Source organism: Pongo abelii, chromosome 4, assembly GCF_028885655.2.
Source record: "Pongo abelii isolate AG06213 chromosome 4, NHGRI_mPonAbe1-v2.0_pri, whole genome shotgun sequence".
Lineage (NCBI taxonomy): Eukaryota > Metazoa > Chordata > Mammalia > Primates > Hominidae > Pongo > Pongo abelii.
In genome coordinates, this window is record NC_071989.2 from 66,431,773 (window position 1) to 66,503,861 (window position 72,089).

Genomic DNA, 72,089 nt, shown 5'->3' on the forward strand with positions numbered 1-72,089 from the left:
CACCATGCCCCATATTCTTTTACGGGATCACATTTGTAACTGCCTGTGATGGTTAATATTGAGTGTCAACTTGACTGGATTAAAGGATGCAAAGTATTGTTCCTGGCTGTGTCTATGCCAAAGGAGACGAACATTTGAGTCAGTGGACCGGGAGAGGCAGGCCCACTCTCAATCTGGGTGGCCACAATCTAATCAGCTGCCAGCATGGCTAGATTAAAGCAGGCAGAATGTGGAAGGACTAGACTGGCAGAGCCTTCCAGTCTTCATCTTACTCCAATGCTGGATGCTTCCTGCCCTTGAACGTCAGACTCCAAGTTCTTCAACTTTTGGACTGTTTGACTTACATCAGTGGTTTGCCAGGGGCTCTTGGGCCTTGGGCCACACACTGAAGGCTGCACTGTCAGCTTCCCTAGTTTTGAGGTTTTGGGATTTGGACTGGCTTCTTTCCTGCCCAGCTTGCACACAGCCTATTGTGGGACTTCATCTTGTGATTGTGTGAGTCAATATTCCTTAATAAACTCTCTTTCATATATACATCTATCCTATTAGTCCTGTCTCTCCAGAGAGCCGTGATTAATTACACTGCTCAATGGGTTCTTCTTGCTCACTGCGCAGATGAGTTGATTTACTAAGACAGGATAATTATGATAGAGTTTAATACATGTAGAGCCAGCTAAACGGGAGACCAGAATTAGCCTTCCTGAAAATTTGGAGGCTAGGGTTTTTCAAGGATAGTTTGGTGAGCAGGGTGAGCTGTGCTGATTTGTTGGGGGTGCAATCAGGGGAGCGGGGAAATCAGTTCTCATGCGCTGAGTCCACTTCTGGGTGGGGGCCACAGAGGAGGTGCTGGTCCAGGTGGAGTCATCCAGTTGTCAGACATGCAAAAGGCTGAGAAGACATCTTAAATGGCCAATCTTAGGTTCTAATAATTGGGGAAACTGCAATTCTTGTGTCCTTTGGTCCAATGACTGGTAATCATTTAACTATGCCTACATTTAGCAGAATTTAAGCCCCTCTCATAATCCTAAACTTGTGGCCTTTTATTAGTTTAACAAAGGTAGTTTAATTTTGGGAAGTGCTATTATCATTTGAACTATAAACTAAATTTCTCCCAAAGTTAGTTCAGCCCATGCCCAGGAATGACCAAGGGCTGTTTGGAGGTTAAAGGCAAGATGGAGTTGGTTAGGTCAGGTCTCTTTCACTGTCATGATTTTCTCAATGTTGTAACTTTTGCAAAGGTAGTTTCACAATCTCCAGTGGTGGGCCCCTGGTGTGCATTTGCATGTGGTGGTGGTGGTAATAGTGGGGGAACCCCCAGGTAATTCTGGTTTGCTCCCCAGGATGTGAACATCCAGGCTAGATCATTGCTAGTATTCCTTCTGACATTCATTCATTCGTTCATCAGATATTCATCAAAAATATGTTGATATAAAGGTCTTTATGAGTCAATTTTGAATTCTGGTCCAGTAAAAAGTTGCCAGATAGATTATACAGACTATGCCAAGCAGACCTACACAGACACACACATGTACACACACACAATTTTTGGTGTGTTCCAATTAGTATGGTAATAGGTACTTGCTTAGGTTACATTAATATCATTATTTATTTACCAAGTCAGAGTGACTTCACAGTAGTTGACAAAATGAGACCTCCTAGGACACATAAGCCAAGAAATGAGTAAAATTGAATTAAGTAGCTGTATTACTCCATTCTCACTCTGCTAATAAAGACATACTTGAGACTGGGTAATTTATAAAGGAAAGAGATTTAATTGACTCACAGTTCAGCATGGCTGGGGAGGCCTCAGGAAACTTACAATCATGGCGGAGGGGGAAGCAAACAAATCCTTCACATGGTGGCAGCAAGGAGAAGTGCAGAGCAAAGTGGGGGAAAAGCCCCTTATAAAACCATCAGATCTTGTGAGAACTCTCTCACTATCACGAGAACAGCATGGAGGTAATTGCCCCCATTCAATTCAATTACCTCCCATCAGGTACCTCCCATGACACGTGGGGATTATAGAAACTACAGTTCAAGATGAGATTTGGGTGGGCATGCAGCCAAACCATATCAATAGCTGACTCATAAACTGCCCTGGAAAGAGAATCTGACGTCCTAGTGCCAGCTGCCACTCTGCCGCCTACTGATAGTGTGATCTTGGTCAAGAAAGTTGGCAAAATGCCTTAAGTTTTCTCCTCTTTACTAATTATTACTTTTCAAAGAGGATTAATCAAACTCATTGCTTGTTTTTTTTTGGGATGAATATTAGGATTAATGAGATAATGTGTGCAAAAACTCTTTGTGAATTATAAAGAGCTATAAGCCTTAATATTAATTTTGCCTTATTGCTATCACTACTCTATCAAGCAGGGGCAGTGGTATTTTCCTTTCAGGCTATGACTCTTAAAGGTAGCAACAGATGATCTTGGTTTTAGTTTGTAAGTGGTGAATAATCTCTCTGGGTTTTCTCTGTCACTTTCCATGAACCATAACAACCCATGTCTTTGTATTATTGGCCTTAGCTTACCCCTCTCCAAAGCTTCCTCCCGCCTCATCCACTAAAAAATGCACCCTGTGGTCCCCAGCGCCTCAGCTGAAACCTTTTCCACTATGGTTCTGTAAATGTAAGGCTTTGTGGTGAGCTCTGGCCGTGGAGATACAAAAGCTGCATCATAGTTTATTAGGGACTGGCTTTCTAGGAAAACAAAGCAGAGTGGGAGAGATGCTGGCTTCAGTGTGTCTGTGCTTTGTCCTCCTTATCCCTTCCCTGAGGTGCGGGGGACTTTTGCAGCCCCATTTTGGGCCTCAAATTAAGCCTTTCCTGCTTCACATGTTGAGGGTCCTCATCATACTCCCCCTTCCTTTCTGGATTGAGGAGAAAGGTTGGTGCATTTGTGTCCTGCCTTACAAGAGGGATGAACACAAACAGCATATTTACTGAGAGAGGCATTTTGGGATCAGAGAGACTAATGCAATGGGTCTGGAGGTGCATACAGCAGGATGCTATGGTTCCTGGGGAATGTGGTGCCTTGTCTCCTCATGTTTCTCCTCCCCAAGGGAAAGGGGAGGCATTAGATGACCTTGTCAGGGTCACTCTTCGTATTCATGCCCTAATGAGGGCTCTTCAAGCAGCTGAAGCACAATTTATTTCTAACTTTCCACACACACTAGTGGGGGAAATTTTGGGATCACCAAAGAGGACTTAGGAGATGGCCATCCTTGTGCCCTGAACCACTAACTCCTGTAGCCCCTATACCTTCTCTGTGGGGCAGTGGCTCTGTCCCGGGACACATGCTTTTCCATTAGCAGTGGTTCCTACTGAAGACAGTTGGGATGTCGGGTCCTCCTCATCAGCACTGAACTTGGGCAGTCTCTGAGCTTTGGGATCAGGGCTCCTCACACTGTCTGTGGTGGAGGAAGAGCTTTAAGAAAATTCCCAATCCATCACAGACTGATATTTGTATAAAAACAAATTTTTGCCTTTGTAAAAAATAAAATGAAAAAATCCAATACAAGCCCCACTTAAAAAAATTATTTGATTTTAACAGATATAATAGTCTGTCAAATTGCTATCAAAGCTTTAGAAGACTTTCTATTACTGGCACACTTGGTTTCTCAAGCCACCCACTTGGCCCTCTTCCAAGCTGTACTTTTCTTTTTTTCTTTCCTCACTGTTCTGAAGCTCTTAAATAAACTTTCACTCCTGCTTTGAAAAAAAGAGACTTTGCATTACTACAAGAAACAATTCAGTAACAAATGGTTTTCCCCCTGGGGCAGGTGCATTGACCAAACTTTGGGAAGCCCTGCTCTGGAGGACTTAGAGAGCCTACAGGCTCCTGTCTGGGGCCCACCACTATGTGACAGGCAGGGGGCACACTCCCTGTGCCTTGGCTTCCTTATGTGTAGAACAGGGGTCACGACACTGCCTCCCTCATAGAGTTGTTGTGAAGATGAAATGGGTTAGTACGTGTGCCTCCTAGAATAGAACATGGCTACTGTGCTCAGGTGTGAGCCAAATGTGATCAGTCTTCATTTACAATCAGCTCCTTAGGCTGGATGCTGTTTGTATCACTGGGATGGGAGCTGAACCACCTGAATTTTGGAACCACCTGACTTGTGCCCTTCTCGTTGGATAGCAAGACTTTCCTTTTCTTACAAATACTCATTTAGGTACATTGAAACTGTTGGAACTGCAAACGTTTTAGGCTTTTGCTTTTTCTGCATTTTTTTTTTTTTTTTTTTTACAGTTTGCCTATAGTTTTGCTTGGAAAATGAGACTTTATTGAGTGAATCTGTTTATCTTCTTTATTTTTGGTTAGTTTCTCTTTCTAGTTAAAATATACAAAAATTTTTAGACTCATAGCATGGCAGTGGGATGTTTAGATCTAAAATAAACTGTTTTGTCAAAACTAAAAAACAACAAGAACTTGTCTAATCCATGTACCTTTTCCTTTAGAAATCACAAATTTTCTTTTAGACTAAGGGCACTATTCCTTTTAATTAGTATAGAACATCTTATTTCTGGTGATGTTTTAGGTTTTGACATGCCCTAAAGGCAGAACACGTTAGTGCCATGTTTTAAACAACTAAATCATTCTTATCAAGTCATTGGCCTAAAACTGAAATCTATAGCATAAACATGCCAAAATGACTGTTTTACTGTATTTCACCAGAACTTGGCCTCATGTTTGCATTAGACTTTTTCTAAAATACAACAACAACAACAACAAAAAAACGAGTGAGAAATTTCTACTTACATTGTGAATCCTATTTCTCCACAGGCTTCTGTTTTGTTTAGGAGTTGCCTTTGACAGTGTTTTGAGCACAAAATAAAGGCTGTGCAGTAGTATTTCTGTGTTTTAATGTTGCATTCAATTCTGGAGGGAAAAGATGGTCAGATGAACACTTGATCTTTGTGTTTCTGTGCAGAGTAAATACACTACAGTAACAACATTCCCAGGGATCTCAGTTTTCTGTGGTGATTCCTAAATATCTCACCTGTGTGTTACTAGGACTCACCTGCTCATGAGTTATAAAGAAGCTAAATGGACAATAATAATTCACTACTCACAGGGTTGGGTATCTACTTCAAGTGCCAATGGACACCTGCTTCACAATCGCTCCAGCCTCTGCTGCAGGCTCTCCCCTAGAAGGTGTGCCCAGGGTTCTTTGCTTGCTCTTCCTGAGTTGCTGACTGATTGCTTCATTCCTTAAAATCTTGACTGAACAATTACCAAGCTGTGTTCCTTGATGAACTGGGGGCTGCCAACTGCCAACTCTGAACTATCCTCTGTCTCATGTGTAGCAAAGCGGTCTGCAGTTCCTATAGCTTCTGCCAGAAGGCCATCTCAGGATGGAGTCCCGTCCTGAGTCCTGGGTACCTGATTATGAGGACAGTGGACAGACTGTGCTGTTGGCTCCTCCTTTGTCTTTCCCTTCAGGCACAGCCACCAAAAGTTTCCTTAACTGTACTCATTCAGCTGATAATACCCATTCAAATCAAGTCTTGCAAAGCCCTTCTCCCAGTCTTCTGGATTTGTTCAGACATAGTATATAAATGTACATGATGAATTTATATATATATTTACTATTTTATATAATATATAATAATATATATTATATTTTATATATATCAGCTTACTGCAGCCTCGACCTCCAGGGGTCAAGTGATCCTTGCACCTTAGCCTCCACAGTAGCTTGGACCATGGGTGTCCAGTACCACACCTGGCTAATTTTATGTATTTTTTGTAGAGATGAGGTCTTACTATGTTGCTCAGGCTGGTCTCAAACTCCTGGGTTCAAGTGATCCTCCCACCTTGGCCTCCCAAAGTGCTGGGATTACAGGTGTAAGCTACTGTGCCTGGCTCTGCATGATACATTTATTAGAGTGTTTCTTTTTGGATAATGTGATAACTAACTACTGGTGTCAAATTTATTATTTGAAGTAGTCATGAGAAAATAATGTAAGTATTTGAAGCATTTCAATTGTACTGATTGAAGAAATATTTATTTGAAATGGATAAATGCTATTGGTCCCTCTCTAACCCCTTCAGGCACAATGTCTGCCACTAAGTGGTAGAGTGTGGAATCACTTCCAAGAGCCCCATGAAAGTGATCATCTTGTCTGACAGAAAAGGGAAGTCACCTGAGCATATCTGCTCTGGCCCATTGTCTCTCCTCTTTTCTGGGTCTCCAATTTAACCTACTTTTGATCTTCTCACCGTGGCCTTTATGTCTCTTATCCTCCTTTCTACATACCATTCCTTTTACTCTCTGTGTTTCATTCTATTTCTTGTGACATATCTTCCAGTTCACTAATTCTTTCTTCAGCTTTCCCTATTCTGCTGATAACTCAGTACATTGTTTCAAATTTTGGTTATTGTATTGTTTAGTTCCTGAATTTCAACTTGTTTCCTTTTCAAATCTGCAATGTAACTTTCTACCTTTTCCACTTCTTTGATGAAATCATTTAGTTTTTGTTTTGATCTCTTTGAGCACATTAATTATAGTAGTTTTATAGTTTGTGTCTCATAATTTCATTATCTGGACTACCTGTATGTACAATTCTGCTGCCATTTGTGCTGGTTGTTGTTCATGTTGCCCTGTCTCTTTGAGGACTGGTTATATTTTATTGGGTGTTGGACCATTGTCTTTGAAAACATTTCTTGTAGAAATAATTTGAGGCCTAGAATATATTTTTTCCCAAGGAGAATTTTCTTTTGCTTCTGCTAGGTGTTGGAGGTACCTGGAAGTACAATCCAGGATCACATCAATTTAACTGCAGGGCTTAAGACTTTGTGGGCCACACAAATGACATGCAGTCAGACTGCAAATGAGAGCAGGTTTAACTGCAGTTTGCATTTATTTCTAGGATGCAACCGTCAGCATACCAACCCCAAGCACTGGAGTCCCCCTTTAACAGGGTCTAGATGCTGCCTTTCCCCCTGCTATTCTCATAAGGTGTCAAAAGTCCTGCTCTCCTTTTATCTGTCTCTTCAGGACAAAGGCAGCCCAGGTGTGGGTCCCTCTCTCTGAATTTTTATTTTTTACTAGATCATGGCCAAATAATTCCTCATTCTCTTGTTAGCTTTTTGATCCTTTTACAATTTTTTTTTTGTATATTTCATCCGGCTTTTAAAAATTCAATTCAGGAGAAGAGTTGGTTTGAATTATCCAGTCTATCTTTAATGGAAATAGAATGGGGGAGCAGATCTGTAAAGGCTGGCTAGTGCCTGTCTCCAAAGAGAAAAATTTCCAGCTGCTTGCTCTCTGCTTCAAAGCCCATCAGAAGTCAGCTCTGAGCCCATCGGAGCCCTCTGGTGCAACAAAGAAAGGAAATTGCCTGAGGTCCTGCAGTCCTGTGGTTTTATATCACATAGCCAGGCAAAATAAAACTTCAATGAGTCTTGTACACTATTAGCCATTACATTCTCACTCTGTTGCCAACATCCCAAGCCTGTGAAATGTGAGGAAAGCACCTGGTGGCTAAGATAAAACAACAAAACCATGCTCTCCAGGCCTGAGCTGTAGCTCAGGCAAAGCAAGTACTTACTTTTGCACTGCCTTGTAATATAGACTGTGCATTTGTGTGATAGTTTTTCAAGTGTCGGCTGCACTAGCTTTCAAAATTTAGGATGTATGAGTTTTAGGAGAGCTTGCTACAACACAGATTGCTGACTATACCCTGAGTTTTCAATTCAGTAAGTCTTGCCTAGAGTCTGCAAATTTGTATCTCTCCCAAGATTCCATGTGATGCTGCTGGTTTGGAAACCACATTTTGAGAATTGAGAAACCAAATTGAGAATCCTGTCTACTCCATTCTTTGGACTATAAGACTCAGATAGGGACTGTAACTCATCCTCCTTGGTCTCTCTTACCAGCTGACTCAGTACTATGACCCATGTAGAACCTTTTAATGTAATAATCTGATATGGTTTGGCTCTGTGACCTCACCCAAATTTCACCTTGAATTGTATTCCCATAATTCCCACATGTTGTGAGAGGGTGGGAGATAATTTGAATCATGGGGGCAGTTTCCCCCATACTGTTCTCATGGTAGTGAATAGGTCTTACGAAATATGATGGTTTTATCAGGGATTTCTGCTTTTACATCTTCCTCATTTTCTCTTGCTGCCACCATGTAAGAAGTGCCTTTCACCTCCCACCATGATTCTGAGGCCTCCCCAGCCATGTGGAACTGTAAGTCCAGTTAAACCTCTTTTTCTTCCCAGTCTTGGGTATGTCTTTATTAGCAGTGTGAAAACAGACTAATACAGTAAATTGGTAACAGTAGAGTGGGATGTTGCTGAAAAGATACCCGAAAATGTGGAAGCAAGTTTGGAACTGGGCAACAGACAGAGGTTGGGACAGTTTAGAGGGTTCAGAAGAAGACAGGAAAATGTGGGAAAGTTTGGAACTTCCTAGAGACTTGTTGAATGGCTTTGACAAAAATACTGATAATGATATGGACAATGAAATCCAGGCTGAGGTGGTCTCAGATGGAAATGAGAAACTTGTTGGGAACTGGAGCAAAGGTGACTCTTGTTATGTTTTAGCAAAGAGACATTTTGCCCCTACCATAGAGATTTGTGGAACTTGAACTTGAGAGAGATGATTTAGGGTATTTGGCAGAAGAAGTTTCTAAGCAGCAAAGCATTCAAGAGGTGACTTGGGTGCTATTAAAGGCATTCAGTTTTAAAAGGGAAGCAGAGCATAAAGGTTTGGAAAATTTGAAGCCTGACAATGTGATAGAAAACAAAATCCCATTTTCTGAGGAGAAATTCAAACTGGCTGCAGATATTTGCATAAGTAACAAGGAGCTGAATGTTAATCCCCAAGACAATGGGGAAAATGTCTCCAGGCCATGTCAGAGACCTCTGTGGCAGCCTCTCTCATCACAGACCCGGAGGTCTAGGAGGAAAAAATGGTATTGTGGGCAGGTCCCAGGATCCCCATGCTGCATGCAGTCTAGGGATTTGGTGTCCTGTGTCTCAGCTGCTCCAGCTGTGGCTGAAAGGGGCCAATATAGAGCTTGGGGCATGGTTTCAGAGGGTGCAAGCCCCAACCCTTGGCAGCTTCCACATGGTGTTGAGCTTTGGGGTGCAAAGAAGTCAAGAATTGGGGCTTGGGAACCTCCACCTAGATTTCAGAAGATGTATGGAAATGCCTGGATGCCCAGACAGAAGTTTGCTGCAGGGGCGGGGCCATCATGGAGAACCTCTGCTAGGACAATGCAGAAGGGAAATGTGGGGTTGGAGCCCCTACACAGAGTCCCTACTGGGGAACTGTGTAGTGGAGCTGTGAGAAGAGGGCCACCATCCTCCAGATCCCAGAATGGTAGATCCACCTACGACTTGCACTGTGCACCTGGAAAAGCCACAGACACTCAACACCAGCCCATGAAAGCAGCTGGGAGGGAGGCTGTACCCTGCAAAGCCACAGGGGCAGAGCTGTCCAAGGCCATGGGAACCCACCTCTTACAGCAGTGTGACCTGGATGTGAGACCCAGAGTCAAAGGAGATCATTTTGAAGCTTTAAAATTTGACACTCTGCTGGATTTTGGACTTGCATGGGCTCTGTAATCCTTTTGTTTTAGCCAATTTCTCCTATTTGGAATGGCTGTATTTACCCAATACCTGTATCCCCATTGTATCTAGGAAGTAACTCGCTTGTTTTTGATTTTACAGGCTCATAGGTGGAACGGACTTGCCTTGCCTCAGATGAGACTTTGGACTTTTGGATTAATGCTGAAATGAGTTAAGACTTTGGGGGACTGTTGGGAAGGCATGATTGGTTTTGAAATGTGAGGACATGAGATTTGGAGGGGCCAGGAGTGGAATGATATGGTTTGGCTCTGTGTCCCCACCTAAATCTCATCTTGAATTGTACTCCCATAATTCCCTCATGTTGTGAGAGGGAGCTGGTGGGAGATAATTTGAATCATGGCGGGTGGTTTACCCCATACTGTTCTCATGGTAGTGAATAGGTCTCACAAGATCTGATGTTTTATCAGGGGTTTCTGCTTTTGCGTCTTCCTCATTTTCTCTTGCCACCACCATGTAAGAAGTGCCTTTTGCTCACCTCCGCCATGACTTTGAGGCCTCCCCAACCATGTGGAACTGTAAGTCCAATTAAACCTCTTTTTCTCCCAGGTATGTCTTTACCTATGAAAACGAACTAATACATAATCACTGACTGAATAATTCAGGGGTTTTCTTTGGGTTGTTGTTGTTTTTACACGGAATTTCCTAGGGTGTACTAGAGGTTTCATGGTAACTCTGCTGTCTATAGTAAGAATCACAGGACCCTTGACTTGTAGGTTTTCCCCACTCCAGTTGTGGAGAGAGTCAGCATTAGGATCAATAACTGTTGTTGAGGAACTTTCCCATTGAGGACAATTCTTCACTTTGCTTTGAGAAATGCACATACACTGTTTTATGAACAAATGCTAGTTGTGGCAGGCTATGATTGCTAAAAATCAGGGGTGGTTGAATTTAATCTGATTACAGAGACAAAAGCGTGTGGAGCCAGGAAGAGAAGCAAAATATGTGGGAAGATAAATAGCCTAAGAAAGAGATAAAGAAAGAACCTTCAGAGCCTGAGCAGGTGGCCACATATGACCCCTGGGTGCTGCCTGAGTGTATCTGAGATAAAGATCCTTGTAGGCAGGCCTTGGTGTTTACTACCTTCCCTGCTGGTGGGTGGAAAAGGACTGCCTGGTGGGGTAGAAGTGGTGCTATGGTTTGGGTGTGGTTTGTCACCGCCATACTCAGGTTGAAATGCAATTATCAATGTAATGGTGTTGGGAGGTGGGACCCTTAAAAGGTGATGGAATCATTCAGAGGGATTAATGTCTTCCTTGCAAGATTGCATTAGTTCTCATGGAGATGGTTTCATAGTCATGAAGAGTTGGTTGTAATAAAACAGGTTGGCCTCCTCCTTTGTCCCCTCTCTTGTGCCTGTGCCTGCTGCTGCACTCAGATGTGCTCCCACCACATGATGCCTTCTGCCATGTTATGACACAGCACGAGGCCCTCACAATAAGCTGAACAGATGCAGCTCCCTGATCTTGGACTTCCCAGCCTCCAGAACTATAAGGAATACATTTATTTTTTAAATAACTTACTCAGGCTGGGTACAGTGGCTCATGCCTGTAATCCCAACACTTTGGGAGGCTGAGGTAGGAGGATTGCTTGAGCCCAGGAGTTTGAGACCAGTCTGGGCAACATAGTGAGACCATGTCTCTGCAAAAAATGAAAAAAAAATAGCCAGGTGTGGTAGTGCACATCTGTGGTTTCCGCTACTTGGGGGGCTGAGGAGGGAGGATTGCTTGAGCCTGGGAGGTTGAGGCTGCAGTGATCATGCCACTGCACTCCAGCCTAGGCCACAGAGTAAGACACTGTCTCAAAACAAAACAAAACAAAACAAATAAACAAACAAAAAAACCCCAAAATTACCCAGTCTCAGATATTCTGTTATAGCAACAGAAAATAAGATGGGGGTAAAATAGGAAAAGTCTTTCTTTGGCACTTGCTGGTCTTTTTTTGGTGGGCTCGTCCATCCTCTATTGCCCCAGTGTTCTAATATTAGAGGTCCCTCCTTTCTGGTAAGCTGGTAAGTGATTGGACAGTATAGTGTTAATGACTGAAGAACATTTCTATGTAATTTAGCTAAGTTCAACAAATTACTGGTTAGCTGCCACATGCCAGGCATCTTTAGCCACTGGAAGTAAAAAAAGAAATGCCGCACAGTCTCTGTCCTTTTCCTTCTAATGGGAGATGCAAGGCACTATGGCAGGGGCAGGCAGAGGGCAAGAATGAATAAGTAAGTTGCCCATGAACTTTTTAATCAAAATTGAGAAATTTTAGAAAGTGAAAGAGGGTGCTAAAAAATTATAGTGGATCAATGGAAAGGAGGATGCAGGGTCACGCTATGTTTTCAGGGCTTATGAGAGCAATGAGAAGGGGCTATTTAGTACAGCTCGGCCTAGCCAGTAGGTTGTGGGTGGGGGCTTAGAGCAGAATTGTAGAACAATATTGTGTTCTACAATTCTGTAGAAAAATGAAAGTTCAGTTGATTCACTCAGAACTCTTAGAAAAAAAAAAGAAGCAATTTACTCATTCCTCCTCAACCCTGTCATACCTCTCTAACCTTCTCTCTCTATCTGTCTCTCTCTTTTATCTCTTTTAGTACACAAAGTCAGTAAAGCTGATCTTTGGGCCAAGGTTGTAACATGGTCAGTCCCAGGTTGGAGACAACTAATCTTATTGTAAGACAGCTCTCAATATTTAAACAAAGCTCAAGTCTTTACATTAGAGATCAATGGTATCTCCTTGAAGTCTGTATTTCGTCAGCTAGCCTCTGCTCCAAGCTTTCCCTTCATTGCTAGGTTTCTTTCCTAATTACCTTGCCTGCATTTACTTTCTCACCTGCTGAGAACATATTCTCACAGTAGCATAATTGCATAGCTGTGGCTTATATTTTGCTACTACCTTGGGTACTGTTTGCTGCAAATAAGAACATTTACAGTCCCTGAGAGATGTTGAAACAGTCCCAAAATAACAGACATGCAAACGCTTTGCCTGATTAGCTGCTACTTATTAAAACATATGGTTTAAGGACTGAGTTGCCAATTTTATGTTTCCATAAAGTACTGCATGGTCTTGAATAATGAGGCAAATTGCAGGATACTGATGTTTATGAGCAGTCAAATCTGTGGGTTTCAGAGGCACAGACCATGACTTCTAACTTGTAGTTTCAAGTTAATACAAACTTTTTGCATTATGTATTTTTTTTTTTTTTTTTTGACACAGTCTTGCTGTCACCCAGGCTGGAGTGCAGTGGCACGATCTCGGCTCACTGCAAGCTCCGCCTCCTGGGTTCACGCCATTCTCCTGCCTCAGCCTCCCGGTTAGCTGGGACTACAGGCGCCCGCCACCATGCCCAGCTAATTTTTTGTACTTTTAGTAGAGACGGGGTTTTCACCCTGTTAGCCAGGATGGTCTCCATCTCCTGACCTCGTGATCCGCCTGCCTCAGCCTCCCAAAGTGCTGGGATTACAGGCGTGAGCCACAGTGCCCGGCCTGCATTATGTATTTTTAACGTCTTTTGCTCTTGTAAGGATTGGGCTCTATTTGTTTTCTTTGTTGGGTTATATCTTAGTCTACTACTGTCTTTGACCTTGTTGATGTTTCTGGGTACAAGCAAAACAGAAAAGGCTTAAGGTTTTCCTTTCAGAGGTTTTGCATAAAAGCTAAGTGTTTGGCTATTATGGGTTGAATTGTGTCCTTGAAAAGGATACATTGAAGACTTGGCCCCCAGAACCTCAGAATGTGACCTTATTTGCAAACAGGTTGATTGAAGGTGTAATTAGTTAAGACGTAATACTGGAGTGGACCGGGCTTCTTATCCAATATGACTGGTGTCGTTACATGAAGCAGGTTATGTGAAGACACAGACACACAGGGAGAATGCCATGAAGATGGGAGATGGTGCAACTACAAGCCAAAGAATGCCGAAGACTGCTGGCAACCACCAGAAGAAGCTAGGAAGAGACAACAAGGATTTCCCTCCAGGTTTCAGAAAGAGTATAACTCTGCCAACACCTTCCTCTGAGACTTCTAGCCCCAAGAACTGTGAGAAAATACATTTCTTTGTTTAAAGCCACCCAGTTTATGGTACTTTGTTCCTGCAGCCCTAGGAATCTAATGGCTAATGAAGTCTGGGCCCGTGGTTCCCCCCGTGGATGCCTCATTCACAGAAATGGTTCCAGGTGACCCGGGTGGTGTACAGCAGTCCCTGCTTATCTGCAGTTTCACTTTTCACAGCTTAAGTTAACCGATGGTCAACAGCAGTCTAAAAATACTGAAGGGAATAATTCCAAACATAAGCAATTCAAATAAGTTTTAAATTTAGTACCATTCTGAATAGCGTGCTGAAATCTGGCACTGTACCCACTGAGTCCTGCTGGGCACATGAAGCATACCTTTGTGCAGTGTGTCAGCGCTGCCTATGTTCCCTGTTGGTTAGCCACCTAGAAGCCATCTCGGTTATCAGAGCGACTGCCATGGTTTCATAGTGCTTGTGTTCAAGTCACCCTTATTTTACTTCATAATGACCCCAAAGCACAGGAGCAGTGATGCTGGCATATTGTTATAATTGTTCTATGTTATTATTGTTACTCTGCCTAATATATAAATTAAACTTTATCGTAAGTGTATTATATATGTACTGTATAGAATAAAACATAGCATATATAGGGCTTGGTATGATTTGTGGTTCAGGCATCCACTGGGATTCTTAGAATGTGTCCCCTGCAGATAAGAGAGGAATAGTATAATATAAGCAGATAGCAATAGGGCCGGACAGGAAGGTGGACAGCCACCCTTCACACATGCAGATCCATCTGCCTGGTAGTTCAGAGCCTCCTGTAGTGGTGACTGTTCTGCTCAGTAGCTTTTCCATCCCCCTTCTTCTTGGTTTCAGCCCCTTTAATGATGAGTGTGGGGATAGGCAGGGTGCTCAGGACCCTGGCTTGGCTAATGGATGTGTTGCATCCCCTGACAGCAGTGGCACGGAACTCGAACAGAGCCCAAACGGTTCTTCCTGGAATGGATGGAGAGGCACTGGGAGAGAAAGCTCTTTCTTCCCACTTGTACTGCTAAGCTGAGACTGCAGGCAGCCATGGTATGTTTTTCTGAAGTGGAGAGGGCCTGCCTGAGGTGACTTTGTCTTGGAAGCCTCATGCTTCCAAGTCTCTGGGTCTCATTCCCAGGTCCCAGTTCCTGCAGTTCTGACCTCCATCTTGTGAACTACTCCAGGATTCCTCCCAGCTATAAGATTCGCTGCATTTCATTTCTACTTAGTTAGAATTTCTTCTTGTGATAAAGGTTTTTTTTTTTTTTTTTTTTTTTTTGCTTCCGTCTCACCTTATAATTCCCTCTCTTAGAATATTGGGCAGTAGTTATTTTGGTTTACATGCAGTTGGATCCCACTACACCATGAGTTTCTTGAGAATAAGGCCTGCATTACTTTTTTTTGTTGTTACTTCTTAGTGCCATGCCTGGATTATGTCTGGGCACCTCAGTTTTTTTTGGGGGGCGATTGGCTGCCAAAGTGATCAAATGAATAATAAGCAAGCTCGACCGGGATCACAGAATGTTTAAGTGGTAAAGGAACCTAGAGTTGCTTCTAATCTAGCGGTTTTCAAAGTTTAGATGCAGAATCCTTTCCTCAAGTGGAATCTTAGGTAGAAGCCCACTTGGAGAGCGCAGGGTGTGGAGTTGCTCTGTTTGGGGTGGAGGTGGTGGCCCAGGGGGCTGCCCTTTCCTCATTTCCTCAGCATGGCCTCTGTGAGGCTTTTAGAGTTTGCTGGGGGCCACATTTCTCCTCACTGAGCTGTAGTTCTCCCTCTCCAATCCTGGCTTCCTTTCCTTAAAAAGTGGTTGTGAGAAATCATAAGTTGATGCTACTGCACTACAGCTACTTCTCTCTCTCTTTCTCTCTCTCTCTGTCTCTCTCTCTCTGTCTGTCACACACACACACACACACACACACACCTCTCTAGGGTCCTGGTAAAAATACTGATGAACGTGATATGTAATGCTAAAAGTCTCAAAGAATGATCTATGCATTTCACAGTAGCTTTTGGACTTTTGGGAATAGGATCAGTTCAAATGATCCAAATTTAACCAAAGTTTTAATGGGAGAATCTCTTTTCTGAATTATGACGCCTTTTCCAAACTGCGCTTAATTCTTAATTCTACTTTCTGAACTACCACCTACCATCATCAGAACACTCCATGTCCTGTCATAAACCACTGCCCTGTCATCAAGGCACCAGGCTGGTGCTATTTTTCTTTATTATTCTCAGTTTTTTTATTGTGGTAAAAACACATAAGTTAAAATTTACCATCTTAACCATTTCTGAATGTATAGTTCAGTAGTGTTAGTTACATTCATATTGTCATGCAACCAATCTCTAGAACTCTTTTCATCTTGCAAAACTAGAACTCTGTGCCCATTAAACAACTCCCCATGTCCCTCTTCCCTCAGGTCCTGGGAACCACCATTCTATTCTTATCTCTCTGAATTTGAATACTCTAGGGACCTTATGTAAGTGGAACCACACAGTATTTGTCTTTTTCTTCCTGGCTTATTTTACTTAGCATAATGTCCTCAAGGTTCATCCATAGTGTAGCATGCGACATGATTTCTTTCCTATTTATTTATTTATTTATTTATTTCCAGACAGGGGCTTGCTTTTTTTTCCAGGCTGGAATGCAGTGGCATGATCACGGCTCATGCAACCTCCACCTCTCAGGGTCAAGCCATCCTCCCAACTCAGCCTCCCTAGTAGCTGGGACTACAGGTGCGCGCCACCACACTTGACTAATTTTTTGATTTTTTGTAGTGACAAGGTCTCACTATATTGCCCAGGCCAGTCTCGAACTCCTGGGATCAAGTGATCCTCCCGCCTTGGCTTCCCAAAGTGTTGGGATTACAGACATGAGCCACCGTGACTGGCCTCCCTCCTTTTTAAGGGTGATGGGACAGAAAGCTTTTAAAGAATCAAGAGATCAGACCACGTTGGGGACACGTAAAGAACACTTACTGAATACTCATTGGATGACTTTAATTTTTCTCGTAATGTCTTTTAAATATTTATGTTTTCTAGTTTCAATAAGCTGGACCAGTCAGATTCCCTGTGGACATGAATGAAAGAAGAGACCAATCTGAAGATGCTTTGAGAGTTCCTGAATGTTCTACAAATGGTCCTGTCCCTTCCTGGCCTTCATAAAAAAATGTTCTTTTTAACTTTGAGTAGTGGTTCTCAATGCAGGTGGGTGGGTCGGGGTGGTTTTGTCCCATCCCCAGAGGACATTTGGCAATGTCTGTAGGCAGTTTTGGTTGTCAGGACTTGTGGGAGGGTGCTACTGGCATTTAATGGGTAGAGGTCAGGTTGCTGCTAAACATCCTACAATGCACTGGACGGCCCACAACAAAGCATGACTCAGTCTTGTGGTAATAGTGCTGAGCTTGAGAAACCTGATGCAGATACAGCAACTCAAGAAGGTCACACTGTGTATGGAGGGTTAGCCAATGGGGGACTTCCAACCATTACCTAGAGTGATGATTCTCCTCTTTAAGAAGGCCTGGCATATACTGAAATAGAACAACCTCCATCTACGTCAAAAGCTCAAAGTTGATACAAAACATCACATCAACAGTGGCTTTCTTATCTAAACACCATTTGTCAAAACAGAAAGCCCTTCAAACAGCTGACATTCAGGGAGTGCAGGCTCTGCCCTGCTCTGGGAGCCTGAACCCAGGATATTTAATGTTAACATAAACAGGATAAGCCTTTTCAGCTGCAGTGCTGTTTACCAGGAACCTGCTGGAATAAACTAGGTTGTTAAGTTTAATTTAGTGAGCAGCAGTAATCACCGTAGTTCTTCCATTTGTTGAGAAGCAACAAACATGTGGGCACATCTGACAGAAGCCGGATTTGCCAAGTGGTGGATTTGTCAGATGGTGAGGGAGACTTTGGAGTGCTACCCCAGCGGATGATGAACGTAAGGATGACAGACTCCGTCCCTCAGAGGAAAGAATCAGCTTAAAAGCAAAAGAAGCAAGCCTAACTGCCCTCCCTGCTCTGAGGGAGGAATGGAAACGCATTCTGGAAATGCATTTCTGTCAAAGCCGAACATCAGCAAGTCAGTGACTAAGTTGAAAGGAAATGTGGTCAAAGGGCACTGTTTCAATGACACTGGAGGAATATCCTTTAGTGATCTATTGTACAGCATGGTGACCACAGTTATTAATAATGCATTGTATTTATGCATTTATTTTTATTTCAGTAAGATTTAATAGCTTTTTGGATTAAGTAGTAGAAAAACTTCCATACTTAACAGAGACATTTTATCAAGGCCAAAAAAAGTCTTGCAAAATGGCGCAGCAGACTGACAAGGTGACATAGAAAATAAACTTTGCCCAATCACAACTTGTGACTCCCATCCCTGGAGTGCTGACTGGCCTCAGTAAGACAGAATCTCTTTAAATCCATTACTCCATGCCCACCTGAGGCACTGTTGAAGAAATCTCACTGTTCACCCAGGGTGCTGGTTCTGGTACACTTGGATCATAAGTCCATTTGGGGAAAACTCGTTTGTAAAGGTTCATCAGTTCTGTGTTCTGAGATTTTAGCTTCCCATCAAAGCTGCACTTCATGTGGCCGTGGGTACCTAAAGGCTCCTGGATGTGTCCTCTGCGGCTCCACTTTGTTCTCAGTTCCACCGGTTTAAACCACTGCACATCTTCTCTATTGAAGAACATGTAACATACCACTGCCATCTTAGTACAAATTTTGAAAGGATGATCACTCAGGACAACTCTCTTGACCATTCTATTTGGATCCACCAACAAAAGATGGCCTGTAGCAATGAGATTGTGCATTCTATTGCTTTTCTGCTTGAAAAGCAGCAAAGATGAAGGAGGAAAAGTGGTTGGTGCATATACTGTCACCGCCAGGGCCATATCAGCAGTCAGGAATCTCTGAAATTTATGTTTGTCTGCTGCAGCATGCTGAGAGAATAAAGGTGAGGCTCGGAAGTGCCTGGATCTACAGTGGAATATGAGCTCCTCCTTGGATTTTGCAGATTCAGTACTGCCAGGGTCACGCCTCACCACCGTATTCAATACTGACATCTTCTGTTCATGAAGTAGTGAAGAAAATGCAATCAAGGGTGCTCCTTGCCTGAAGCACTCAACCACTGAGACAGGGACGTTAGAGACATGAAGCGTGACATACCAGCCAACATCAGCTCCTTCAACCTCTTTTTCTTCAATCTCTTTAAATATGCTTTTCCTAGTACTAGTAAAGCTCTGAAACTGAAATATTCAAGCACAATCTTGAGGATTATTTTTCCTTAGGATCCCATGGAGATGTCTGGAAGCTCTTGAGGCCTTTGTATTTCTGAAACTGAATTCTGGCAGCCATATCACGGGGGGTGTCCACTTCATCTGGAAACATATCTTCTAGTCTTTCTTGTTTACATTTCTCCAACATTTTTGCCTCAGCTTCTACATCCACTTTCTTATCAGAGAGATCATCATGCACAGACTCCCTTGTAGTCATAGTTTCACATTCCTCCTCTTCTTCATCTTCACACTTTCATGCTGAGATTCCTCCTTCATAAAATCCTCATGTTCTATATCATCATATTCTTTACCACCTTAGAATCTCCCTTCAAGAAATCCTTTGTCTCACTGAACTCCTCCTCATTGGGCCAGGTTTGCTCCCCCTGCATTAGATATGGGATAACCTCTGTTTGTCAGGATTCCTGTCTAGCAGGATCTGCCTTCATTAGGACTTTAAGGTCTTCTTCCATATCATCGACAGTATCCATAGCACAAATCTCTATTGCCATGTCTGGGTCCTTTTGGGATTTAATTACTGTAGGATTTAAAGGGAAATGGTCCATGGGGTCATCTATGTGTTTCATCTGGAAATCACCATGTCCAATGATATGCAGCAACCTATTTACATTCAGAGTCTGCCCACGAACATAGCCTGAAATTTCCAAGGTGCCCACCAAATTATTCTCTTCACTAGGAACAAAATCAGCAGTATGGGCAAATAGGTAGGCCTGCTGATCTCGAAAAGCAAGATGCCATTGCTTCTGGTTAGCCAACTGCCTAAGCAGCATCCCTGCCTCCTGTTGAGTGTCTAACAAGAGGAGTTTGTCATCCAGAAAGTGCTTCTCCACTGCTTTACTTAGCTTCTTTCTGGCATCTATTTGTTTCTTCAGTGGGAGGCCAGATAATCCCTGGACAGCTAGTGCTAATGAGGAGAGCCATCCTTGCTACCCAGCTGTCTCTTCTCCGCCAGAACCGCCTCCTTCTTCTGCTTTTGGAGCTGGCTGGCGGGATGCCTCTGGTCTACTCTGCTGAGTTCTTTTCTCACCTTCTTGCTTAGGGTTTTCAGTGCTAGACGGCCCTTGCCATCCTGCTGTGCAGGTCCCCGACCCTGATGCCACCCACTTTTATAAGCTTTATTCTGCATCTTGAGTGGGCTGGAGTGGTGGGCTGCCATACTGCAGCTCACGTGTACAGAGTCAGCCCATTTTATTTATTTCATTTTATTCTTTAATCTTTTTTTTTTTTTTTTTTTTTTGTAAAGTCGGGGTCACACTATGTTGTCCAGGCTGATCTTGAACTCCTGGACTCAAGTGATCCTCCCACCTTGGCCTCCCAAAGTGCTAGGATTACAGACGTGAGCCACCACGGCTGGCCAATAATGTACTGCATATTTCAAAATTGCTAAAATAGAGTTTTAATGTTCTCATCACAAAAAAATGATAAATTAGTGAGGCAATGCATATGTTAATTAGTTTAATTGTATCTTTCTGTAACATATGCATGGATCAAAACATCACATTGCCTCCTTTTCCACTGTTCCTTCTGCTGAAGGATGGCACAGACACTTTGAAGGGAACAAGTGATACAGAACCAACACACAAACAAATGATTGGAAAACATTGTACTCCATAAATATATGCAATAAAATAATTACAAATTAAAGAATAAAATGTGGAAGATTGGGATATTATTTTTCTTCCCATAGTTAAAATAATACTCTTTAATAAAAATTGTACAAGCTTTTTTTTTTTGTGTTTGCCATATTAGAATTCCCATCTACAGAAGACCAGGGAAAGAATGAAGCTTCTTAGTAAGAGGAAATATAGTCTAGCCCAGCAGCATTCAGAGATCCGGTACTATCTGGAGTACCACTAATCGAGTGGATGCATCCCTTTTTGATAACTGTAACTATCCCTCAGTGCCAAAATTTACTGTTTTGTCTAATCTGTGGCCAGCCCAGTTGAGCTAGAGAAAGGTTGTGTTTAAGTGCAGTAAATGCCTCAAACGGAATTTACTCAAGTGAGTTTTCATCCAGGTGGTTCCCCTTTCAGCTGCAACTTAATTTCCTCTCGTTTTTTGCTCCATTGACATAGGAGTTAGAGTTCGTCCTCAATGCAGTGGTTAACAGTTCAGACTCTAGATTAGACTAGCAGAGTTTGAATCCCAGCAAGTTACTAAACCTTTTTGTGTGTCCTGTTCTTCACCTTTAAAATAAGAATGATAATGCTTGTATCCACCTCATACGGTTGTGCTGACTTAAGTGATTTAATATTTGTAAAGCACATAGAACAGTTTAGGTGAATGGTGAATACTATATTTGGTAAATAAATAAAAATAACGCCTGCCATCTTAAGCTGGAATCTCTAAATTCACACATTAAACTGCAACTAAACAGACTTTGGAGTCTGGAGCTAAATCGTAACAGGGAACAGGTATCCTAAAAATGAACATGCATTTACCAAACAGCCCTCAATGTCTCCAGGGCTGATTTTTAACTGCTTTTGCAAAGCATTCCACCCTCCCAGGGCCTGCACATGCTGAAGGTATACGGCGGCCTGGAAAAAGTGTCAGATGGTTTTCATAAACTTGGCACTGACTGATCATCTACCTTCTTATTCGTTGGGTAGGTACTAACTGTTAAGTTGGGTAAAATAGATGTTTTACCAGAGCAGGGGGCTGGAATGCCACAGAATAAACCAGCAATCCCTCTGACATGGAGGTGATAACAGCAATTCAGTCAGGAGGTGACAGTCTGGACTAAGGGTGTGGTTAAAATGGCACAGGAGGGGCAGAATCAGGAGCAGGTATAAGCTGCAGGCCAGGACTGTCCTTAGGAGCAGTAATGATGGGAGAGACCAAACCAACAGCCCGATTCAATGATGAAAGCTGAATTGGGCATGGCCGCGGAAGGAAAAGTCCAGCACCTGTCTCAGCCCTGGCAGTGGCTCATCCATCTGCTCTCCCTGGAACCTCTTTTTCCACTGTGTAGCAGAGGGATGGCACAGATACTTTGAAGGGAGCAAATAATACACAACCAACACACAGACAAATGATTGGAAAACAATTCTACACAGCAATTCTTGCCTACTCTCTTGAGGCCTGAGAAAGTTCAATCAAAACCAGAATTAAAGAATGCCAGTACTGGCCACCACAGGCAGAGGCTCATGGGCTTTGCAATCCAAGAGAGAGAGAGGACTCGGGGATGTCAAACACGTGGCTGACTGCAGATGTTTCACTTTTTCTTTTTTTAATTTATTTATTATACTTTAAGTTTTAGGGTACATGTGCACAATGTGCAAGTTAGTTACATATGTATACATGTGCCATGTTGGTGTGCTGCACCCATTAACTCATCATTTAACATTAGGTATATCTCCTAATGCTATCCCTCCCCCCTCCCCCCACCCCACAACAGGCCCCGGTGTGTGATGTTCCCCTTCTTGTGTCCAAGTGTTCTCATTGTTCAATTCCACCTATGAGTGAGAACATGCGGTGTTTGTTTTTTTGTCCTTGCCATAGTTTGCTGAGAATGATGGTTTCCAGCTTCGTCCATGTCCCTACAAAGGACTATGCAGCCATAAAGAAGTTTCACTTTTTCACTTTACAGTTTTCCTTAAAATTTCCCACAGATGGTATTCTTGGTTTTTGGGGTGGAGAGAGAGAGGGAGAAGGGAAACAGGAAGGAAATATTTCAAGAGGGAGCAAAGTTGAATTAAGACTGGTGGTTGAAGGCTGGCGATTAATGCTCCATCTCTTACTTCTCTCCTTCCATTAATGTCTAAAGGGAAGCAACAGAAAAGGTCGGTTCTGAGTAGGGGAAGCAAAGGCAGAGCAGTCTCGCTGCTGTCATCAGATTTAGCGAGATTTTTGCCCAGCTGTTTGCTGAAAGACATGCAGGAAAACGAAGAACCAGAGGGCTCAGGCAGGGCCACTCTGTCTTGAATGGTCTCATTCCTCATTCTCAAAGAGAATCTTTCAGGGGTTAGCTCTTCCTTGAGAATTTCTGCAGCTCAGAAACCTGCCCTTTGAAGCCCAGGATGGCCACTTTTTTTTTTTTTTTTTTTTTTTTTTTTTTAATAATTTTTTTGAGACGGAGTCTGGCTCTGTTGCCCAGCAGGCTGGAGTGAAGTGGCGCCATCTCAGCTCATTGCAACCTCTGCCTCCTGGTTTCAAGCAATTCTCCTGCCTCAGCCTCCCAAGCAGCTGCAACTACAGGCATGCATCACCACACCCGGCTAATTTTTGTATCTTTAGTAGAGATGGGGTTTCATCATGTTGGACAGGCTGGTTTTGAACTCCAGACCTCAGGTGATCTGCCTGCCTCAGCCTCCCAAAGTGCTGGGATTACAGGTGTGAGCCACCGTGCCTGGCCATTTTTTTTTTTTTTTTTTTGGAAAGGCCAATCTGTGACCCTCCCACTGGCTGTCCCGGGAGGGTTGTCAGCTTCATTGTCAGGATGTTTTATGTTGGACACTGTTATAGGTTGAGTTGTGTCCCCTACAATTTATGTGTTGAAGTCCTAACCCTTAGCAGCAGTGAATGTAACCTTATTTGGAAATAGGATTTTTGCAGATGTTATTAGTTAACATGAAGTCTTTAAGGCAGGCCCTCATCTGCCGTGACTGGTATCCCTAAAAAAAGGGGGAATTTGGACCAGGCGTGGTAGCTCATGACTGTAATCCCAGCACTTTGGGAGGCTGAGGTGGGCAGATCACAAGGTCAGAAGATCGAGACCATCCGGCTAACAAAGTGAAACCCTGTCTCTACTAAAAAATACAAAAAAAATTAGCTGGGCATGGTGGCGGGCACTTGTAATCCCAGCTACTCTGGAGGCTGAGGCAGGAGAATGGTGTGAACCTGGGAGGTGGAGCTTGCAGTGAGCCAAGATTGCACCACTGCACTCCAACCTGGGTCACAGAGTAAGACTCCATCTCAAAAAAAAAAAATAAAATAAATAAAAAAGGCAGGCGTAGGGGGGTAATTTGGATGCAGACACATGCACACAGGGAGAATGCCACGTGCAGATGAAGGCAGAGATCAGGGCGATGCTTCTACAAGTCAAGAGATACCAAGGGTTGCCAACACACCACCAGAAGCTAGGAGAGAGAACAAATTCTTCCTCACCGCCTTCTAACCTCCAGAACTCCAGAACTGTGAAACAAAGAATGCCTGCTGTTTTAATCTACTACTTTGTGGTACTTTGTTACAGCAGCCATTGCAAACTAATACAGGCACCAACTTGAAGGTTTGGACTTACTGGAAATAAACGAACTTTTCCCTGGCAGGTGGATCTACTCCACATTGTTCCTACAGCCTTATATTTGGCTTTTGCCAGTAACGGTTTCTACAGTGACTCTTGGTGTGGTTCTGCTCCGGATCCCCCTATATCTCTCTGGTGGAAAATTTCCTAGCTGCTCCAGGCTGTGTAGGGGGATCAAGAATGGAGCTCTTTGTTTAGACTTTGCGTGGTGTACATAAATAACGAGCATATGGGGAATTTTCAAGCCAGAGGCATTTCAGAACTAGGCAAGGGAAGAGAGGTTTCATTTGTTAAAGACATTTCCTGTTAAAATTCATCACAAGCTTCTCTATGTCCTCCCTTTCCAGTGTCCTGCCCCCTCCCCACACACCTCAAATATGTAAGAGACTTTCTTAGCAGCGTAGGCCCAACAGGATGTTGTGAGAATGAATAAGAAAAAACTAATACATCAAACCAGATGAATGGAAAAAGCTCTGTTTCTTTTTATGCATGTAACTTCAGAACTGTAAAAAGGGAACGAGTAAGAGAATTTCTCATAAGTGAACATGCTGTTAAGTGTGTCTAAATTGTTTATACAAAGGGTTGCCTTCAGAAAATCACCCCAGTTGTTCCTTTTAGTTATGGGGACATGCACTGAAATTCCACCTTCAGGATTTTAATGGAGACTTCTTGTGTTAGTAGCTTATGTGCCTAGCTGCCCCAGGCTGTAAAGTAGGGGGGGTCAAGTTTCAGGTGTAAGAGCTGATCTACTCCAAGCCAGTCCACCCAGAAAGCAGGAGGTGGGCCTGGCCCTGGGGAATAATTTTGGATTCGCTGAACGCAGGGTGCCCCACTTAGTTACTGCTATTTCCTATTATCCTGTGGATGCTTGACAGCAACCACATCTATTGGCTCTGTAAAAGCCCTTTTAAATAAAAATATTTCATTAGCTGCCAGGGAATTGGTGAGGCAAGCTGTGTAAAAAGCAGCTCCATTTGCTTGGGTCTGGGAAGGAGGTTGACTCCTGGTTAACACAAGCATCCCAGTTTCACACCCCATTAACAGGGTGTCAATTGGATTTCTCCCTTGTAACCCAAACCACAACCCTAGGGAAGCTGGCCAGCCTTCCAGTTGCTTCTAGTGCAGATATTCATGGCTTCATGGTCTGACTTAGTTGAAGTGATTTCTTGTAACAGTTTCAGAAGAGGCGCGTCCACATTCAAATGTAACCATAGGAACATATAGCAATGATAAATGTTCGTCATATGAGGATTGCCTCGTATTTTGAATTATGGTGCTTTCTGGACAAACCTCCTGAAGATCAATGTGTATAATTGGTAATTTGCAGTAATATTAGGAAATCAAATAGAAAAAGTAACAAAAAATTACAAAGAGTAACAAAAGAGTAATAATTCCTACTCTTAAAAATATTTCTTAAATGGTAAGGTGCAAGACAGAATACAGAATATAAAGCATAAAACTGAAGGAAGTCGGATTAGGGTACAATTTATTGAAGATCTACAATGAACCAGGAAATGCACTAAGTTCTTTATTGTGTATCCTTATCTTGGCAGGAGAGAGAGTGGGGTGGGGGGTGGGGGAGAGAGAGAGAGAGAGAATATGAATAGATCCATTTGGAGAATTTGTCCTGAATTATTAAAGAAGGGTAATTTATAAGAGTGTCATGAAGTCATTTAGGAGTTTGAGGGGAAACAGAAGAGAGGTAATTATGTATCCCAAAACCCTAAACCCAACAATCACATTTTTCTGATTTACAGAAGGGTCTAATCCCTGAGTAATGTTTTTAAGGTCAAGGTCCAAACTCTGGCTTTGGAATAATTGGCCTGTTACCTGGAGTCAGGGCTTTGGCTTTTAGAGACAAAAACAATAATTAAAAACAGCTTTCAGAAAGATATCACTCTACCCCAAGCCTACCACAGTGACTTGCACATAGTATGACCTGAAATAAGAGTTTGCGTAATGGATGAACTGAGGATTTTATATTGAAATGTTGTTTGTAGCAGACAATTCCTATACTTGTTTTTCCACTTGAAGATGTTGAAGAGAGACTTGTCTGAATTGCAATAAGAGAAAATAGGTTAGAATTCCCAGCTGCAAGCAGAAAGAAATCTTGGTAAGAGCTTCAAGAGGGTTAATGAAGTTCTTTCTGGAGTATCTATGGCAACAGAAAGGCTAAACATGGCCGTGTGTACTATGTAGAAGAATAGGGTAGATCTTTTTTTTTTTTTTTTGAGACAGAGTTTCGCTCTTGTTGCCCAGGCTGGAGTGCAGTGGTGCAATCTCGGCTCACTGCAACCTCCGCCTCCCAGGTTCAAGTGATTTTCCTGCCTCAGCCGGCCTCCCAAGTAGCTGGGATTACAGGCATGCACCACCACACCCAGCTAATTTTTTGTATTTTTAATAGAGATGGTGTTTCACCATGTTGGCCAGGCTGGTCTTGAACTCCTGACCTCAGGTGATCCACCCGCCTCAGCCTCCCAAAGTGCTGGGATTACAGGCATGAACCACCACGCCTGGCCAGATCTTTAAAATCTGCTCCTTACCCCTTTCCTGTGTGCCTTTTCATTTACTACTTTGTGGGAGCCACAGCCACCTAGAATTATACTAAATCTCCCGGAATGATGGAACTCTTTCTTTTGGTCAAGATGCTCAGTCTTTCTGAGGACACAAGCATCACGCAGCTGATGTTGCCTGAACCATGTTATGGTATAAAAGGGATACATATCAGTTAGGGATTGGTTTAGCTGAGAATGAAGGCAAACCCCAAATAAAATGGCATAAACAAAATAGAAACTGAAGAAGTTCAGAGGAAAGTATCCTGTTCATGACATTGTCAGGAGCCACCTTTTTCACCCTGTGGCTTCTCTACCTCATGGTCCCAGGTGGTTGCTTGAGCTCCAGCCATCAGGTCCACATTCTAGCAAGGAGGAAAGAAAGGTATATTTCATTTTTTTTTTTTTTTTTGAGACAGGGCCTTGCTCTATTACCCAGGCTGGAGTGCTGTGCCATAATCACGACTCACTGCAGTCTTGACCTCTCCTGGGCTCAGGTGACCTCCCACCTCAGCCTCCCGAGTAACTGGGACTACAGGCATGTGCCACCATGCCTGGCTAATTTTCGTATTTTTAGTAGCGATGGGTTTCGACATGCCTAGGCCGGTCTCAAACTCCTGAGCTCAAGCAATCTGCCTGTTTTGGCCTCCTAAAGTGCTGGGATTATAGGTGTGAGCCACTACGCCCAGCCATATTCTATTCTCACAAGGACACTTCCTAGAAGTTGCAAGAAGCACCTTTGCTTTTATAGCGTTGGCTAAAACTTACACATAGACACCCTACTTTCAGGGAAGGCTAGTAATGTGGTCTCTATTTTGGACATTAAGTACTAGTGAAATACAAGGGATTCTATTATGAAGAAAGCAGAGGAGTTTGGTTAGAAGGGGACAACTTGCAATCTCTACCGTGAAGGTAAAATGGGCATCTAAGAGGTTTAATGACAAGGCTTGTCACCCTGGCCATGAAAACATTACTTTCCTTTCTAACTGTTCATTGTTAGCTTCTTGTTTGAAAGCAGGCACCAAAGGGAATCACTCTACACTCACCTTGGTTTTTCTCTCAGTTTTAACTTGATTTTGAAATCCTGACAGTAGGAACATCTTGGCAGACACTGAAAGTGTTCACTAGACTCTTGGAGGCAGGCTAGGTTCCCAGGAGAAGAGCACTGCTTTCAAATTCTAATGGAAAAATGCACTGTGAGGCAGGAGGTCTGGGCTAGGGCCTGAAATTCTACATTTCTAACAAGGTCCCTAGTGATGCAGTGCTGCACTACACAGACCATGTTTTCAGTGCAAAGGTTTAGAGAAAGTTCTCTATGGCTATCTGAGTCCCAGTTTGTAGTAGGATATTCAGGAAGGGATAGCATAATTGCCCAATGAGTTCTTCTTGCCTGCCGTACAGATAGAGCCTATTCACTGAGACAGTGCTATTGCAGTAGAGAAAGAGCTTAATAAATGCAGACTTAGCCAAGCCAGAAGGATGCGAGTCTATTACTCAGAACAGCTTCTCTAAAAGATCAGAGGCTAGGGTATTTCAAAGACAGTTTGGCAGGAAGAGGGGTAGGGAATGGAAAATGCTGATTGGTTGGGGATGAAATCATAGAGGTGTGGAAAATGGTCCTCTTGCACTGAGTCAGCTTCTGGGAGCTGGATGCCTTGCACTGGAGGCCTCAGGACCAGTTGAGTCATGAGTCACCAGTCCAGGTAGAATCAGCTGGTCACCAGAATGCAAAGGTCTGTAAAAAAAAAATCAAAAGACCCATCTTAGGTAATACTCTGGTGATGTTATCTATAGGGGCAATTAGGGAAGTTACAAATCTTGTGACCTCTTGAGATGGCTGGTTATTGTTTCACTATGCCCACTTTTAGCAGAGTTCAGCCCCTCCCATAATTGTAATCTTGTAGCCTTCCTTTAGTTTTACATAGGCAGTTTCTGTTCCCAAAAAGAAGGGGGTAGTTTTGGGAATGGCTATTGTCATCCTTGCTTTAAGGTAAACCATAAACTAAATTCCTTCCAAAGTTAGCTTGACCTATGCCCAGGAATGAACAAGGACAGCCTAGAGGTTAGAAGCAAGATGGAGTCAGCTATGTCAGATTTCTCTTACCATCATAATTTTGCAAAGGTGGTTTCAATGGGGGTGGTATTCACCAGTATATCTGTCAGTGGTTTTCATATACTACTTTTCATAAGAATGTCCTTGTGGAGCTTGGTAAAATACAGACTTCTAGGATCCTGACAATCACTTTAAATGTAACAGGTATACAGTATACAGGTATACAGTAACAGATGTCTGAATTTATAACAGGCACTCTGAGTAATTTCTGATAAAGGTGGTCAAGGAGCAGCATTTGAGCAATATTGATACCCTGTGCCTAGGCAGTCTGTGTGGGTGAGGGTCTCGGGGTCTCGACCTCTCAGATCGTAAGTTTACAGAGATCCTGGTGTTCTGGGATATGTGAGTTTTAGATAGTCTGGTTTGATTCATTAAAGGAGACACATATTGCTAATCTTTGCTGCTCAGGAAAATTTTATCAAAGGTACATTTTCCTCCATTTTGGAGTTAAGGGTTTTGTTCTTGCAGGAAGTTTGAGGGTGTCTTAGTCAGCTCAGCTGCCATAAAAAAAGGCCATGAATGCAGTGGCTTAGATAATAGACATATATTTCTCACAGCTCTGAAGAGTGGAAATCTGAGATCAGGGTGCCAGCATGGTTGGATTTTGGCAAGGGCTCTCTTCCTGGCTTGCAGATAGCCTCCTTCTATAGCCACCTTCTTGCTGTGTTCCCAAATGGCAGAGAGGGAGTGAGCTCCCATCTCTTTCTCTTCTTATAAGGACATTAATCCCATCATGAGAATTTCATCCTCATGATCTCATCTCAACCAAATGGCCTCCCAAAGGCTCCATGTGAAATGCTGTCACACTAGGGGTTAGGGCTTCAACATGTGACTTTTTGCGGAACCCAAACATTCAATCCGTAACAGGAGATTCTGCATCACTAAGAATGGTACTGGCTGATTAACAAGAGGTTTGGTGTGGACAGAGGTGGATGTGAGGGCAGGGGCAGGGGAGAATCAGGGAAGGGAAGAAGGAGAAGGGGCGAGGCAGAAGCTGATCTCTAGTGGGCATTGCTGCATGCAGTCATGGTGCTGTGAAGGGGTGGGTCGCCCCTCCACACCTGTGGGTGTTTCTCGTTAGGTGGAACGAGAGACTTGGAAAAGAAAAAGACACAGAGACAAAGTATAGAGAAAGAAATAAGGGGACCCAGGGGACCAGCGTTCAGCATATGGAGGATCCCTCTGGCTTCTGAGTTCCCTTAGTATTTATTGATTATTTGTCGGTGTTTCTCAGAGAGGGGGATGTGTCATGGTCACAAGACAATAGTGGGGAGAGGGTCAGCAGACAAACACGTGAACAAAGGTCTTTGCATCATAGACAAGGTAAAGAATCAAGTGCTGTGCTTTAGATATACATACACATAAACATCTCAATGCTTTGCTAAGCAGTATTGCTGCCCGCATGTCTCACCTCCAGCCCTAAGGCGGTTTTTCCCTATCTCAGTAGATGGAACGTACAATCGGGTTTTATACCGAGATATTCCATTGCCCAGGGACGGGCAGGAGACAGATGCCTTCCTCTTGTCTCAACTGCAAGAGGCATGCCTTCCTCTTATACTAATCCTCCTCAGCACAGACCCTTTACGGGTGTTGGGCTGGGGGACGGTCAGGTCTTTCCCTTCCCACAAGGCCATATTTCAGACTATCACATGGAGAGAAACCTTGGACAATACCTGGCTTTCCTAGGCAGAGGTCCCTGCGGCCTTCCGCAGTTTTTGTGTCCCTGGGTACTTGAGATTAGGGAGTGGTGATGACTCTTAAGGAGCATGCTGCCTTCAAGCATTTGTTTAACAAAGCACATCTTGCACAACCCTTAATCCATTTAACCCTGAGTTTGACACAGCACATGTTTCAGAGAGCATGGGGTTGGGGGTAAGGTCATAGATTAACAGCATCTCGAGGCAGAAGAATTTTTCTTAGTACAGAACAAAATGGAGTCTCTTATGTCTACTTCTTTCTACACAGACATAGTAACAATCTGATCTCTCTTGCTTTTCCCCACAGTGCTGGCCATTGTAGAGGTGTCGCTTCATTTAACATGGTAGAGGTGGTAGGGGGTGTTTCATTTTACCTCTGACATTTGTTTTAATATTCTGTTTGCACATATTAAATATTTAATCTACAAAAGGGTTGGAGGAAAGAAATGGCTTTTCTGATGACCGAGTACCAGGACTCCTTTTTGCCTCTTCGTCTTCATACCATGTGCACTGCCTGAAAGGTGTTCTTCCTTCCCTTCCTCCTGCCTCCTTCCCATTCCCAGCTCTGCATCTCCAGTTCGGTCTTTGAATCCTCTGTACTAATAAGGGCCTAGTTCAAGTGCTAGGTTGATTTCTTTGTCATCCTTTTCAGGAGTCCCAGATTGTAGCTCCTTGCATGGATTCAATCCTTCATTCATGTGGAATTAAGTTTCCCACATTTCTGCAATCAGCCTGGGGATTCAGGCCAAACCCCAAATACTAGTAATCCCAAACCAAGCAGTGACTGTGTTCTGAGATTGAAAAGCTGGTGGATGATTCATTCTCGTTTGGTTGCTTCTCCAGTGCACTCAATAGCTTCAGGCCCTGTTTCCCAGGAGATTACCATTCCACCTCTCAGGAAAGAAAAATGTGATGGCCCTAGGGGTTCATTTCTTTTGATCTTTCAGTAAATTAGCAGACAGATGGCTCAGTGGGTCTGCATAGCTTGATTAAAGAACAGGCTGATTCCAGCCCTGGGCTCCAGAGGCTCCATTTCCAATAAGGACACTTCCTTGACAAGACAGCATCCAGTATTATAGCTATATAGATATTTCCTGTCCTTGTCCCCAAAAATGTTTGGAGCTTGATGCTAGTGAGCTCTATTCTACCAGAACACCAATGTATTGTGTTGATCAGGGTTCTTCAGAGAAACAGAACCAATAGGATATGTATCTATATCCCATATATGTACATCTATATCCAGGAAGAAATTTATTTTATGGTCTTGGCTCATATAATTATGGAGGCTGAGAAGTCCCATGATCTGCCATGGGACTGCAAATGGAAGACCCAGGAAAGCTGTTGGTGTAATCCTAATGTTTGAGAGCTGAAGAGCTGATGGTGTAGATTCCAGTCTGGGTCTGAAGACCTGAGAACAAAGAGTGGCAAGGGCAGAGAAGATCGATATCCCAGCTCAAGCAGTCAGACAGAGAGTGAATGGGACCTTCCTCTGCCTTTTTCTTCTATTTGGTCCCTCTACAGATTGCACCATGCCCACCCACATTGGGGAGGGCCATCTGCTTTCCTCATTCCACCAATTCAAATGCTCATTTCTTCCAGAAACACCCTCATAGACACAGTTAGAAATAATGTTTAATCGGGCTGGGTGCAGTGGCTCCTGCTTGTAATTCCAACACTATGGGAGGCTGAGACGGGTGGATCATTTGAGGTCAGGAGTTTGAGATCAGCCTGGCCAACTTGGCAAAACCCTGTCTCTACTAAAAATACAAAAGTTAGCCAGGTGTGGTGGAGCGTGCCTGAGTTCCAGCTACTTGAGAGGCTGAAGCAGAAGAATCGCTTAAACCTGGGAGGTGGAGGTTGCAGCAAGCCCAGATCACACCACTGCACTCCAGGCTGGGCAACAGAGCGAGACTTCATCTAAAAAAAAAAAAAAAGTTTAACCAGCAATCTGGGCTTTCCATGGTCCAGGCACATTGACACATGAAATTAAGCATCACACGTATTGTATATATATTTAAAATTTCTGTATGCTAATATGTTTTGGCATCTTAAAAAATGTTTCCAGCTGGGCACGGTGGCTTATGCCTATAATCCCAGCACTTTGGGAGGCCAAGGTGGGTGGATCAGGAGGTCAGGTGTTCGAGACCAGCCTGGCCAACGTGGTGAAACCCCATCTCAACTAAAAATCCAAAGATTAGCCAGGAGTGGTGGCATGCACCTGTAATCTCAGTTACTCAGGAGATTGAGGCAGAAGAATTGCTTGAACCCAAGAGGCGGAGGTTGCAGTGAGCCGAGATCGTGCCACTGCGCTCTAACCTGGGCGACAGAGCAAGACTCCATCTTGAAAAACAAAAAAACAAAAAGACAAAAACATGTTTCCATCTGAGGATAGACTTCCCCTCCTATTGCTGGCCAATTCTGGGATACAGCAAAGGGCTCAGCTGGGAGCGTGCCCTAGGTATCCCAACTGCCCAATCCAGGGCTGTATCTCCTCTATCTGGTCCATGCACCCCAGGAAGCAATATTCCTCTGCCTTAATCATCCCAAGGCCAGCTACCAGGCAACTAGGGACATGCTTATAGCTTAAAGCTTGCTGAAATTATTCAAACTAGCCAATCCTAGTTTGTCTTTCCTATGGAAACTTCAATAAAGACTCTAGCATAAACCATTTACTTGCTTCTATCTTCTGCTTCCTGACCACCCGGGTGTCTTTCCTTGTGTCCCTGAGTGGCCTAGCTGTACGCTCCTGTCTCTAGGACCTGTGAGTATAATACACTTTGTTTTCCTGAGCCTCTCCTCTGTCTCCTCTTGTGGTAGGCACCTGGCTGAACATTTCATAAAAGAATGCTAAACAGTTGACCATGGGCTTGGGACTTACGTATGCCTGGCCAAAGCTTTTGGGATAATGAGGGCTCAGGGAACTATGTGCCCTGTGCTACTTCTCTGCTTCTCATCTTCCCCCTCCCACAAACCCTATTTTCTATCTGTATCCTGAGGCATAAATGATGTGTGTCTGTGACTCCTTTGTAAAACAGTTTCCAAGTTTTGGTTATTAACCACTCCTGCATTTGAGGATAAAGTGACCTCTGTGGTGACAGATCATGGGATTAATAACAAATGGTTGGACCGCTGCTTTCTTCCCACTTAATAAATATTCCATGAGTAATTGAATCCTGTTGAATTAGTTGGGCCACAAAGGCTCCTTCCTCCTTTGCTAGGAATGCAGCCAGAGTTGTGCTTTAAAAGACACGTGTGCATGTGCTTACACTGAACAAATTCCCTGGCAGAAAGAAAGTGGTGGAGGAGTTAGAAAGGCAGAGAAAAGCAGAAGGCAGCACCAGAGGAAGGATGTACGTGAAAGCTTCAGTACATTATACAAATGAGATGGTGATATATTCCCCAGGAGAAGGAGACCATGCTGTTTGGGGCTTCATACATCCTGTTTCTTCTTGTGATTAAACTGAAAAAAATTAATGATGTTGGGAAGGCAGGAAAGCTGAAGGAAGACCAGAGCCTGATACCTTGGGGTAATGACGCTGCCTCCGTCTGTGCCTTTTTAATGCTGACAGGAGCCACCCCTTCTGCCTAATGGAGAAACATAACCAGTTTCCATGCAGCTTAGAATAGCTGGGGTTGAAGAAAAGGTGCAGGGTTTTCCTTTTTTTGGCTCAGTGCCTTTTTAGTTAGTTCTACCAACTCGGCTGGGGGACACTGGAGATAGAAGTGTGACTGCTGTTCCTCATCCATACGGGCAGGCCACATGGGCAGACTACCTGACATTTGTATCCTGCTTCCCTGCAGGGTGAGGAAGTCTCATGAACATAGTCTCCTGAGCTGAAGCAGGGGGAGGGCTCTGGAGAAAGAGGACCTGGGTGCAGATCCTGCTCATTCAGTGATCCCAAGACCTTGGGCATATTTCACAGTCAACTTGCCAGGGAGAATTTCCAGTGCTGAGGATAGGGTAGTGAACAAAGGAACTTTGGTTCTTGCGGGGAAACAGTCTATGAATAAGTAGCAAGAAAAGAAAAGAATGGCAAATTTTAATAAAGATTTCAAAGGACACTGAGGGGCTGAAAGAGTCATGCTGGGGTGAGCTGGGACGAGGACCAAGTCAGATATACTTCTTACATTCAGGGGACTCATGTCCTAGTGGGAGTGAGACATACGTACACACCTGCACACGTGGTGCAATGCTGCAAAGAAAACAAATAAGGGCCTAAGAGAGGAAAAAGGCAGGGGATGCAGGTGGATGAATCCACTTTAGGTGGGTTGGCCAGGGGAGGCCTCTGGGAGGTGACCATCGAGCTGATAGAAGATGAGAAAGCTGCCCTTCAGAAACAGGAGCAGAGCATTCAATATGAGAACCAAGAACAGCCTATGCAAAGGGACTGAGGAGGGAATGAACTGGGAGCACCCAAGGAAGTGAAGGAGGCTCAGTGCAGCTGGAGCCTGTGAAACAGGATGTCTGGGGAGGAGCTGAAGCCAGGAGCCAGGTTGGAGTCCCAACACATGAAGTTGTGTGGGCTCTGATGGGGACTTTAGAGTCTCTTCTAAGTGCAAAAGAAGGCACTTTCGGCAGGAAAGTGATATAATCCAGTTTATTTTAAAAGACATTTGTGCTTGCTGTTATTCTTAAACCTCTGTATAGTGGGAATAGTCCATAGTACCTACTTCAGAGGGTTGTGTGAGGGTTAATTGAGGTCTGAATATAATGCACTTGGCCCAGTGTCTAGCACACAGCAAGTTCAGGGCACATTGTTATTCATCTACATGCAAAGCTGGCTTCAAAGCCATTGAGCCCACCTTATTCTAACTTTGGCTGTTCTTGCCATAGCCACTTGGAGCTTCCTTACAAGGTGAGGTCAGATTGTGTTTGTGTGTCTATGTCTCTCTACCTACCTGCCTGCCTACCTCTATCTCAGTCATCTTTATATATAACTGGAGTAGCCAGAGGTAGGGTTAAGATTTTTCTCAGAACACAAATTTGGATCTAATCCAACAGTCAGACAAATGGGCAGTCAAGTTCCAAGTTCCCAGGTCCTTGCTGTTGTTATCATTTTCATCCAGGGGCTATGAAATATCTACTTTGGTCACAAAATTCATGCAAGGCCACCATAGAATACTAAACTTTAAGCTAAAACTATCAATGTTGGACATTTTCTTCCACCTCCTTTTTGTTCTCTACCCTGCTGTCTGTGCTGGGGGCTGACCTCCACGGACCACATCCCTTCTGACTGCTGGATGATGTGGTCAAACGCAGGAGACTGGAGGACAGACAGAGAGGTCAGGATATGTATTCCTTTTGCTTCCTCCCTATCCAGCCACCTTCCTCTACCAAAGGCCACAGCTCCTGTTGCAGTGGCCTCCTCTACATTGCTGGTTTCTCTGGGTTCAGGTGAAGTCTCTTTCCTCTTACATCTTCAGGTCAGGGATTGTAGCAATTTTCTGCTATTTCTAGCCCAGAGGTGCTTGTTGGTTTCCCTTGATCCTGCCCACACTTTGATAAATAGTCTCTTCATCGAAATTATTTTAAATCACCCCTTTTTGTGTCTGCCATCTGTTTCCTACTGGGACCCTACCCACCCACATACTCTCTAAGATCAAATGTTTTAAAAATGTACCCTGGTTATTAGGGTACTAGTCAGCTAGATGCAGGCATATTTTAATATTCATCATATTTTAATGTTTCTAAGATGTACCCCCCACACCCATATTTTAACACCTCTGAAATCAGGATGAGATTCGCAAATGGTGATGTTTTACTCTTGCTACTGGCTTGGCATCTGTGGGTGTTTTCTTGTACATGTGTGAACTTGGTCATTCATTGCTGGTCATGGAGTCCTCATTTTAATGGAGTTCTGTTTGTTGTTGGTAGTACTCAATGGTGTTTAAAGTGTTTCAGTAGGTTTACATTATGATTCAGCTCTGGAATGAAGTCATTATTTACACAGAGGCATGAAACAGAGCAGCAAAGCATAATTTTGATGTCAGTGAAGCAAATATCCATCTTGGCAGAATGGAGGAAATTCCATATTTTTTAAAGGGCTTTGTGGGACTTAAAAAAGGAAGATACTCATAAGTAGTTGGAACTGTGTTATATGTGTTACTGAGATATGTGCAAAAGGATTGCCTATAATAGGATGAGCAATGTGACTAAAGGAAGTAGGAATTCCCAAGTCCTTTGGAATAAATCAAAGAAATTTCAAAGAAGCAAGGAGTTGGTGTCATTGATTGGCAGTGTTTTTTATTTTTTTTAATTTCTTAGCGGCACATACAATAATGGTGTGCCTTACAAATTATTGACATCTTAGATTTGATGAGCTATGGTATTTTCTAGAATGCTATTTTCTGGGCTCTAGCCCATTTATTGACTCCAGTCTTACCTCTCTGGCAAATTTACAAAGAAACAAAGGCATAGCATTCATCTCCAGGCTGGTGGAGGACGTGCTTCTTAAGTCTCCTTCTTCCAGCCCCAGATTCCACATACTCTAAGCGTTTGAAATTTGAAAGTTGATGAGTTACTTAACCTCCAGGGGAGTCTAGGACCTCTCAGAGGCCAAAGGCTTGCTGAATGTGCTGGTGTAGAGAGAAGACTGCTGCCCCAGGAATGTTCTCCTTAGGTGGGGTAATTGAACAATTTATCTCATGGTCCTGATGGAATAACAGAATAGGCCTTAAAATATAATTCTAGAAAGAAATTAGGGGGCAATCAAGTAACAATTCAGTGGAGTAGGAACATTCTACCCAGGGCATCACTGTTGTTTTCTTCCAAGCTTCCATTGCAAGACCACCTGTGTCTTGTGGCCCTGCTGGGTAAGCTGGGGAGGGAATTACCAATAAGGCTGCCCCTCAGACCCAGGCTGCAGATTCAAAGCATTTTATTTAGGAAGAGTTGAAGGTACTTACACATGCCTATTTCCCCAAATGGCAAGAAATATGATCTTTTTTGAGTATGCATTTTGAAAGTATTTGAAATACCCCTTTTGAAAATACCCCTTTTCAAATATGATCTTCCCAAGGGCCGTATACTGATGGAAAAATGACTTGAGTGTGGAGTGAATTTGTGAGATGCCTTTAGAACTCTGTCCTCAAAATAGAAAAATTAAAAAAAGCAGAATAAACTTAGTACTTAACTCTAAAGGTCTGCTAACAGGTCATGTACATAAAAGTGGGAAAGAGATTCAGAGGCAAATGAAGAAATTCAAGAGGGATAGATTCTGTTCTAAAGATAGTTCAACTGCTGTGCCAGCCTCCTTTTGTCCCTGGTCCCTCCATCTCCCCTCCCCATTCTCCATCTTTTTGCATCTGTCTTTCTGCTCAGAAAAACTGGCCTGTATGGACCCACAAAGGGTTTCCATGTCTTCATCCTCCTGGTTTGTCCAGTGAAGAAGGAATCCCAGGAGGAGATGAGAAGGAAGGGATGAATGAGGTCAAATATTGATTCCCCTGGCTCCCTGCCTGCTAGGTTGCCCGGAACTGCTGTGTGCATCTATGGAAGGTCACAGATCTTCTCAAGGTGTGGTCTCTGCATAGTCTCTTCTTTGGTAACTTCTCCTCTCCTTTTTAGGCCTAGTCAGTCACGGTTCTACTATTAAACTGCAGGTTACAGCACTATCTCTGTGGCTCCTCTACACCTACAGCTTTGCAAGTATATCCTCCTGAGAGTATGCTATTTCAAGTGTGCCATCTGCTTCTCAGTGGAACCCTGATGTTCGGGTACCAGATACTCCCATTTTCATGGAAGATGTTATCTGCTGTAGGGTTTGAGAGATTGGAATTACCCTGGTTCAGTTCCTTTAGCCCTGAATTTCAGGAGGCAAATGCAAAGCCCTGACAATGATGACCTAATTCCCTGACTTCTGGGTGTCAGAGATTTGGATGAGTTTAGAACATTGATTTTTGGACTGGGCGCTGTAGCTCACACCTGTAATCCCAGCACTTTGGGAGGCCGAGGTGGGCGGATCACCTGAGGTCAGGAGTTTGAGACCAGCCTGGCCAACATGGCAAAACCCCGCCTCTACTAAAAATACAAAAATTATCCAGGTGTGGTGGCACATGCCTGTAATCCCAGCTACTCAGGAGGCTGAGGCAGGAGAATCGCTTGAACCCAAGAGAAGGAGGTTGCAGTGAGCCGAGATCACGCCACTGCACTCCAGCCTGGGCGACAGAGTGAGACTCTGTCCCAAAACAAAACAAAACAAACAACAACAACAAAAAACACTGATTTGATTTTTGGGAATTTGGAGCACTAATTCTGGGACAAGGAGTGTGATTTGTTTGTAAAGTGATGTGTTGGGCTTCAGTGTTCATTTGAGTAAGTCACTTAGTGATGGTCGTTTCTATGTCTCTTATTAGTCAGCTTCTCCAACTTACCTAAAATAACAAAATCACAGATAATTTGTAGGCCAAAATTAGTCTTAAAAACTATTTTTGGCCGGGAGTGGTGGCTTGTGCCTGTAATCCCTACACTTTGGGAGGCCGAAGCAGGTGGATCACCTGAGGTCAGGAGTTTGGGACCAGCCTGGCCAATATGATGAAACCCTGTCTCTACTAAAAATACAAAAGATTAGCTGGGCGTGGTAGCACACGCCTGTAGTCCCAGCTACTCAGAAGGCTGAGGCAAGATAATTGCTTGAACCCGGGAGGCAGAAGTTGCAGTGAGCTGAGATGGTGCCATTGCACTCCAGCCTGGGAAACAAGAGCAAAACTCCACAGTTTTTTTTTTGTCTCCCCGCAACATACCTTGAATAACAGTGCAAATTCGCTGAATGTAGAGTTTGGTGAGTTTATCTTTCCAAACAGAATTAGACTTTGACATTTCATAGTCACAATTGCAAGTGATACCTAAAGGGAAGTTGGACTGCTGCAGACAGTTGTTGAGGATGTGCACTGGTACCTGTAGGGGGCACCATTCATATATACTGTGAATTAGCATGCAACCTGCACAACTGTGTGCAGTGACCCTAGGAGGAGCCATAATCACCTCCAGCACTGATGGGCAGAACAGGGTGGAGTTTAACTGTTGTCCGCACTGCCTCTGGTTATCTGCATTTTAAGCTTAGGCCTTAACCTCAAATATCTGATTCACGGTGTGAATTTTGCTTTTACTGTAGCTCTTCATATATTGCAGCTAAATATTTCACATATGATGTCTCAATGTTTGAGGATATTCTATGGCAAATTTAATTTCGGGAGTACCAAGATGAAGAGGAGAAGCACTGGATCTAGTGCTGGGTACCTGGATTCAAACCTTGGCAGAACAATCATGAAGCAGTTCCGTTGGGACTCTCAGAATCTCAGTCTTCTTAACTGTAAAACAGGGTGAATAGTAGCTTTCTTATAGGTTTTGATGAATAAACAAGATTACATATTTGAAAGAGCCTTACACACAATAAATGCTGAGTAAATATTGGTTTACTCTTACAAGGCAAAACCTGTAAAAGTGACATTTTCAGAAAAGATTAATAGGTGAGCCTCTCAAGCACCAGTTTACAATAGACTTTTTTAATGCAACAGAAACTGTTTGGGAGGCTGGAGAGAGTTGGTTAGCTGGGCTTGAGGCTAACTGCACATGACATTCAGCTCCAGGGGCAGAGGCCTGATCCCCAGAGGGTTCAAAACTATTCTTGGCTTTTGCCCTTTTCTCCGACATCTTGAGTTTTCCTATTTATCGACAGGGCCAACTGGCAAAGAGGTATTCTTCTTTGCAAAGAGGTATTCTTCTTTGCCTTTGAATGTTTGCACAGCATCCTATTCTGATTAGAGAAATCAGATAGAGCTGGGATCTTTCACCTCTATCCTAATTGGTACATAGCACATTGTGACATCGCATCTATTGGTGTTGAATATGTAGGGGGAGGATTAGGATTTAGACCAAAGTTTTTTTTTTTTTTTTTTTTCAGAGTCATACTTTGTCTGGGACTACAAGTGCATACCACCATGGCCAGCTAATTTTTGAAATTTTTTGTAGAGATGAGGTCTCATCAGGTTGCTCAGGCAGCTTCTGGGCTCAAGCAAGCCTCCTACCTTGGCCTCCCAAAGAGCTGGGATTCCAGGTTTGAGCCACCGCACCCAGCCTAGACATTATTTTCTATGATGATGGGATTAGGGAGTGGAAGTGAAGGATGTTATAATGTGGGCTTTAACTTGAAAAGGGATATAATCTACTCCCTCTATTAGGTGACTCCTGATTCTTGAAGCCAAATTTTTCAGTCTTCTTTTATGATTCCAGGAGTGAAAACAACCAAGGAAGACCTGGTTCCAGTAATAATAATGATATCTTATATTTGTATAATGCTTTGTACTTTGGAAAGCAGCTCTACAATCTCATTTGACCCTCACGTAAACCCAGTGAGGTGGCTTGGGAGGCATTTGTTCCTTTATTTTACAGCTACGAAATCCCAGAAGATAATAAGTGTCTCGCCATGATCTCATAACATGTAAGTGATAGAGTCCAGGTCTCCTGGGTACTAGTCTAGCATTTTTTACTTTACACTGCATCATCTTGAGCATTCACATTCTTTAAAAAAATTTTTATTCATGAATATATAATGTGTGTTCACGGTTTCAAATTTAAAAAGGTACGAAAGGATATATAGTCAAAATTAAGACCTCTTCCTTCTTTTCTACTCTCTTAAGAACGTATTGCCCTTTCTGGATATGACCACCATTCCCTGTTTCTCATGTCTTCTTTGGTGATATTCTGGGCATTTTAAAGCATAAATGTATATTTTCCCCTTCCCTGATGGACTTAAAAAAATATAAGACAGTGGAAATACCCTAGAGAAGTGGGCTTGGAGAAGTTGGTAAGTAATCCCACTTGGGGCTTTGTGAGAAATATACCTAATCTTTGTGGCTTTGCTTTTGGGAATCTAAATGGTATATTTCAGCTTTTTTTTTTTTTTTTTTTTTTTGACGGAGTCTCACTCTGTCACTCAGGCTGGAGTGCAGTGGTGCGATCTTGGCTCATCACAACCTCCACCTCCTGGGTTCAAGCTATTCTCTTGCCTTAGCCTCCCAAGTAGCTGGGATTACAGGTGCCTGCCTCCACGCCTGGCTAATTTTTGTATTTTTAGTAGAGATGAGGTTTCACCATGTTGGTCATGCTGGTCTCAAACTTCTGACCTTAGGTGATCCACCTGCCTTGGCCTCCCAAAGTGTTGGGATTACAAGTGTGCACCACGGCACCCAGCCTATTTTAGCTTTTTAAATATAGAAGACAATCTCTTTGCACTTTAGATCTTAAAAGTAACGCAGGTGTTTTAAAAAAGTTCTTACTGTGGGATTTTTTTCTAATAATAATAGATAATAGTTATTAAGTGATTAACTAAATGCCAATTGCCATTCTAAGTACTTTTTGTGTAATGTTTCATTAATTCTCATAATAAAGCTATGATAGAGGTATTATTATTATCCATTTTTTATAGCTGAGAAAACTAAGTCTCAGAAAGGTTAAGTAATTTACCCACAAGCACACATAGAGTACATGTCCAAGCTGGGATTTGAAGCAAGGCAGCTAAGCCTACCCCAAAAGCCACATTCTTAACCTTTGTATCAATGTGACAAAAATAATTCATGCAGGTTAAATTACACCTGAGAACGACTTCATTAAGGAAGCAGGGATTTTGGATAGCTCGCCCTTTCATTTCTGGTTTACTTCTGGTGTTAAAGTTGTCACTTAATCTTGATCTGCTTTTGCTTTCTATCTATGGTCTTTCTCTTCCTTTTTTTTTTTTTTTTTTTTTTTTGTGAGACAGAGTCTTGCTCTGTCACTCAGGCTGGAGTGCAGTGGAGCTATCTCGGCTCACTGCAACCTCTGCCTCCCAGGCTCAAGCAATTTTAATGTCTCAGCCTCCCAAGCAGTAGCTTGGATTATAGATGTGCATGACCATGCCCAGATAGTTTTTATATTTTTAGTAGAGATGGAATTTTGCCTTGTTGGTCAGGCTGGTCTCGAACTTCTGGCCTCAAGTGATCTGCCTGCCTTGGCCTCCCAAAATTGCTGGGATTATAGGCATGAGCCACCGTGCCTGGCCCCTAAGTCTTTCTCTTCTTCTGCCTAACATTATGCTTGAGGATCAGGAATTTGCTTTCTGGATCATAAGGTTATTTCCCAACTTCCTCCATAATTCCTAAACCAGGGCCATAAGAGCTTTCTCTCTTGTAAGTATCGGATATTGTTTTCTGGAACATGAAATCATCAAGATAATACTCGAGAATTGGAAGCTGGAGAAAATCACCAAGTATAATAGAAATGTGAGTCCCTACATTCTTAGTCTTTAGCTCCTCTGATAGTGCCTCACTATTTCACAGCATCACAACGCCTCAGCTCTTCTGATATGGTGTGTTATTTATGGCTCTGCTATAGGACCAGGTTGTTTTTCCCCCATCTGTCACACACCAATGCTAATACTCAGTTCACCCTACCTGAAACTCACCAAGAAAGCTCCACACCTGAACTGGCCTACACCTTTTTCAACAAGATGAATCTGCTGGAGCTTGTACTTGGGTATCATGTCACAGTCTAGTTGCTGTAGACATTTCTAAGCACTGACATTTTGCAAATCAATAGTGGGGACTGGCAGTGGTGTGAGAACAACACTTTAGGTAGCCCCGTGTACAAAATGCTGTGAACTGTTTAGCCAAGTAAATGAATGTTGGCACTGGCTGCTTAATTAGGAGAATAAAGCTAGTGCTTTCATCTTATTTCTTCATAGCTTTTGATGAGGTGTTGCTCTCCTATGTATTATCCCTCTTTTTACTGTTTTTTCTTTTTCTTTTTCTTTTTTTTTTTTTGAGACAAGGTCTTGCTCTGTTGCCTAGGCTGCAGTGTAACGGTGTGAATACAGCTCACTCCTGCAGCCTAAACTCCTGGGCTCAACTAATCCCCCCACATCAGCTTCTCAATTAGCTGGGACTGCAGGTGAGCACCACCATGCCTGACTACTTTTTTTTAAATTTTTTGTTTTGTAGAGACAGGGTCTCACTATGTTGCCCAGGCTGGTCTTGAACTCCTGGGCTCAAGTGATCCTCCTGCCTAGGCCTCCCAAAGCACTGGGATTACAGTCGTGAGTCACTGTGTCTGACTCATTTTACTTTTCTTCTTTTGGGATGGATTGGTGGACATAACTCATATCTGAATCTACCAGAACAAGAAATCCTACTACAAAGATGAAATTAAGTTGCCTGTGTGTTGAAGCACACAGTTTTCACCCTTATGTGCTGCCACGTTGGAAAAAATTCATATGTGGCAGATGGGGAAGACCAAATAAATAGACACATAGCAAAGGAGAAGTCTACAAACTAAAGAGAGACACCCCGTCATTGTTCACCTGAGAGCTGTGGCAGGCTCAACCTGCTGAGTACTTGGTATTCATCTTGGGTTGGCCACCCTGTTGCCAATCACTAGGAAGAGAACCTGCCATTTAGTTGACAATCTAGAATCCAGTTCCTGGGTACTTAGTCTCTAGGTTATTCCATTAAAAAAGTGACATCCGCAACTGAAATTTCTTTCCCACAGGTCAGTGAAAGAATTTCCAGAAATACTGTTGATCACTTCTGAGCATCATTAACTGATCCATAGATACCAGAGACTTTTTTGCTCTTTGAGGAAGAAAGTCGTTGTGATACTTTATCATAAGCTTGGACCACTTAGACTATGCAAGAGATTCTGAGACCCAGCTCCCTACTACTGTGAATGCTGCTGCACATTGTTGCAAATTTCCTTCTTCTCCATCAATACATAGGGATAAGTTGAAAACCTCATCAGAATTAACAGAGAGACTGGAACTGCTTTTGATGAAAGGCCAAGAAAAGAAAGCTCTCAAAGTACTGAGTATTGTCCAGTCCAGATCACCTGGTGCTTGTAAAAAATGCAGATACTGGAGCCACCGAGTCAGAATCTCTAGAGGTGGGATTATGGAATCTAAAATGTTAACAACCTCCCTGTGGAGTCTTAAGCACGCTAAAGTTTAATAACCACTAGTTCAAGGGTCCTCGTTTTAACTTAATCCTTAGTGTCTGCCTACATACTTCCAGGTGTTTCTCCAGACTCCATCATCCCAAGTGTGCTAAAACGGAGGAATCTGTGTCAAAATAACACCAGCAGCAATGAAGAGGCCTCATCTTCCCAAATGTCCGAAGTGTCCCCTCTGAAGCTGTCATTGTTGTTGATGGCTCCCAGCTCTGGCTCCCCTCACTGTCTGCTTCCTCATCTGCTTGGCGCAGCTTTGCCCCTAGCCCAGGCTACCAGAGCTTTCTTGTGAGTGCATCACTAGCTGGGTTGCTGGCAGCATGTAATAGCTCAGATTTGGTGGTCTGACAGACTTGGGGTAGATCTTGCCTCTCTTGCTTGCTAAGTGACCTTTGCTGGTTAAATTCTCAGGCTCAGGTTCCTTATTTCTAAAAAGAGAAAATAGTTTATATCTTACAGGATTGTGTTAAGATTTAATAAGATAATTCATGTGTCTAACATATAATGAACACTCAGTACATTTTAGCTGCTTTGATATTAATATTAAATATGAAACCACAGAATTTGTCATGATTCTAGCCAACATCCCTAGATACAGGACTCTATCTTTGAGCTTGAGCCTCACTTCAGGTGGGGACCTCTCAGCCCAGTCCAAGGGCAGAGCAGTTCTTGCCACATGGACATTGCCTGACTTGGTTAGAACACTGCTCATGGACACACAAGTCCACTGATTATTCAACTGGCTACTCAACGTCTTTGTCTGGAGCTCCTAAAGGATGCTCAAACTCAAATGTCCAACAGTAAGCTTAGCATCTTCCTCTCCCAAGCTGTCCCCTGCCAGCTTTCCTTTCTTGGAGAAGAGTACCATGGTTTCTATGGTTGCATAAAACAAAAAAATCTGAAAGCCATCCTTGACACCACTTTGGAATCTATCACCAAGGCCAGTCAGCTATACTTTATAAATTTATCTCCAACCCATCTATTTCTCTCATGTCCACTGCCAATGCTCTGATTCAAGTGGTTATATATATATATCTTTTAAAACACACACATATATACATATGTATTTTTTTAAAGTGGGCCACCGCAACAATCTCTTAACTAGTTTTCTGATCTCACTAACATACCCTGTGCTATACAGAACAATTAAAACACAAATCTAATTATAGCACTATCCACCTCTCTCTAGTCATTTATTCTAGCATATTGTTTTTGATATTTATTTTGCTTGACAGACTTGACAAATATATTAGTTGACATTATGTTGCATATTTTTTGTTTATGGTCTGGCTTTCCCACTGGAATATAAGCTCCATGAGGGCAGGAACTTTGTTTTATTCACTGTAGATGAGTGTCTGGTGCTGGTAGGCATGCAGTGAGCATTTGTTCCATGAAAGGTCTTACTCCCTTTCCATGCTTTCCCACTGGTCTCAGGATATGGAGCAAATCTGTAGCATAACCCATGAGGCCCTGTACACACTGGCCCATATAATCTCTGTAGCTTTAGCTCCTCTCCTCTTCTCCTGCTTAAGCATTGGGCAAAAGCCAGCTTGACCTTTCTTGAATAGGTTGGGCCTCCCCTGCTTCAGGGCCTTTGCACATGCTGCTCACTCTGCCAGGAAACCTGCCTAACAACTACTCCTCAATTGCATCTTAGCTTTGTGGGGATGTCTATACCAGCTTTTTCAACCCTATAATTTTTTTGTAGCACTCATCACAGTATGCAATTATATACCTGTTTCATGGATTATTTAATTAATATTTAATTTAATATTTAATTATTTAATTAATATCTCTGTTCTGGTAGAACAGAGATTGGCAAACTATGGCCATATGCCATACTGGGCATCCCATCTACTTTGTATGATCTGCAAATATATCCATGCTTTTTCATCTATGTATTGTCTATGGATGCTTTCGTGTTACAGTGGCAGAGTATGTGACCTCATGGACTGCAAAGCTTAGATATTTACTATCTGCCTCTTTATAGAAAAATTATGCTGACTCTTCTCTAGACTGTAAACTCCATGATGGCAGGGGATATTTCTGTTTTATTCATTAGAGCATATATTATGTGTTCAATAAATATTACTTAGATGAACAAATGATTTCGAGTAGGCCAACATTATTTTCCTACTGCTTCTCTAGAAAGTAATAATAGCCTCCATTACAGGTATATTCCTAGACTTTTGATAATTGGCTCACATTAGTAATTGCAAAAGGTAAAATTACGACTCTCAGGCATTCATTGTGATTAATATTGCTTAAATGTGATGAATTGTGGGGCTGGGTGTAGTGCATGTTCCACAGTGGCTAGTAGGTTGGGTATATGAGCAGAACTGCGAACAGTGTTTACATATGGAGATCAACCAAAGACAATAGAATAAATATCTATTGTCATTTATTTATAATGAAAGTGTCATATAACTTTAAGAGAAATATTTTAGGTAAAGTAGAAGTGAGTGTTTGAATGAGAGGCAAAGGAAAGAAAAAGATTTGTTGTCTGAATACTTAAAATTCTATTCCATTAGTTCTTTGCTTACCTTGCTTCGTGACACTGAACTCTTCAGTAACGGCTCCAGGCTATAGAAAACACCACCTATTGGAAAATAAAGTATCCAATGGCCAAATACTAGAAAGCTTTTTGGGTCAAACTAATGTTTTCTTTTCTTTTCTTTCTTTTTCTACCTATTTTTATAGAGAACAACGGCATCTAGTAAATTCTACTTGGATGATTTCCTGGGATTACATAGAATAGTGATGTTCATTTTACCAATTAGAATACAATGGGCTACAAGTAACACAGTATCTTTATTCAAGTCGAGTGCTTTGATAAAGACAGGTATGACTTCACAAATGAGAAGTTCAGAGGTGAGGCAGTTCTAGGCATGGGACATTTGCTTATTAAACAAATATATCTACTATGAGCCAGGCATTATTTTAGGAGGTAGAAACACGGAAATAGATAAAACTGACAAAAATCTCTGCTTTCTCAGAGATTATATTCTAGTGGGGTGAGGGAAGATCATTACTGGCCTCAGTAGGCCATTGTAAGACTTTGGGTTTTACTCTGAGTGAAACTGGGAGCCACTGAAGTGCTTTGAGTGGATGATGAACATAATAAACTGATTTAGTTTCTAGGGGACAAAATGGCAAGAGTAGAAGCGGGGAGATGAGTCAGATGGCTATTGCAACATTTTAGGTGAGAGACAACCAGGGCTTGGACCAGGGTGGGAGTGGTGGAAGTGGGAGGAGGTAGTTGGAATCCACATACTTCAAGAGAAAATACACTCACATTTCAAGGGCTAGAGATGACCCTACGGCTTTGAGGATTGTGAAATGAGCCTGGGAGAAATGTTTGGCAATGAAAATCTTTGTAGACGTAGAAAGGTTTTCATTAAAACAACAACAACAACAACAGAAACATGAAGAAGAGACTCAAATTCTACAAACCTCTGAAGGGTGTTTGTGTAAGTTATCAACTTATTGCTTCTCAGTTCCATATGAGCCCTTCATTACCTGCTCTGCGATAATGAACCTGGACCCTTTTTAGCATTTCTCCTCTGCAGCAAACATGATGATGCTGAGCACTGTTAACAGAGAGCCCTGGAGGGGCATTGCTGGAGGAAGGGGGTTTCTCTTGCTGGTTCCAGTATACTTGGCTCATCAGGCTTCCACCCTGACAATAGCTGATGAGTATTGATATTGTGATGAGTATTGATACTGTGTGCCTGAAATGACATTTTGGCAAGTTCACCTGACATAAGGACCATAGGCAGCATGGTGGATGATAAGGTAATGTCCATTCTACTCCTAATGATTAGAATATGCCAGAAAACAACCATATGTTCACCTTATTTGGCTCAGTCATGATGATGATCTGGATGCTATGACCCACTGGCCCACATCAAATGGTCTCTACCCAAGTCCTAGCCTTTTCTTTTTGTTCAGAATGAACACCAACTGTATTTGCTCTGCCCTTTTCTCAGAACAAGTAGAGGGCAAATGAGCAGGTATTCACAGTGGCAATTGTGGATTTAAAAATATTTATTCTTTTTTACTCTTTTGTGTTAAATTTTCTACAATACATACACATTACTTTTGTTACAAGAAAATAATAAAGTTGTTTTCATTTTTTTAATAAAGAAAAGAAATTTATTTTTTACAGTTTTGGAGGCTGGAAATTCCAGGGTCAAGAGGCTGCATCTGGAGGGTCTCCTGCTGGTGGGGACCTTCTGAAGAGTCCTGAGATGGTGCAGTGCATCACATGGTGAGGGGACTTATGATAGGCAGCCACACGGGCTTTACAGCGGACTCACCCTCTTGATAACCAGTCCACTCCTGTGATAACCCATTCACATATCAACCCACTAATCCATTAATTCATGAATGGATAAATCAACTGGTGAAGACAGAGTCCACATAATCCAATCGTCTCCCGAGTGTTCCACCTCACAACACTGCTGCATTGGGGATCAAGCTTCCAACACATGAACTTTTGGGGGACACATTATTTATTTAAAAAATATTTTTACTTTTATTTTAGTTTCAGAGGTACATGGGCAGGTTTATTGTATGTGTAAACTCGTGACTCAAGGGTTTGTGATGAAATAATCTGTACAGAAAGTTATTTTTAGTAAAAAAAAATGTGTAGCAACTCTTCCTTTTCTACAATAAAAAACAATGGCATGCATTCCTGATTCTTTTTTTATTTTTTTGAGATGGAATCTCGCTTGGCTATAGTGCAGTGGTGTGATCTTGGTTCACTGCAACCTCCACCTCCTGGTTTCAAGCGGTCCTCCTGCCTCAGCCTCCTGAGTAGCTGGGACTACAGGCAAGCACCACCACATCAGACTAATTTTTGTATTTTTAGTAGAGACAGTGTATCGCCATATTGGTCAGGCTGGTCTCGAACTCCTGATCTCAGATGATCTGCCCGCCTTGGTCTCCCAAAGTGCTGGGATTACAGGTGTGAGCCACCGCGCCCAGCCACATTCCTGATTCTTAATGTTACAATTTCCATAACACAGAAATAATTTGGAGATAATGTCATTTAGCTACAATTAGGGCAGGGAAAACTTTTCAAGCTCTCTAAAGGAGGTAAATCTTATTTTTATAATTTTGCCTTGTTTAATTTTCATTGCCATGTGCATAGCTCCAGGGAAAAGTTATCTTTTTTGGACGTTTGAACTTCCTGAATACAGCCTAGTTGGAATAAATAGCTTTCATTGTTAGAGGGACCTTAGGGACTAAGTGTTACTGAGAATTTGAATATGTCCTCCAGTTTGGAAGACAGGCTATAATAAGGACAAGCCTACAGTCGTCTTGGGATCTCATTTGCAACACTTTCTTAGCATGTTTGCAGTTTGGACAGGGTTCATGTGCCAAGGTGTAGGATGAAAGATAACCAGACCCAAAATAAACCAGGCAGTAGGACAAGTTTTGAATTTTAACGCGTATTAAAAATGTTGCCCTATCCTGGGGCTGCATTTCAAAGAGAGGTATAAAGATAAATGTAGGTATTTGAAGGTCTGTTTTACTAGGAGATGTTATAGTGCAATGAAAGTTGACAACAGCTGCACTGGACACAGCTACTTAGAGACTCAATCACCATGAGTTTAGTTCTAAATTCGTGGAATTCAGGGGTTAAGAGCATGGATTCTGAAACTAAACTGCCCGGATTTCACTCTGTCACTTACCAGCTGAGTGACTTTGGGGAAGCTACTTACCTTATCTGTACCTGTTTCTTCTTCTGTAAGTTAGGAATAGTAATAGATTCTATCTATCCAGTTAGGAGGATTATTCTTTGGTGAACTCAGTGGATGAAGAATTGCTGGGGACTACAATGCGGCAGAGGTTCTTTGGCTAAACTGGCAGTCATTCTCCATCCCTTTTTTTCCTCAAGCTTTTCACCACAGAGGCAAGACAAGCTAACATTTACCCATTTGTTTGCCCTTGCAGCTGGTGATGGCTATTTACACAGTTAGCCAATGAAACATAAGTGAAACTCTCCCCATAAAAGGGACAGTTGCAAGCTACACTGCTTGCTCTTCTTCTTGCCTTGAACATGATGTTATGTCTGGAACTATGGCAGGCATTTATCAACCATGAGGTGACAAGCAAACAAGAAGCCAAGATAATATCAGAGATGCCAATCCTAACATCCATGAACTGCTGAACCAGTGCCAAAACCTAAATATTACAGACTCCTTGCTTCAGTAGGTCAGGCTTTCTGTTATTTACAGTGGAAAGCATTCTTCTTAACTGATATGTATGGTAGATACTCCAGAGTTACCACTTTTTTTGTCCTAGTCCTGTGTTTCTCAAAATATGGTTTTTAGAACATCTGCCTTAAAATCACTTTGGGCTCCAGCCAGTGACTCAGAAATCTCTGGGAGTGGGGTCTTTGAATCTGCATGTGAAAGAAGTTCCCTAGGTGATTCCAATTTAAGAAGTCTTAATCGGGTGTTGGCTCACTGAGTTCATTTTTGTCGGGCAATCACTGAGCATTTACTAAGGGCTAAGCACTGCATTAGGCATTGTGGATGCAAAGATGAATAAAACCACTTTGCTCTTGAGGGGCTTACATTCTGGTGGCAATTTCAGTACAAGGTGATAATTGCTTTAAAAATAAAAAAAGGTTAGTGAAGCAGTAGGCCAGTCTGAGAGATCAAGAAACTCTACCTGGAAGGGAAGGCTATGTGAATTACACAGTTTCAATCAAATATATGTTTTTATCCCGCTAATTTGACTCCATAGATGTTCCTTTTCTGTATTTGTGAATGCAAACTTTTAAACAGCATTACACCAATTTTGATAACATTTTGTGACCACATACTTTGTGGAGCTAATTCTGTAAAGCTACCTCAATGCCTTAATCAATTTTATCTTCTGGACAGTTAAAATTATCCATTATTTTCAATTTTCATTATCATTTTACCAGCATTATTTTTCATGGGAAATTCACAAGGACAATTTACCAGTTTATAGTTATTGTCATATGGTATCATTTTGTGGTTATTATGACAACCAAGCCCAATTTGCCCAATTAAAAAGTTACAGATCCAAATTTAGTCAAGAAGGACTTGTCTGTCAACTGTTTACCATATGAAGTTTTAGTTGTGGCTAGTTTCATATTCTTTTGATGAATATTTCCCTATGTCAATTTTTAGTTATTGAGAAAATGTGATTATTCAATCAAGCTTAAAAATAAATCTGTTAAAAATTCTCTATGTACATTTTTAGTTTGTCAGTTATGTTGAGTTTACTATTTCTAGAGGTCATATTTATTATAAATTTAAAGCAAATTAAGAGTTTATATGATATTTTTCTCAGCTAATCCATGAAGACACTGGAGCAATACTTCTCAGCTATTCCAAGGCTGACCTATTAGGCTGATTGGCCTATTATTTTGAGAATCCAATCATTCTGTTCGTTTTGAATGACTTTATGTGCTGGATACCAAAGGTCCACACTTGGTGGAAAGAAGAGAAAGTGATAATGCCAAAATGGTGTGGGTATTAGAGAAGGTGGGTTGAGAGTGGAGAAGTGCTTTGCGTGATTCAAGTCCCTGGAAGCAGATGGGCAGTGGGTACAGAAGCCAGTTTGCTGTGACATTGCCGGTACAATGAGAAGCAAGTGCAGAGAGTAAGGATTGTACCTCGAAGAAGCCTGACAGAGAAGAGGAGGGTAAATACACACAAGAGCTAGAGGTTTGAAACTTTTTAGGATGGTGCAGATTTGACGTTTGTGGGCTAGCAGGAGAGCATCAGCTGGGAGAGAAGACGAAAATGCAGGAAAAGGAGATTACCAACAGAGCAGTACCAATGAAGAAAAATGAAGGAACAAGAGAGCAAGTGCTCAGGTGGAGAGCTGGCTTCGAGTTGGAGGAAAGGAGATTAAAACTGATGCAGGTGTAGGTAAAATAGTCATAATTTTCTCAGTGAGGCAGGAGGCAAAAGTGGCCTGCTGAGTGGGCAAGGATAGTTGAAGTTGGGTTAGTAATGGGCTTGAAAACTCTTGCTTTTGGTTTGCCCTGCAGACTTTCCCATCTCCCTTCTGGTAACAACATCCTCTTTCATTTGGGAAGCTCTCCCCTGTGGATCACAGGATTTGGTATGTGACCCAAACTGGGTCATTTGCTGAATGGGGGAAGCCCGCTGTAAGAGTAAGTGAATAGAATCAGAAGGTCAGTTTGGGTCCTATTAGATTTAAGATGTCTGTTACACATCCAAAAGGAAATGTTAAATAGGCAGTTGGATATATAAGTTCAGAGCTCAGGGGAGAGGTTAGATGTCATCTGAGTAAATGGCATGACCTAGAACTGGATGAGATCATCTATAGGGTTAGTCTGTGTTAGTTGGAGGGACGGCCAAACAAGAAGTCCTGGGGAGTTCAAGGCTGCAGCGAACTGTGATTGCGCCACTACACTCTAGCTTGGGTAACAGAGCCAGATGCTGTCTCTAATAAATAAATAAAATGTAAAATGAAGGAAAAAATAAGCCCTGGTACATCATTCAGCACCAAAAGATGGGGAAGAGGAGAAAAATGTTCTGAGCTAGGAATAAACCTGGAGAGTAGGTTGGGTGTGGTGGCTCATGCCTGCAATCCCAACACTTTGGGAGGGCAAGGTGGTAGGCTTGCTTGAGCCCAGGAGTTAGAGACCAGCCTGGACAATGTAATGAGAACTCATCTCTACTAAAAACAAACAAAAAATTAGCAGGGCACAGTGGTGCATGCTTGTAGTCCCAGCTACTCAGCTACTCTGGAGGATGAGGTGTGAGGTTTGCTTCTGCCCGGGAGATTGAAGCTGCAGTGAGCTGGACAGTGCCACTGTACTCCAGCTTGAGACCCTGCCTCAGTGAAAAACAAACAAGCTTGGGTGACAGTGTGAGACCTTGTTTTAGTGAAAAACCAACAAAATAGCCGGAGAATATGGATTTTATTGAAGGCATGTGAAGAAAGCAAATAGGGAGGTCAAGGGGAGAGGATAGCTTGAAGCCATGAGTTCGAGACCAGACTGGGTAATACAGCAAGACCCCCATCTCTAAAAAAAAAAAAAGAAAAAAGCAAAAAGAAAATTAGCTCAGTATGGTGGCACATGGCTGGAATCCTAGCTACTTGGGAGGCTGAGATGGGAGGATCCCCCCAGAAGTTGGAAGTTACAGTGAGCAGATTGTGCCATGCCTCTGTACTCCAGCCTGGTGGAGGGATCAGCTTTGAAAATGATGCTGGAGGTCAAGTGAATTGAGGACTGTATGAATGATTGGATTTGGCAAGGTGGAAGTCATTGTCTTCAATAAGAGCAATTTTAGTGGAGAGGTGGAAATTAAAAGCCTCCTTAGAGTGGATTGAGAGAGGGAGAGAGTGGGCTGAGGAAGAGGAGGCAGGAAGCATAGTAATCCTTTGAGGAGTTTTGCTCCAAAGGGGAGCAGAGAAATGGAGCAGTAATCGGAAGAGGAATGAACACAAAGGAGAGGTTTTGTTTCATTTTGTTTTGCTTTTTAATAAGGAGGTATTACAGTATGCATATATGCTGCTGGGAATGATCTCATAGAAAGTGGGAAAATTGAAGATGTAGGGCAGAGAGGGAATAACTGTTATAGCAAAGAGAGGATGGAATCAGTATCAAGTGGAGAGTTTGGGCTTAGGTAGGATTAAGTATGGCTTATTTTTTGTCATTGGGATGTGTCACACTATACAGTACAGTTGAAGCCAGGTTGATAAAATTGCTGATAAGAAAATGAGGCAATTTGATATTAATGGCTTTTAGTTTCTTAGTGAAATAAGAAATAAGATCACTGGCTGTGGGATTAGCTGTGGTGCTTTCCTAGGGTAAGGTAGACGGTCAGTTTGGATAATGTGAGGAGCGTAATAGACCACTGGATTTGGAAAAGTGGAGGTCATTGGTGACGTTGGCCAGAGCCTTCTCTGAGGCAGTTTGTGGGGGTGAGGTGGGTAGTGTTGAGGCTGGGGAAGGAACTATCCCTCCAGGAGCAGGGGCTCTGTGCACCTCCCTAATATGTTGATGGCAGAATTAAGGCTGGAGGAGGGGGCAGGTGCTGGTGGTGACAGCAGTGGTTGAGGATATTACCAATGAGAGAAATTGGCAGAGGAGAGTTCTTTTTCTGATTTGGTTCTTAAGTTGTAATATGTAAGTCTGGTACTTTGCACACCTACTTGGAAGAAGGCAGACTCTAGAAGGGGAGAATAGCGCTGATACTTAGAGGCAAGCAATGGAGAGAGAGAGTTTTGGGGGCCTCACTTGAACTGCTGGATCCAGGGGAGCCCTAGCTTTATCCTTCCATCAATTTCAAGCTGTGGGAATAAAGACCACTCAAGTGAGAACAAGCAAAGACTATTTATTCAGTGCTTGCAAAGGAGTCAACTACCATCATTTGTGTTTGGCAGAGACTCACAGGCAGGCAGAGGAATGGGAAAGCTTTACAGTGGAAAAATGACTTCCTGATTGGAAGTTGCTGGCATGGGGAGACTGGAGGCAGGCTAACTTGAAGTGGGGCCTCCTTTGAGGTTGGCTACGGGAACATATACATACACATATTTTTTTTCCTGGTTGGTCCTAAGTTGGAAGCAGGGTCAAAGAAGGAAAGCTGGAAGTTATTGAACACATGTTGAATGTCTTGGGCTGATTGCTGCAGAGGTTGTGGTTTGGCTTTCTAGGACGGTTGCTGCAGAGGTTGTAAATCAGAGTTCATCTTTTATGTATGATCTGTTTGTATATTCAGTCTCTTACAGCTGTATGTTCTTTTTTTTTTTTTGCTTAAGTTACTCTGTGTTGAGTATCTGTTGTTTGCAATTGAAGGAGTCCTGTCCTTCAATAGAGAGACAGAGTTTGAGCATAATTTGTAAATGAGTCTGCAGATGGAAGCCTGGGTGAGTAAGCAAAAGAAACCCCACAGAGGATAATCAGTATATTTGAACACCTACTTTCTGCCAGAACCCTACATAAACCATCTCATTTAATTCTCAATAACCTATGGTTTAAACCTCTTCGCTTTCAGATGGAGAAAGGGACTCACAGTGGGCAAGTACGTTGCCTCATGTGGCAAAGACAAGGATTCAGTCTTGTGTTTTGAGGTTGAGTATCCGCTCTCAGGTTGTGCTACTTTGGATCAAACAGGAAATGGATTTTCCTCCTTCAAGATCAACCACGACACCTACATATTATCTTTATGTTTACTGCATTCTATATACGGAGTCCCCACGAGCATGTATTCACACATCCCTTGAAGCTGATTCACTGGACCGATGTCTACTTTGTGATCATGCCTTTTAAAAGAGCAGTTGTGATTTGGATGAAAACTTAATTCTGAATCCACAGATTTTCTCATCCTCATAATATTATTTTGAAAATCACACAGTGTTCAAACATGAGTTATTGATGTTAGCGATGATTATAATGGATAATTACTTCTGCTATGCAAGTTGATCAATAAAACTCACATCTTGCGGCCAAAAAGAGATCATGTCTTGATGTTAGTAGGTATATATTAAAATAAATAAACAAATAATAAGAAAACAAATGATCTCTGTGTTATTGAAGGAATGTTTGGTGCGAAAGTTATTTTCAAACGTCCAGAAAAAGTTGATGGGGCGTTGGGGCTTACGCCTGTAATCCCAGCAGTTTGGGAGGCCGAGGCAGGCAGATAGCTTGAGCCAGGAGTTTGAGACCAGCCTGGCAACATAGTAAGATCTCGTCTCTATGAAAAAGAAGCAAAATTAGCCAGGTGGTGGTGCATACCAGTAGTCTCAGCTACTCAGGAGGCAGGTGGTGGTGCATACCAGTAGTCTCAGCTACTCAGGAGGCAGGTGGGAAGATCGCCTGAGCCCAGGAGGCAGAGGCTACAGTGAGCCAAAATTGCTCCAATGCACTCCAGACTGGGTGACAGAGTGAGACCCTGTCTCAAAAAAAAAAAAAAAAAAAAAAAGTATGTCCCTTTGGATGGCTGTGGGGTAGTGACAGAAACAATCTTTATGAGGGTGGGAGAGTTCAGTAGAACCAACTGGAAATTGCTTGGTCTGATATGAGGACCCTTCTCTCCACTAGAGCCAGATTGCATTGCCTTAACCAAAAAAGAATCTGTTTCCCCCCCTCTTTGGATGGCTGGGAAAGTTCACTGCTTTCTGGATCTGGATGGAATAAATAAAACAAATTTACCTTTCCTCTTATGTAAGATCCTTGTTCAGAACTCAATTTTTCACTTATTTAATATTTCCCCTTTTCTATCATTCTCCCTTAGAAACTTGTTGCAAAGCTAACATGCTTATTATGTGCAGGTGATAAAATTATTGATGTTCCTAATGAGGCACTCTTAGTCTGTAAGACATACAGGACATTTCTTTTAAGATTTGTATGCATGATAGACTTTAGTCATTTGGCACATCAAAACATCATAGGAGGGGGAGAAGAGATGCACCTGGATGGTTATAATCGTCTGCAGGGTGGTCCAGGTTCTCAGACCTTGTGAATTTGTTGTGGTCTATCATGTGTGAATTTGGTTAGCACCTCATTAATTTATTAAAGCCAAAAAACAAAAAACCAAATAAAATAATGGCTGTGTTCCCAGAAAAATTTTCCACAGATGGCTGAGTGAGTCTAGTAAGCAAAATAAAACAAAACAAAAATCAAGGGTATCATTTGGCTTGTCTGTTGATAGTAGCCTCTAAAATTTTGTATTTCCTCTTTAATGCTTTGGAGATAGAATGAATAACCAGCCAATGTTTCAGTAGTGCTCAGTATCGGTTTTAGCAGTCGTCAAAGTAGCCGTTTTGTGATAATGGACAACCAGGAGCCTTTACTTGGTTTTGTCTGCTCAAAGCCACAGTGGCTTCTTTTGGGGAGATTTTACCTGATGACCATCTGGGTAGAAGTGATTTCAAGATGGTGACATGAAAGCTTCCGTGTAAAGGGTAAATATTGATATTTTTCTTGCAGTGAACAACTTAGTGGCTTGTTTTAAAAATAATGAATTTTTTGTACATACAAGAAAATATTGATAATATAAAGACTAGAAAAATAGCACTCATGTATTCAATATTCAGCATAAAAACTAGAACATTACTGATAAGAATTAGCTCCTTCCATGTCAATTTTTCACCCCAATCTCATTTCTTTTCCATTCCACACACCTCCCCAGGAAACCACTATCCTCAATTCTGTATTTATCATTACATTGATTTTCTTTATATTTTCCCACATATGTATCATCTGTAAACAATATATTATTTAGTTTTGCATTTAAAAAGTTTTATACAAAAATATCTATTTTCTATAATTTTCTTTTCCACCTCTTGATATAATATTTGTCAGATGGTGTTTGTTGATCATTCTGGGATATGTACATCAAGGGCTATGAACTCCATGGAGAGGGCCAGAAGCAGATACACAGATGACTGAAGTTTTGGAAAACAGAATCTAGGAGAAAAGAATAAAGGTATTGGACTGATATATATGCAAACTAAAAGGTGGTTGGCAAGATATGTGTATGTGTGTGTCTATACATAACAAGTGCTTTTATAATGGATTGTTTTAGTTTTAAAATGATTTTACTCTTGATCTGTATTAAATCAAGTCAACTCGTGGTATCCTAGCAAATACTCTATCTCAAGTAATATTCAAGTCTATAGATCTTCTGAATCACACTCAAGAAGCTGATGATATGCATTTGGCAGTTTCCAAGAAACAGTGGTCAAACTATAATAAAATTTCAATGTATCAGTTAATATTTACCAAGCACCCCTCTTGCAGCTAGCATTGGACTAGGTGCTTAAAGACAAGTAGTTTGACTCAATAAATTAAAAAAATATGCACTTAAGGCTTATTCTTTACAGATTCATGGTAGTTTTATTTAAGTTTCTACTGCTGAGAAATGTGAGGTTTTGTTGTTGCTCTTTCAGTCCCCAAAACTCCATTTTAAGTTCTCACAGGCTTTGGTGGAATTTCAGGTATTATCCAATCTGGTGGGTGGGACCTGTTTACCAATTCAGCCCCTTGTGCACATGACCAGGAGGCTGGCTGCAAGCATTTTCAGATGGACAGAGATATGCCTCAGGCATTGTCAGTGGGTATGAAATGCACAGGAGCTGGGCAGCAGGCCAGAGGGCGGGGTGGAAGTCTGTAACTGATTATTATAAGACTCTGAATTCAAGCAAACCTAGATTCAAATCCTACTTTCACCACTGCAGGGGAATTCTGAATATATATATATAATTTTGCCTCTGGAAAAAGTAGGGTGAAAATCATTCTGAAAAAGTTTAGGTTAAGATATTGAATATGGTTTGGATTTGAGTGGTTTATTTTGAATAAATAAAATCTCTCCTACCTCACAGAATCTGTCGTGGAAAGATTGTTCAGAATGAAAATATTTTGTCCTGGGGTCCTGGTAGGATGTTTGGGGTGAGGTGACGTGGGCACAAGTGGTGGGATGAAACATTAAATACATTTCCTTCCCTTTTTCTCCTTTGACCTCTTTCTTTTTTAAATGTGTCTAGTAATAAGAGCTCGATTCATCTGGCCTTGGTGGATGAGTTAGGGAAAATCTGGATGTGCCCCAGCTCATGTTTCTCTGGCTAGTTCATTGATTTCATTTAGAAAAACTACATACTCACCATGTGATCCTTGTCAAGTGTCTTGCCTTTTCAAAGACTTAGTTTTCTCATCTGTAACACGGAGATCTTATCTGAATTGTTACCATGACAAATGAGATGATACATGTGAAAATGCTTTGTCCATAGTTGGGCTATTATTACTATTATTATTATTTCTATGACTTATTTTAAAGACTCAATTCAGGAGTCATTGAACTATGGAAGTCTTCCCTGACTTTTCTCTGTCCCCCATTGGGACAGATCATCTTCCCAAATCTTTTATGTGATGTGTCTTTTAAGCACTTAGTGGTTTTTTTTTTTTTTTGCATTCATTGTTTATGCTATTTGTAGTGCAAAGCTTGCTTACTGGTTGTCTTTCTCACTAGACTGTGAGTTCCTTGAAGGGAGCAATAGTACCCAATCCCATATCCAGGATATCAAGCTACTCAATAATTTTTGCTGCATGAATGATAAAAATTCATATCTTTAAGATATGAATATTATATTTACTAAATATGAACTCAAAAGATGTTCTCATTTTCAAATAATTTATGAGTGACAGTTTGTCTATGTGGTTATTTATTTATTTTTAGATATAGGGTCTCACTATGCTGTCCAGGCTAGCCTCAAATTCCTGGGCTCAAGTTATTCTCCCACCTCAGCCTCCGGAGTAGCTGGGATTACTTGTGCATGCTACCAGTTCTGGCTTATGAGCTGTTAACTCTCCTAAACACTGGAACCAGAGAGCATCAGGCAACATAGTAGCCTTGCATCATCATGAATGGGGAGTCAAAATAAGACACAGAATGCAACACTGGGACAATATATATCACCCTCAAAGAGTGGCTAACGCACAACAATGAAAACAACAAATTAGGGCTCAAAACACACTCTTCAAGTGAAAACATCTATCTGCATTTTCTAAAAGTCTGAAAGTTTTAAAACTTGTATTATTAGTTTAACTGAGAATCTGTTAAACAAATCTGGGGGAATCATTCTCATCTCTGATGAATTGCTTCTATGATCCCGAATCCAACAGGATAGCTGTAGACAGGAGGAAAATGCTTACCAAAAGAAGGCGTTTTAAAACCCATTTTTGGCCACCCTTTTCACAAGTGCTTAGACTCTTCCTTTTTTAAAGAACAAAGACCTGAAGCTCAAGGTGGTTCACAAATTTCTCCAAGAAAATTTTCAGAGTGGCAAATTATAGTTTCAGGTTTTACATTGCTTTTCTTAATTTGATTAAAAAGTTCCAGTCTGTTCTAATGTGCATGGGCCCCCAGGCACGATGGCCCTTGGAGGGTCCTGGAGCATCTGCATCTGGTGTCATTAGCAGGGTAAGATACTCTAGGCCATAAGTCACAGTTAAAATGTTCCTCACAATTAGAAACTGCCTTTGTATGATTTTGTTTTTGGGGGTTTAACCGAATGGCCCTGGAATATGGGTCCACTCTCCCTTTTGGATTGATTCTCTCTGTTCGAGCCTGATAACTGTCTTGAGCAGGAAGAGGAGGAAGGGGAACCAGCCACCTGTAGAAATGAGTTTAGGTCCTATTTACATAGCAGGTCAAGAGCGTGAAGTCCAAGGGGAACTCTAGCAGGGTCAGTGAGATAGGTGGAGAATCTAGCTGGTCGGTTTGTTTTTCCACAAAACATTCCAGGAGCAAGACAACATCCGCTGAGGAACACCATTAATAAGTGGCATCTTTCATCAGAAGCACTCAAAGCATTCATGAAGACTTACTCATTGAGCTGTGAGCCACACCTATGTTGTATCTGTGGCTCACTTAAAGATTAAGAAACCAAATTCTGCCAAGTTTGACCCTGTGGCTGAAAGGGAGGCTGGGGAATGAACAGATACAGAACCCAGGTTCCAAATCTCACTCCAAATTAACCTGGCATAGAATGGGATGTCGAGAAATGACAGTGAGCACCATTATTATCACTATGACATCAATTGGCCCTTATTTTTGGGTATGACGATTCTACACAGTGAAGAGGCAGAGTTTCTGCTATAGGAGCTTCTGATCAGTTTGGGAGTTTTGTCTCATGTGCAAAACCGAGAAGTACGTGAACCTACCCTATGTTAGGTGCCAAATAAAAAAATACAGATAGGAAGTTCAGAGGAGGAGCCATCACCCAGGCTGTGGTGGGCAGTGGAAACTTCACAGAAAAAGACCTCGAGTTGGACTTTGAAGAAAGATAGGATTCGTGCATGCAGGAGGTGTGGGAAGGTGATTTTCAGTCTGAAAGACAGGAGGGAGTTTGGGGAATGCATGGAGTAATTGCGGGTACTAGAGGCACCCAACTGTGGTGGACCAGCTGGGTGGAAGATCCCCTGCAGGGATCTGTGGAGTGTCAACCTCACCTGTTTTTAGAGTCTGTGACCAAGGGAACAAGTTCCCTTTTCTCTGAATTCTGTGACATTTAATTTGCTTCAGTTAGAAGTAAACATCTGACCCTGCCTGGCAATCCCTTCCTAGGTTGTTATGATGACCAGTCACAGGTTTAACTTTGCCACCCAATTTCTTACTGATCAGAATTCCAATTAGAGACGCAGTTCCCTCACTGTTTCCTCCTTCTGAACGTGAAATTGTTCTTGCCTACAAGAAGTAGCCTGAAGCAAACTGGGACAGTACAGTTTTGTGAAAATCAAAAGAAGAAAGGATATTAAAAAGGAGACAATGGTCAACAGTTTTCACGGATGTGGAGAAATCAGGGAGAATCAGGTTAGATGAGTCTAATCTTCTATGGTCAGTAAAGTAGAACCACATATTAGTTTCTTCTTGGATTAAGGGAGAGCAGATACTGTGAGTTAGCCATTGCCAGCTCTCCTTCACAAGCTCGAATACACTCTCCTATGATTCCTATTTATGTAGTTAAGACATTTAACTGTCACCTGTACATATGTTAAAAATTAAACTCAGCTGTGATTTTCCCTCTCCCGAGATGCATATAACTGGTGTATGTGTTCTGTAGGATTTTATTATGTTAAAGCGTTACTGCCACTTCTTATTAAAACTGAGTGCCTTATTTTGATACTAGGCAGAGGAGTTTGAAGGATGTTAACATTCTAAGAGAAATTTGTGGGAAACAATTTTGAGGTTGAAATATTGATGCAACTGATACTAATTGCTAACATCCCAGTAAAGCTCTTAAGAATCTATTTGTATGGAAATTGAAAAGGACCATCAAATGGAAGAAGGACCCAATTTATTTGGAAGTTTTAGAAAGTCCAGTAATAAAGAAATGATTTGATAAGGGAAGTAGAAGAAAAGCAAAATGAGCAGATTGTTTTGAAAATATTAAATTGTAATAGAAAAACATAAAGAAAAAAATGATACAAATCCTACCTCAGTGTCATAGCAATTATTATTATCTTTTGAATTTTTAAAAAAGAGATGGTGTTTTACTCTCTTACCCAGGCTGGAGTGCAGTGGTGCAATCATCACTCACTGCAATCTTGAACTCCTGTGCTCAAGTGATCCTCCCGTCTCAGCCTCCCAAGTAGCTGGGGCTACAGGCACTCGCCACCACACCTGGCTGACAGCAATTATTTTTGCTTTTTGAAAATATCCTGTCCTTGCCTTACCAACTTTTAAATCCAAATCATACATTTTTCAGAAACATTGTTGCAACATGGGAGACAAAATGAAATATTTTGCATCATTTTATGCTGCGTGACTTCAGGTATGCCTAATACATGTCACTATTCCTACTTAGTCTTCATGATTATCTTTTGAAATTACTCTATAATATTCCAGTAGGGGTTTCTTCTCGTTTCTTGCATCTGGCCACTGACTTCTGATTCTCTCTGAATGGTTATCATCTTGCAGTCTAGAGGTAGAGCCAGTGGGAAGTTTGTTTAGGATCTTGAAGATACTTGCTTGTAGTTGTTCTTGCCAGGGGTATGCTGTCACTGGGTGTCTCATGCCACCCTCAGGCTGGGGGTGATAAAGGAGCAAGAGGAGCAGTGCTGTAGAGTGGGAGAGAAGGGGGAGAGATGGAAGGCTGGGGAAGACGACTTCGCCTCCCAGCCTTGCCCTGACTCTTTCTTCCTTGGCTTTCTCCTTTTGCCCATATACAGTCCTTCTCTGCCTCCATCATAGCTTATCCTCTCTTTTGTTCTGGTTCCTTCTTCTGCCTCTCTCTCCAGGGACCTCCCCTGAGCTTGCTGTAGTTCAGAGATTCTCAACCTTGTCAATGCCTACCCTTTAAAACATATTTTGTAATGACCCCTTTATCCTGAAATGAAATTTGTAGGTTATAGATTCTCAACACATATAATTTAAAAATTAATCTAATAGTCTAGTTGTGATATAAAGAAGAAACAAAAGGAAACCACTGTAAACTAAAATGATGTAAATGCTCAGGCACAGCTGTATTAGAAGTCATATAGAAGGAAACAGATGTTGGCACATAATGAATATGCTTGTCAGAGAAGCAGACAACATTCGACTGGATATTGTTGATACTTAAAAATATATGTGACAGTGTGTAATAAGGGCTAGAGAAACATGGCACCTTCCTATCCAGGCATCTGTGTTCAGGTAAGCAGTCTGTGTCGCACCAGGAGACCTGGCAGAGGGACCAGTGGTCGATGCAGCTCTTGCTTTTCTTTCAAAGCTGTGGGCCTCTGGGACTTTGTCTACTGGAGCCTTCTTAAAATGGTCACAAAGCATCTACATAAGTGACTGGCTGTCCTGGCATGCCCCGTCCCCACACATGCACGTACACATATACACATGTGCACTTAGATTAATAGTAGAATGAGCCCTACAAAATGCCGAGTAATACAGGTGTGCTATTTTCATGACTCAAATACTATGAAAGTTGTTGCTATTTGTGACATAATCTTCTGAAATGAATACTTTTTGGTATAGTTGGGAATAAAAGCAAGCACAGTCTTCCCTGGATTTATGTGGTAGTTGTATTCCTGGAAAACTAAATGTATATGCAAACATTACAAAAATATTTATATAAAATAGAGTTAGATTCTAGGCTCAGATAATTAGAAACAGATTTTTTTTCATTTTAATTCAACAGTCATGGAGACCCAGAAAAGTTCTTAGTTTTCAGGGCTTAGCATCCCTGATTCCTGCTCATTAAATTCCAATAGCACCCCCAGTCATTGTGACAATTGAGAACACCTTTTTAGAGTATGATACAACTTCCATTGAAAATCACCTATGTATTGAAAAGAAAGCTGAATTCTCAGCCGGGAAACCTGGATCTAAGTTTTATCTTCCTCCAGCTATTATTTCTGGGTGAACAGGAATAGTGAGTTTTTTATGGTGCTGCACTTCCTGACTGGTGTCTGGGAAGGGCTGCTTGAGTGGGAGCTGATCTTGTAGGGAGAAACCCTCCACCCTAATCTCTAAAAAACAGTGGCACAGTGTTCTTGGCCTGGTATGCATGCCTCTCCCCCTTTTATGGAAAATGCACAGCCTTTTTTTTTTTTTTTTTAAATGAGTCTCTTCTCCATTCCAGCCATGAGATTCTCAGGTGGACTCTCAGGAACACAGTATATAATGCATACCACAGTGCAGGATTCCAAGCAGTACCCCACCCTCCTACCCACAAAAGTGAACATTGCACCCAGTCTGAGCCAATCAGAGATCTTCCCTGGGAGTTTTTTACATTGAAGTTGATGGAGAAAAACTCTTTCTGTTCTGGGGGTGATGTTGGGTAATATAAGTCCAGAAGCTTCTGGCAACTGTAGTTCTAGCTTGTGAAGAAAGTTTGAGTGAGAGAACAAACCTAGTAAGGGGAAGAAGCAGAAATGAGAGAGATACTGATATCTGATAGTGATAATATTTTATTTTATTTTCATAGGTTTTTAGGGAACAGGTGGTGTTTTGCTACATGAGTAAGTTCTTTAGCAGTGATTTGTGAGATTTTGGTGCACCCATCACCCAAGCAGTATACACTGTACCCAATGTGTAGTCTTTTATTGCTCACCTCCCTCCCACCCTTTCTCCCAAGTCCCCAAAGTTCAATGTATCATTCTTATGCCTTTGCATCCTCATAGCTTAGCTTCCACTTATGAGTGAGAACATGCGATGCTTGTTTTCCATTCCTGAGTTACTTCACTTAGAATAATGGTCTCCAATTCCATCCAGGTTGCTGCGAATGCCATTATTTTATTCCTTTTTATGGCTGAGTAGTATTCCATCATACATATATACCACAATTTCTTTATCCACTCATTGATTGATGCACATATGGGCTAGTTCTATATTTTTGCAATTGCGAATTGTGCTGCTATAAACATGCATATGCAAGTATCTTTTTTGTATAATGACTTCTTTTCCTCTGGGTAGATGCCCAGTAGTGGGATTGCTGGATCAAGTAGTAGTTCTACTTTTAGTTCTTTAAGGAATCCCCACACTGTTTTCAATAGTGGTTGTACTAGTTTACATTCCCACCAGTAGTGTAAGTGTTCCCTTTTCACTGCATCCATGCCAACATCTATTATTTTTTGATTTTTTGATTATGGCCATTCTTGCAGGAGTAAGCTGGTATCACATTGTAGTTTTGAATTGTATTTCCCTGATCATTAGTGATTTTGACCATTTTTTCATATGTTTGTTGGCCATTTGTTCATTTTCTTTTGAGAATTTTCTATTCATGTCCTTAGCCCATTTTTTTTTTTGATGGAGTTGTTTGTTTTTTTTCTTGCTAATTTGTTTGAGTTTGTTGTAGATTCTGGATATTAGTCCTTTGCTGAATGTATAGATTATGAAGACTTTCTCCGATTCTGGGGGTTGTCTGTTTACTCTGCTGATTGTTTCTTTTGCTGTGCAGAAACATTATAGTTTAATTAAGTCCCACCTATTTATCATTGTTTTTGTTGCACTTGCTTTTCGGTTTTTGGTCATGAAGTCTTTGCCTAAGCCAATGTCTAGGAGGGTGTTTCTCATGTTATCTTCTAGAATTTTTATGGTTTCAGGTCTTAGACTGAGTCTTTGATCCATCTTGAGTTGATTTTTGTATAAGGTGAGACATAAGGATCCAATTTCATTCTTCTTCATGTGGCTTGCCAATTATCCCAGCTCTACTTATTGAATAGGGTGTCCTTTTCCCATGTTGGTTTTGTTTGCTTTGTCGAAGATCAGTTGGCTATAAGTATTTGACTTTATTTCTGGGTTCTCTATTCTGTTCCATTGGCCTATGTGCCTGTTTTCATACCAGTACCATGCTGTTTTGGTGACTATGGCCTTATAGAATTGTTTCAAGTCAGGTAATGTGATGCCTTTAGATTTATTCTTTTTACTTAGTTTGATTTTAGATTTTATAGCTATTATGCTTTTTTTAAAGAAAAAGCTGACATTTAAAAACTTTTCTGTTAGAAATAAGGCACCAAAATAGAGCCAAAAGTCACTCTAAACTCTTTAACAATGAAAATTATGACATCAAAATGAAAACATAAACTCAAGAGCAATAGCAAACTTATTGAGTGCACCAAGTCACCTTTATTAACTCATCCCATTAAAAGAAACCTGCAATCTGTGACATCTGAGTTAAGCTCGGCATCACCCTAATACCAAAACCAGGAAAGGACATAACAAAAAAAGAAAACTACAGACCAATATCACTGATGAATATAGCCGGAAAAATCCTTAACAAAATACTAGCTAACTGAATCCAATGGCATATCAAAAAGATAATCCACCAAGATTAAGTGGATTTCATACCAGAGATGCAGGGATAGTTTAACATACGCAAGTCAATAAATGTGATACACCACATAAACAGAATTAAAAACAAAAATCACATGATCATCTCAACAGATGCAGGAAAAGCATTTGACAAAATCCAGCATCGCTTTATGATTACAACCCTCAGCAAAATTGGCATAGAAGGAACATACCTTAATGTAATAAAAGCCATCTGTGACAAATCCACAGCCAAGATAATACTGAATGGGGAAAAGTTGAAAGCATTCGCCCTGAGAACTGGAACAAGACAAGGATGCCCACTCTCACCACTTCTATTCAACATAGTACTGGAAGTCCTAGCCGGAGCAATCATACAAGAGAAAGAAATAAAGGGCACCCAAATCAGTAAAGAGGAAGTCAAATTGTTGCTGTTTGCTGATGATATGATCATACACCTAGAAAACCCTAAAGACTCCTCCAAAAAACTCCCAGAACTGATAAATGATTTCAGCAAAGTTTTGAGATACAAAATTAATGTACACAAATTAGTAGCTCTGCTATATGCAAACAGTGACCAAGCTGAGAATCAAATCAAGAACTCAATCCCTTTTACAATATCTGCAAAAAAAAAAAAAAAAAAAAAACTTAGGAATATACATAAGAAAGAAGGTGAAATAATTCTACAAGGAAAACTGCAAAACACTGCTGAAAGAAATCCAAAAACAAATGGAAACACATCCCATGCTCATAGATGGATAGAATCAATACTGTTTTAGGATTTCTTTCAGCAGTGTTTTGCAGTTTTCCTTGTAGAATTCTTTCACCTTCTTTGTTATGTATATTCCTAAGTATTTTTTTTTTTTTTTGCAGATATTGTAAAAGGGATTGAGTTCTTGACTTGATTCTCAGCTTAGTCACTGTTTGCATATAGCAGAGCTACTAATTTGTGTACATTAATTTTGTATCCCAAAAGAAGACATTTATGCAGCCAAAAAACACATGAAAAAATGCTCACCATCACTGGCCATCAGAGAAATGCAAATCAAAACCACAATGAGATACTATCTCACACCAGTTAGAATGGCAATCATTAAAAAGTCAGGAAACAACAGGTGCTGGAGAGGATGTGGAGAAACAGGAAAACTTTTACACTGTTAGTGGGACTGTAAACTAGTTCAACCCTTGTGGAAGTCAGTGTGGTGATTCCTCAGGAATCTAGAACTAGAAATACCATTTGACCCAGCCATCCCATTACTGGGTATATACCCAAAGGACTATAAATCATGCTGCTATAAAGACTCATGCACACGTATGTTTATTGTGGCACTATTCACAATAGCAAAGACTTGGAACCAACCCAAATGTCCAACAATGATAGACTGGATTAAGAAAATGTGGCACATATACACCATGGAATACTATCAGCCATAAAAAATGATGAATTCATGTCTTTTTTAGGGACATGGATGAAATTGGAAATCATCATTCTCAGTAAACTATCGTAAGAACAAAAAACGAAACACCGCATATTCTCACTCATAGGTGGGAATTGAACAATGAGAATACATGGACACAGGAAGGGGAACATCACACTCTGGGGACTGTTGTGGGGTGGGGGGAGGGGGAAGGAATAGCTTTAGGAGATATACCTAATGCTAAATGACAAGTTAATGGGTGCAGTACACCAGCATGGCACATGTATACATATGTAACTAACCTGCACATTGTGCACATGTACCCTAGAACTTAAAGTATAATAATAATAAAATAAAAAAAAGAATCAATATTGTGAAAATGACCATACTGCCAAAAGCAATCTACAAATTCCATGCATTTTCCAAAACAATACCACCATTATCCTTCACAGAACAAGAAAGACAATCCTAAAATTCATATGGAAGCAAAAAAGAGCCTGCGTAGCCAAAGCAAGACTGATAGTGATATTGATACCTGCAATTGCTCAGGCTAATTTAAATTGCATTTCTGAGATGGGCAGCCTAAAGAATCCTGGCTGACATGACTGAATTTCCATTCAATCTTTTCCTTATCCAGGGCTCTATATGACAGTCACTAGGCACATGTAACTTTTGAGTGCTTGAAATGTGATTAGTCCAAATTAAGATGAAGTTGTAAAGTACACACTCTTTCAAAGACTTAGTACTAAAAAAAGTAAAGCATCTCAATAATTTTTTTATTGATTATATGTTAAAATGATACTCTTTTGGATATATTGGGTTAAGTACAATATATTGATAAAATTAATTTTACTTTTTTCTTTCGTCCTTTTTGATGTGGTTATTAGAAAATTAAAAATTACCTAGTGACCCACATTGTATTTATTTTGGATAGCTGTGTTCTAGAATATCTACCTCAATGCTTACTTCCCTCTATCAAATTTCTAGTAATTGAGTCAATAGGTTAGTTTCAGAGACTCATATACCTGAAGAGATGGGCAACTCAAATAACCCTGGCTAATACGACTGCATTTCCATACAACTGTATATGCAGATTCTGATTTATGAATGAGCTTTTGGTGCTATTTACGAGTGAGCTTTTGTGGGACTGAATGGATTTCCAAGAACACACAGAGGTTCAGCTTCTCGTTCCTCATAAACACCTGTGTCTGAAGTGGCAAGCAGTGCCGTCGCTTAACTATCCTAGTTAATGACACGCTGCTGGTTTTCAGCCAGTAGTTAGTAGTATTTTTCTATGAGAAGAAAGAAGCCTATAATCTATGCCCATCACATAATTGACATTTATTAGAGCTTTTCAAAAAGCAACACATAGATCCGTATTGTCCAGAGAGACAGAGAGAGAGAGACGGAGAGAGAGAGAGAGAGAGAGAGAGAGAGAGAGAGAGAAAAGCAATACAGATTAAGGAATTCAAGTTGCAGGTGCAGTTTCCACTGTATTTTACAATGATGTTGATAAAACGAGATTTTATGTGGCAGTCAGCACCTCCAGTTTAGTCACTAAAAGTAATTGTGGGGTTCATGAATATCAGAGATCCTTAAATCATAGTTTGACACTTCATACAAATTTGGTCCTGATTAACCCCTGGAGGGGTTTGGTGGTAATTTATTGAGAGAGGTGATTTGGTATGTGCACACATGCATGCCCGTGCGTGTGCACACATACACACAAATGCATATATGTGTGTATTTATACTCTAAAATGTTCCTCCTTCCTAGAAAATGATTGAGTTCTTATGAGTGAGCATATTTAGTCTAGATGCAGATGAATTCACTTATTCAGAGAACATTTATTGGGGTTATAAGCATTTATTGAGGGCCCCAGAGCTAGGCAGAGTGCACTGATTAGTATATGGCTGTTTGGGGACTACTGAGAGTAATAGTCCCTTTTAGAAGACTTATATGTAGGAGTCTACAGAACCACTAACCTAGCAGAAAATGGGAAAATGCAGAAAGATTTTTTGAAATAATTATAGTACAGTGAAAAGAATGTGAAATACTAAATTATAAGACCCTAGAATTCATCATTTACTAGCTGCTATGACTTCAGGGAAGTTGATTAGCATAGTTTTCAAACCTATAAAATAGTAATGGTGTTAACAAAATAAAGTAATAATCCCCAACTTACAGGGTTGTTTTGAGGATGTGAGATGACATATCTATCTAAAAGCAATTTTGTTAATAGAAAATTAACTCCAGAATGTTAGATTAACACATTTTATTGTGATGTGGTGCCAGCTTCATTTTATTTGCAAGCACTAGAGGGTCCCAAATTTATAAGTTAGTCTGTAGCAATAATCAGAACCTTAGATTTCCTACTTGAAGCATGCCACTTTATTTTGAATTAACGCACAATCTGAAATGAGGCAGAAGATTTAATAGTATAATGCAATAAGATTTAGTATAATGAAGGAAATGACTACACAGGTCACAAGATCGCATACATTTGAATGATACAAAGCTTAATTAAAATTAATTTGTTTTATCCTTACTGATGAGGCCAAAACATAACATTATTTTTATGTATTTTACAAGTGATGTCAAATAACTAATTCTGAGGCAAGAATTAAGTTAAAAGTAAAATTTACCGAAATCTGTGAATTTGATAGGGAAAACAATGTCTTATATTGCAGTATTGAAGTTTATAAGAATCAGACTACACTTTAAATTTTTTTCCTTTGGTTCATCTAAGGCAGCTACTTGCTGGGACTTTGCATACTTTTATTTATCTATCAATCAGCCTGCACTCTGGCTTTTAAGCAGGTTGGTGAAAATCCTTACCACGTATTATGAAATGATTTCTTTTTTTGATTAAAATGGTAGGAAATTTAAAAGAAAAAAATTAACTTTATAAATATTACTTAACTTCCTAATTAATAAATAACTTGGTTATAGAAAACTGTCATTTATAGCATAATGTATACATATAGGGTGGCAATTTTCCAAAAACTTGAACACAATAAAATACATTAATAGAAAAATTCCACTGAGCATTTAATGTTTTTGGATTATTCTGAAGGCATGTTGGGGTTTTGGCATGTCTTTAAATTGCCATACCAATTACCCCAGTAGATATGGGATAGTAGGATAATCAGTTAACCTTGGGACGAACAGAAAAAGACTTTTCTATGTAGTGTTTAAAAACAAACCTTGTCCTTCCTATGATTTTCATAGATGCTCTGATGATCATCTTTAACTAAAATCCAAGACCCATTACAATTTGCAACATTGTCCCTTCTCACTGATTCTGTTTTAAAATATAATTCCCTTGAGACGGCACCAGCATGTTATTGGGAATTAGTTTTTAATCTGCTTTTTAGACTTCTTCCATGATAGGAACACCCTCATTCTCTGTGGGATGAAATGAGGTTTAGAAAGATGGAGACTTTCTAAGTGGAAGTAGAAGTATGAAGCAGGTGATCATGTTTGCAGTGACTTATACTTACTGGAATTGTTGCACATTAATCTTCCCAGATCCCAGATCCTGCCATGTTACTCACCCACTCAACAGCCTTCAATGGCTCTGCATTGACTCCAAACTTTCCACTCTCCCATTACTCCCCTCTACACATTATCCTATCCTTCATTTAGACTGGGTATCTTATTCTTTCTTAAACATGGCCTAGTGTCCTTCTTCTATTTCTTTGCTTCTCCGTTATCTCCATCTTCCCTAATCTAGTTTGTTTCATGACTCCACTCAAATCCACTTTCTTCATGAGTTTTACTTTCCCCTCTCCCTCACCCCATCCAAATAAATATATTACCTTCCCTCTCATTCCCAAGGCACTTTCTTTGTGTCTTTTTCACATCATGTATCATAGTGTGCCTTTTACC

The 72,089-nt window shown here is 41.5% G+C and overlaps 1 long non-coding RNA gene and 1 pseudogene across 1 annotated transcript; one reads left to right on the forward strand and one right to left on the reverse strand.

Annotated features, from left to right (window-relative positions):
* Positions 1-13,294: 13,294 nt before the first annotated feature.
* LOC134761484 (uncharacterized) lies at positions 13,295-16,816 on the forward strand. The gene is made up of 3 exons (XR_010140155.1): positions 13,295-13,637; positions 14,569-14,688; positions 16,679-16,816. It is a non-coding gene; the product is annotated as an uncharacterized LOC134761484 (long non-coding RNA).
* Positions 16,817-18,066: 1,250 nt separating this feature from the next.
* On the reverse strand, positions 18,067-43,058 carry LOC100455990 (pre-rRNA-processing protein TSR1 homolog; annotated as a pseudogene).
* Positions 43,059-72,089: the final 29,031 nt, after the last annotated feature.